Source organism: Chlorocebus sabaeus, chromosome 11, assembly GCF_047675955.1.
Source record: "Chlorocebus sabaeus isolate Y175 chromosome 11, mChlSab1.0.hap1, whole genome shotgun sequence".
In the NCBI taxonomy this organism is placed as follows: domain Eukaryota; kingdom Metazoa; phylum Chordata; class Mammalia; order Primates; family Cercopithecidae; genus Chlorocebus; species Chlorocebus sabaeus.
The window spans coordinates 46970459-47039374 of record NC_132914.1 but is presented as its reverse complement, the minus strand read 5'-3'; the positions used below and the strand labels follow the sequence as shown (position 1 = coordinate 47039374).

Sequence of the window (68916 nt, the reverse complement as noted above, 5' to 3'; positions counted from 1 at the left end):
GTGGTGGGGTGGACCCTCCCGTTCCTGGAGGCGGCCTAAATGGGCGAACTCTTGGTGCTCAAGGGTATAAGTGGCCGGAAAGAGGAGGAGACCCGGCCGGAGGAGCAGAGCGACTTCCGGAGGGATCACCCGCACCCAAGTGCGCGCTGGACCCCAGAGGGGCAGAGGTCGTGGCTCTCTCTTTTGTACAGAGATGGGGAGCAGTTTTACTAGCGGGATTCAGAGGCCCAGAAAGCCAGAGGGAAGCCCCGCAGCTTGCGAGGGCAATAACAGAAACAGGAGGAGCCCATTTAGGCAAGAGAAGACATTAAGACAGGGTAGTGCAGGTTCTCCGTCACGGCAACTTTCGCCACCCTCTCCTCCCCTCATCTCCACTTTCAGGCTCAGGCTCCAGCCTTGGCAGCCTTCCTGTGAACTGGAGGAACCAGTGAATTCTTTCCTGGCATTTAAAACGCATTCTGTACAGTCTCCATTCCCCCCTATCCGGACTAGGCCCCAGGGCTACAGCTGCTGCTGCCTCATCCAATAAAGTGAGGTTGGGGGATTGTGTGTGGCTGCTTAACTTGGTGCATAGACTGGGGGGAGTGGTTGACCCTTTCCCTCATTCCTCTAAAGGACTCCTACTGTGCTGTCAGTCCCTGCCAGAGGCAAAGTTTTAGTTAATTCCAGGCAAGGCCTGAGAAAAGGGGTGTGTGTGTGTGTGCTTCTACTCTGCTATGGGGAGGAAGAGGGATGTTCTCAGTTTCAGGAAAGCTTTGGGGCCTCACGTTGTAGGTGGAGGGAGACAGCAACCTAACAAGGGAAGATTCCAAAGGTCTGGGTCTGGTGCTTCTGCTCTTCTGCCCAGTGCATGCAGAGAGTTCTAGAAAAGGAGTTCTAGGGGGTGAAGGAGTAGTCTAGGGTTCCTGCAGGTTAAGTGGGACTGATCTCAAAAAGCAAGGGGAATAGCGGTTCCAATTGCTCGCCAACATATTTACAGAGCTTGGGAGTGGGCTTGGCAGGAGTGGGATGCTCAGAGCTTGCAAGGGGGTGGGCTAGGCAGGAGTGGGTTGCTTCCTTCCCTTTCAGGATTCAGGACTCGCTTCTGGATGAGAGCCTGGGGGATCCCAAGAGCCCAGGGCTGTCCTCTGAACTGGAGGACACTGCCACCCTGTGGGCAATGGGAGAGTGACAGCAGTAGCTGGCCTGTTTGGACACTTAGAACTCATTAGCTAGACATGTGGATACTTTGGAAACTTTATTGAGGACAAAGGTGGTCGGCTCCCAGTCCCATGGGCAGACCGACAATAAATAAGGGCTAAAAGGAAGAAGCACGGTAGGGCAAGAGTGGTTGTCTCATGATGGAGAGCCCCGGGAAGCAGAGCCAACTGGAATGAAACACTGGAGAGAGAGAAGACCTTGTCACAGCCCAGCCAGCCTTGCACTGTAGCCAAGCCTTCCTGCTGACCTCTCTGTGAAGGAGCCCAGGTGGCCCCCTGTCCCCGTTCCCCACCTCCCATCAGGCTCACTGTGCAGCCACAGCTGGGCTGTGGGTTGGAGTCTCACCAGGGCGTCCTGCCATTCAAGTAATGTAGCCACAGGGTTGGTGCAGACCCGGGTGGGGCCTGAGGGAGGGGCTCGGCTGGTGTAAAAGGCACACTCATCGTCCAGACGAGCCTCATGGAAGCAGTGGATGGCGGTTAAACATGATTTGAGGCGCTCCCTCAGGGCTAGGGTTCGAGGGGCCAGACTGCTGAGGCCTGAGGGGCATGGAGAATTTAGAGGGCGGTCTGGGGTCCCATACTTCCACCATGTACTACTGTCCTTTCCTCCTCCCCCACCAACGGCCAAGCCAATTAGGAGCACAGGGCTGGAAGTGCAGCCCCTCCCCTCTTCCTGTGGGAAAGCCAGGCTGGGCCAGGGTGGAAGGTGTGGAAGCTTGGGATTGCCTGGAGCAGAGGTGGGGCAGGGCAGGGGTGCAGCTCACAGTGAGTTGAGGAACTCTTGATCACACTCCTTCCCAGCCAACTCCTTACCTGCCTGGCCTGCCGGGGTTCTCAGAGACTGGAGTGAGCAGATAGGGGGGCTGGCACAAAGCGGGTGTTGGGAAGAGAAGATCAGGCTGGTGGTTGCTGGAGCCCACTGACTGCAGCAGGGTGGTAGGCTGGACTCTGGACTTCTATGTTCCAGGGTGCAGGGCTCTGATGCCCCCAGCTCTACCCTAGGGTAGGGCCCTGGGGGTCCAGACTGCCCCTGGGTGCTGGGCTGAAGGGGACTGGGTTCTGCTGGAGGGCAGGGCTCTGGTACCTCAAGCTGTTCCTGCTGAGAGGGCTCTGGTATCTCAGGCTCACTCCTACAGCAGGACTCTGGGAGCCTGGGTTCTGCTGGAGGGCAGGGCTCTGGTACTTCAAGCTGTTCCTGGTGGGAGGGCTCCGGTATCTCAGGCTCACTCCTACAGCAGGACTCTAGGGGCCTGGGTTCTGCTGGAGGGCAGGGCTCTGGTACCTCAAGCTGTTCCTGGGGGGAGGGCTCTGGTGTCTCAGGCTCACTCCTACAGATGGCCTCTGGGGGCCCAGGCTCCGCTGGAGGGCAGGGCTGTGGTTCCCCGCACTCCTCTGGAAGGCAGGGCTTTGGCAGCCCTGAGCATTTTAACAATCCAGGAAGGTGGGAAGTCCCAGAGTTATGCTCTGTGGCATTCAGATTTCTAGAAATCTCAGTCAGCAGGGGCTGAAGTTCAACCATATCCAGAGAAGAGCCTCCATTAAGGGGGGCACACTGGCCCCCTACCAGCCCCTCTATCTCCTGTCTCAACAGCTGCTGCAGGATACCGATGCGCTGTGGTGGGAGAGAGCACCCCAGTGTGACATCAAGATGTGCATTCAGTAGTCTACTTACACTGTCCTATTCCTGACCCCCTATCTCTTTTCCTTCTTCCTCAGCCCCAGTCACTGTTCAATAGACATCAAAGCTGTTGCCCACACAGACTCACTTGAATCTTCACCTCCTGGAGGTTGGGGGTTCTGTTAGAGTGGGGTCCAGAAGGAGTGGCCACAGGTGGTTTCCCAGACCCCTCCAGTGACCTTATACAACTCTCCTGGTCAAACAACCGGACGGCAACCTGCTCCTGTCACCAAGGAACAAGGCACACAAGAAAGCCAGGATGGGGCAGGAGAAAGACCAACCTGAGTCCCACCCTCATGAGGAATGGATTAAAGCCGCTGACTGAGAGGCCCTAGATGTACATTAGGAGGGGCAGCAGAGAAGCAGGGAGAGTTAGGCAGCTTTTCCAGAGAGCATTTTCTAATTTTTAAAATTTTTAGTAGAGACAGGGTCTCACTATGTTGCCCAGGCTGGTCTCAAAGATCTGGGCTCAAGCAATCCTCCCACCTCAGCCTCCCTAAGTGCTGGGATTACAGGTGTGAGCCATCGTGCCTGGCCCAGAAAGCACATGTGTCTCAAACTCCTGGGCCTTCAGGCTGGCAGCACAGGGCAAGGAATCTCAGTAGGGGGAGCCTTCTGATACTTACCCAGGGCAGGGCAGGATCTTCAGAGCAGGACTGAGGGGAAACACCACTCAGCCACCGGGCCTGGCACAGAAGTGAGATGTCAGCAAGGCCTGACACCCGCAGGTGGCACTCAACCTCCCCTTGCTTCTGTCTTCTCTCTCCTGTACCCATCCATCTCCTTTCTCCCCTAGCTATGGCTTCTGCCAGCCACCTCCCCATGCCCTCTCTTACCTGCTGAACTCTGGGGGTTGATGGCATGGGCGTGAATCGGGTTTTAGGTTGAATGGTGAGACGCCGCAACACTGAATATGAGGTCTGGGGAGAGATGTGGGTGGCTTAGCAGACCTAGCAAGGATCTCTGGCCAGACTGTTCTGCCCCTGCCCAGCCCCCAGTTGTTGACACAAACCACAGCTGGAGGGCCTGGGGAGGGTACACGCTGAGCCCGTCCAAAGGGTGATGGACATGGCACCACATGGCCAGGCAAGGGCTGGGCCACAGGGGCAGGGGAGGGCATCAGGTGGGAGTCACGGCTGTCCTGTGAAGAAGAGAAAGGTGGAAGAGTGATCCCTGCTCCCTTTGTCTTCCTATATCTTGTTCTCACTACAGCAGCCAGCGTGATTCTTTTAAGACCTAAGTCAAGCCAGGCATGGTAGCTCAGGCCTGTAATCCCAGCACTTTGGGAGGCCAAGGAGAACACAGCACCTGAGGTTGGGAGTTCGAGACCAGCCTGACCAACATGGAGAAAGCCTGTCTCTACTAAAACTACAAAATTAGTCAGGCATAGTGGTGCATGCCTGTAATCCTAGCTACTTAGGAGGCTGAGGCAGGAGAATCACTTGAACCTGGGAGGCGGTGGTTGTGATGAGCGGCGATCATGCCACTGCACTCCAGCCTGGGCAACAAGAGTGAAACTCCGTCTCAAAAAAAAAAAAGACCTAAGTCAAATCATGTCACTTTCTTGATCAACCCTTCTCCCCATGGCTTCCCACTACTTCCAAGAAAAGCCAAGGACTTACACTGGTGTACAATTCCTTACCCAATCTGATCGTGTTATCACTAAAACCATATCTCCTACCGCTCTCCTTACTCTAATTCAATCTCATTGGCCTCTCCTTTTTGCCGATCCTCAAACATGCCAGGCACATTCCCTCCCCAGGGCCTTTGCCTCTTCAGTTCTCTTGGCCTGGAATATTCCTTCCCCCAGATATCAACATATCTCACTCCTCCTCCAACCCCTGGTCTTCACTTAAACATCATCTTCTCAATAAGAGTTCCCTGACCAATCTATTTTAAATTGCAACACCAACTCCCCTGCTCCCAATTCCCCTTTAGTGCCTTATTTTTATTATTTTTTTATAGAGAACTTATAGTCATCTGAGACACTATTTTATATATGTGTTTATTTCTTGTCTCCCCCTTCTAGAATATGAACTTGTTTATTGCTGTATGTCCAGAGCCTAGAACATGGCCTGGCACTCAGTAGGCTGGTGCTACTCAGTAAATATTTGTGAAGCGAAGGGATGAATGCTTTTGGCTGACAAGTGGCAGATCTGTCTCACCCTTAGCACTGATCTGATAGTGATACAAATATGATCTCTCACCCCAGGCCCTAGACATTTGATAAAGAGAGGTCAGTTTCACATTGGAGAGGGACTGGGTGCATCTGGGGTAAACCTACCCAATAACATCCTGAGGCCCAAGACTGCCTGGCTCTACCTACAATTCTCAGTGTTGGCTGCTGCTGCGAAATTCTCCCAAGCATCTCCTGCACCTCCCACCCACCATCCCAGGAGAGTCGCATCTCACCCTGGTATGTGTCATTTCTCGGTTTTCTCTTAATGGTACTCGCTGGGCCAGACCAAGAGAGGCCACACTTCCTTCATCTGAGCGAGTGACAACCTCATGTTCTCCTTTAGGGAGAGAGAAAGCTAGGAAGAAACGGTACATTTGTTGTAGACTCTAGAACACCCACCAAAGTTTGGCACAGGGTTCTACAACTTCTGAAGAGGGTATATTAGTTTAATAGCCCCCATTGCACTATTAGGGACAGGAACCCATCCAGCAGCCCCTCAACACCCAGCACTCTCAGTAAACACTTACTAATCTGAACGTCTGAGTAGGCTGGGGATGTGGTGATGACACTTAGGGGCTGGGGATAAACAGTGAGTGGAAGATAAATCTTGCAGGAAGTGGCAGAGAGAGGGCCGAAATGGAGACCATCTCCTTTGACACAAGTGCAACTGTGCCAACCTCTGGCCTATCTAGAAAGTCTCTTCTTCTTCTCCTTCTGACCTAGCCTCCCAGCCTCCCACTTTCTCATGCTCCCTCCCAGCTTGCTGAGTTTTATCTGATCTTGTTCCCTGCTTCAGGCAGCCCAACTGCCCCTGTGCTCTCCCCACAGCCAGACACACTCACCAGGCTGGACTGGGGTCTCCAGGAGCAATCCTGAGGCCTGGCTCACTGAAGTCCTGATGACAATAAGGACAGTAGCCAGCAGTCACTGAGTACCAAGTATGAGCTGGACATGTGCTAAGTGCTTTACAAACATCATCTCATTTCATTCTCATGACAATTTCTAATGATGATACAAATGTTATTCTCACTTGACAAAGAAACCAAAGCTCAGAGAGGTGAAGGCAAGCTTGCACAACTAGTAAGTGGTAAGAGTTAGGATATAAACCCAAATCCCATTTATTGCCACAGTCTATACTGTAGCCACTAAACAAAAGATAGCACATTTCTGTCCTCCCTGTCCCCCCATGACTTGAAGAAACTGATGTCACACTGAGGCCTGCCTGTGAAGGCCTGAACCCTAACCCAAGGGCTCATCCTGGGTAATCACAGGTTTCTTGCTTCCCCTTCAGAGTTGGTGGGGAGTCCTAAAGCTACTGGAAGGCCTCAACTCTGGGGGACTCCTGTATCAGACACTGGTTCATTCTTTTCCAGATGACCTTCTCCCACACCCTCTCCTTTCTCACCGGCTGCTGCCAGCTGTCTCCCTTCTTAGCTCCTGGAAACTGGGGCGAGTGGAAGGGTGAAAGGAAGGTCCTGAAGGTGAAATCTGATCCACAGGAGCAAGAGATGAAAACGGAATCAGAGGTGGACCCTAAACCCTCAGGCCTCACCACCAACCCCATCTCCCCCAATAGGATCCCTTGCCTCATCATGAGGTACTTCCTCTCCCAAAGGCCAGCTTTGTCCCTGGAAGGAGCTCCCAGAAGCACCAAGTATCAGGCCTCTCAAGGGCACTCACCAGAGCCTGTAGCCTCTGGGGGCACAAAGTCTTGTCTCGAGGTCCTGGTCCCTCCAGCCTTGAGAAGCAGGAAGCCCTGGCAGGGTCCAGTCGGTGAGTGGGAGTTCTGGGGGCCAAATATGCAGAGGCCCGAACACCCTGGGACACCAACAGAGGCTGTCAGCACAGCTCAGGATGCCCACCTCAGTGCCCCCAGCCTGGTCTCCTCACATCCTGTTTCATTACCTGGCCCCTCTGGGTGGTGCCTGCCTGACTTCCTCGAACCAGTACTCTCTTAGCAAGACTAGGCTGGCGCCCCAGGTGACAGCTCTTCACACCCTCACCTGACAGGATGGTGGCCAGGGCTGCAGGGTCAGCCACAAACTCTATGGTCCCTGGAGCCTCTGCAAGGAAAGAGAAGGAAAGGTAAGAAGGTACAGGAAGGGGGAAAGCTGAGGGGGATAGGGACCCTAGCATAGTCACTTTGAGGTAGAGTCACACTTGAGGTACAAGGTGAGCAAAAGAGACTCATTCAATTGAATTTGGCTTTTTTTTTTTTTTTAAGCAATAGATGGCTGGGCGTGGTGGCTCACACCTGTAATCCCAGCACTTTGGGAGGCCGAGGCAGGTGGATCACTTGTGGTCAGGAGTTTGAGACCAACCTGGCCAACATGGCAAAACCCTGTCTCTACTAAAAAAATACAAAAATTGGCTGGGCATGGTAGCTCACTCCTGTAATCCCAGCACTTTGGGAGGCTGAGACAGGCAGATCACCTGAAGTCAGGAGTTTGAGACCAGCCTGGTCAACATAGTGAAACCCCATCTCTACTAAAAAAAAAAAAAAAAAAAAAAAAATTAGCTGGGCATGGTGGCACACACCTGTAGTCCCAGCTACTCAGGAGGCTAAGGCTGGGGAATCATTTGAACCTGGGAGGTGGAGGCTGCAGTGAGCCAAGATCATGCCACTGCACTCCAGCCTGGTGACAGAGCAAGACTCCGTCTCATATAAAAAAAAATAAATAAATAAATAAATAAATAAATAAAGCAAACAAAAATTAGCCAGGTGTGGTGGCAGGTGTCCATAATCCCAGGTACTTGGGGGAGGCTGAGTCTTGAGAATTGCTTGAACCTCGGAGGTGGATGTTGCAGTGACTTGAGATCATGCCACTGTCGTCCAACCTGAGGGATACAGTAAGACTCTATCTCCAAAAAAAAAAAAGAAAGAAAGAAAGAAAAGAAAAAAAAAAGAAAAACTAAAAAGAAATGGGGTCTCACTATGTTGTCCAGGCTGGTCTCAAACTCCTGAGCTCAAGTGATCCTCCCGCCTCAGCCTCTCAAAGTGTTGGAATTACAGGCGTGAGCCACCACACCTGCCCACCAAATGTTCATAGAATGTTACATAAGATACTATTCTAAGCATTGGGGTCCCATAAGAATAAGACAAAGCCCCTATCCTCAAGAAGCTATCATCAAACTATAGACAGGTAATAGACTCAAGCCAAGGTATATACATGTTATAAAAGAAGTACTGCAAAGTATTAGGAGAACATGTGACATGGGGAACTGGAAAAGGCTTCAGAAGAAGTGACATTTATTATTTATTTATTTTTTAAAGAGATAGGATCTCCCTCTGTCATCCAGGCTAGTCTCCAACTCCTGGCCTCCAGTGATCCTCCCGCTTTAGCCTCCTGAGTAGCTGTGATTACTGGTACAAGCCATGGCGCCTGGTGAGATGATATTTTGCTGGAGGAAAGGGAGATCTTCTAAGAGCAAAGAGCTTTCCAGGAGGTGGAACCAGGACTATCACAGTAAGCAGGAGACAGCAGGAGTGAGTGCAAAACCCCAAAACCCCACTTTTTTTTTTTTTTTTTTTTTTTTTTTTGAGACGGAGTCTCGCTCTGTCGCCCAGGCTGGGGTGCAGTGGCCGGATCTCAGCTCACTGCAAGCTCCGCCTCCCAGGTTTACACCATTCTCCTGCCTCAGCCTCCCAAGTAGGTAGCTGGGACTACAGGCGCCCGCCACCTCGCCCGGCTAGTTTTTTGCACTTTTTAGTAGAGACAGGGTTTCACCGTGTTAGCCAGGATGGTCTCGATCTCCTGACCTCGTGATCCGCCCGTCTCGGCCTCCCAAAGTGCTGGGATTACAGGCTTGAGCCACCGCGCCCGGCCAAAACCCCACTTTTACCCTTCCTAGTTCCCTACTCAGCCATGGAGGCCGTGTTACCAGGGCTCCAACAGGTACCTGTCTGGGCAGGGGGCCCAGGCCCCACATTTTGACCCCTAGGGCTAGGCCTGAGCTCCTCCAAGGGGTTCCGAGGCTGAGGGATCCCCACCAATCTTTGTGATGTCTCTGCCTGGTGCTTGGCTTTGGGCCTGGGGCCTGCTGAATCAACGAGGGGGCGTTGAATATTGAGCGGTGGTTTCTGCAACCATCTCTAGGGGAGGGAGGGGGGACAAAAAGGTGAGGTTTAGTGTTGGGGTGCATTACTGGTGTGACTACTGTCTTCCCCCATTAGGCCGCTCTTACCCTTGGATCTTGGTTCTCCTGGTCCAGGGCGCACGATGTAACAGTGGGGAAAGGCGTGCGTTTCTGAGAGCGTACCGGAATCTTGCTAGGGGTAGGAGATACACCCCGGAGGAGGGGATCCCTCGTGGCTTGCCGGGTGGTCATGATGGCTACAGTTGAGACGGGGAAGAAGGCAGGTAGAATCGGAGATCAAAGATCAACTAGTTCTCGGGGCACCTGTCCTGCCATCCCTGATACCTCTGCCCTAATCCACGCGCCCACAAGCCCCCGGCGCCTGCAAGACCGCTCTTATGGGTGCTACCTCCAGACACCCTGAGCCTACTCTTTCGCCCTCGGACCTCGAACTGCCCTCGTCCATATAAGCCCAGCAGCCCTCGTTCCCTCCAAGACCCCCGTGCCTTACCTTACTGAGAGCCCCTCAGGGCCGACCCAGCTTCCTCCGCTTTTCGCCTGACTCTCTCGGATACGGCTGGAGCTACTTCCTCAGTTTGTAAAATACGCCAAGCTCCTGATTGGCCCAGCCGCGCTCCCGCGGAGGCCTGTGTAGCCAGACTCAGCCGTCCAATCCGCGGGCTTCGCAGGAGGGGCCAAAAGAAGAACCAATTGTCGAACCGCTTTCTGGCCAGAAAAAAAAAAAAAAAAACTGACTCGGCTCAATCAGCCAATCCGAGAGTGGAGCGCCGCTGGAAGGCGGGGAAAGAGGAAGGATGGGGCAGTTCCGAGGCCGTTCCGAGGCCGGGGAAGGCGTAGCAATGGGAGCTCTCGCGAGGCCTCGGGACCGGTGAGGGGCTGGCCATTGGCAGAAAGGGGCCGTCGCGGCCCTGAGGGGACGGTTGCTTGTTGTGATTGGTGCCAACGGTGTTGAAGGCTGGCCCGTGCCCCCCACCCGGCTTGACCATAGCACGGCGCCAAGCTTTGGGGACGCCATTCCAGATACCCATAGAAAATATCTGCGTCCGGGCGCGGTGGCAGGCGCCTGTAATCCCGGCACTTTGGGACGCCGAGGCGGGAGGATCTCTTGAGCTATGAGTTTGAGACCAGCCTGGGCAACATAGCGAGACCACTCCCAACCCTGTCTCTACAAAATAATAAAATAATAATAATAATCCCTGTGCAGTGGTGCGCGCTTGTAGTCCCAGCTGCTCTGGAGGCTGAGGCAGGAGGATCGTTTTGAGCCCAGGAGGTTGAGGCTGTTTGAGTTGTGGTCACGCCACTGCACTCCAGCCTGGGCAACAGAGAGAGACCCTGTCTTAAGGATAAATACATAAATAAATAAAGAGGGAAAGAGAGAGAACATCTGCACGTTGTCTCCAAGATAAGGAACTGCCTTCAAACAGGCAGAGGGCTGAAGGGAATCGAACTGAGCCTAACAATATGTGTGCTCCTTGGAGCCTCACAACCCAGTGAGGTGTCTGGTGAGGTGTCTTTCATTTCACGATAGGTAACAAGACTCATTGTTTTTGAACTCAGTTACCACAGCACCAGAATTGAATGACTACTCACAGCTGGGCTTTCCTTGCCTCCAGGTTGCCTTTTGCAGATCTAGAGGTCTGGGGAGAGGGGGCTCACCTGCTGGTTATTGGTGGGCAGAGCTGTGAGACTGAGAGATCCTAGAATATCCTGCTTAAGATGGAAGGGGTAACCCCTAATGGGGGACAGGAAATGAACAACACTTTCAAGTTGACAGAACTCTGGTGAATTTTCCCCACCAATCACAGAAGTTATTCTTACACAAGTCAGAAACGAGGAGTTACTCCTTAAGTCCTCCCACTCCCTTTACATATCCCATCTCTCATTCACTCTCACTAATTTTACTATTTATGCATTTTTGAGACAGGGTCTCACTCTGTCGCCCAGGCTGGAGTGCAGTGGTGCGATCTCAGCTCACTGCAGCCTGGACCTCCTGAGTTCAAGGATCCTACCACCTCAGCCTCTCAAGTAGCTGGGACTACAGGTGCCCCCCACCAGCTAATATTTGTGTTTTTTTGTAGAGACAGGATCTGGCTACATTGTCTAGCCTGGGGCTGCAGGTGTCCTTCCCAGCACTTTGGATGGCCCAGGCAGATCTCTTGAGGCCTGGAATTCCAGACCAGCCTAGACAATGTAGCAAGATCCTGTTTCTGTAAAAAAAAAAAAAATTTACAGATATGTAAGGTATCTTTACTAATTGTGTGTATCTTTAAAATTCCTCTACTTTCAGGCTGGGCACAGTGGCTCATGCCTGTAATCCCAGCACTTTGGGAGGCCAAGGCAGGTGGATCACCTGAGGTCGGGAGTTCAAGACCAGGCTGACCAACATGGAGAAACCCTTCTCTACTGACAACACAAAAATTAGCCGGGCTTGGTGGTGCATGCCTGTAATCCCAGCTACTCAGGAGGCTGAGGCAGGAGAATCGCTTGAACCTGGGAGGCGGAGGTTGAGGTGAGCTGAGATCGCACCACTGCACTCCAACCTGGGCAACAAGAGAGAAACTCCATCTCAAAAAAACCAAACAAACAACAACAAAAAAATTCATCTACTTTCGGCTGGGTTTATGCCTATAATCCCAGCACTTTGGGAGGCCGAGATGGGCGGATCACCTGAGTTCAAGAATCTGAGACCATCTTGACCAACACTGTGAAACCCTGTCTCTACTAAAAATACAAAAATTAGCTAGGCATGGTGGCTGGTGCCTGTAATCCCAGCTACTCAAGAGGTTGAGGCAGGAGAATCGCTTGAACCCAGGAGGCAGAGGCTGCAGTGAGCAGAGATTGTACCACTGCATTCTCCAGCCTGGGTGACAGTGAGACTCTGTCTCAAAAAAGAAAAATTTTCTTTCTTTTCTTTCTTTCTTTCTTTCTTTCTTTTTCTTTCTTTCTTTCTTTCTTTCTTTCTTTCTTTCTTTCTTTCTTTCTTTCTTTCTTTCCTTTCTTTTTCACTTTTTTCTCTCTTTCTCTTCCTCTCACTCTCTTTCTTTCTCTTTCTTTTCTTTCTTTTTCTTTCACTTTTTTCTCTCTCTTTCTCTTCCTCTCTCTCACTCTCTTTCTTTCTCTCTCTCTCTCTCTTTCCCTCCCCTCCCCTCCCCTCCCCTTCCCTTCCCTTCCCTTCTTCTTTCTCTTGAGATGGAGTCTTGCTCTGTCACCCAGGCTGGAGTGCAGTGGCCTGATCTTGGCTTGAACCTCCCAGGTTCAAGCAATTCTCCTGCCTCAGCCTCCTGAGCAGCTGGGATTACAGGCGCCAGCCACCATGCCCAGCTAATTTTTGTATTTTAGTTGGGACAGGGTTTCACAAACGTTGGTCAGGATGGTCTCGAACTCCTGACCGCAAGTGATCCACTTGCCTTGGCCTCCCAAAGTGAGCCACCGGCCCATCTACTTTCTTGTTCTTGTTAGCACCACCCTAATCCACCTCAGTTTCACCTAGGCAATTGCAAGAGTTTCTTAGTTGGTCTCCCATCCCTTAGTCTCTCTTTCTTTTCACACTCTTCCATTCTCCATATAGCAGCTAGAGTAATCTTTCCAAAATGCACATCCAGTCAGGCTACCACTATCCCTTGACCTCTCCCCACTGAAACTTTCCATCTTCTACCACTCTTCCCCTTCTATTAATACCTCCAACTTTATGGCTTCTTTCAGTTCCTCAAGTTTGTCCTGATTGCTCTATATGGTCCCTGTTTCTGGAATGTCCTTTTCACTTCCACTTTGCCTATTTATGCCTCCAAATTGATTTCCATTGTTATTTCCTCAGGCCTTCCTTGAACCCCTTTACCTACCACCCACCCCAATCTAGTAAAGACCTCTTGGCTATGTGCTCGCAAAAACTAATGTTTGTTTCCTCAGAGCATGTATATTAATTGGTAATTATATATTTATCAATGTGAACATAATATGTTTACTAAACTCAGTTTCCCCCAATAGACCTCCAAGGAGATGATGAAGGTAACCCTCTATTTTTGGCTTACCATCATATCTTTAGTACCTTGCATTATCCTTCGTAAAAGTGCTCAATCCTTGTTGAATGAGTCAGTAGACAGATGAATACATGATTGAATGCATCAACAGGAAAGACCTCCAAGAAGAAATAATGTTTGAACTTCCTCTTTAAAAAAATTTTTAAAGTCAGCCTTGGTGGCTTACACCTGCAATCCCAGCACTTCGGGACACGAAGGCAGGTGGATCACTTCAGGTCAGGAATCTGAGACCAGCCTGGCCAACTTGGCAAAACCCCATCTCTACTAAAAATACAAAAATTAGCTGGGTGTGGTGGTGCATGCCTGTAATCCCAGCTACTCGGGAGGCTGAGGCACGAGAATCACTTGAACCCAGAAGGGGGAGGTTGCAGTGGGCGGAGATCATGCCACTGCACTCTAGGCTGGGAGAGAGAGTGAGTGAGACTTTGTCTCAAAAAAAAAAAATTTTTTTTTAAATATACACTTTTTTCTTTTTTGTATAGAGATGGAGTCTTGCTATGTTGCCCAGGCTGGTCTCAAACTCCTGGGCTCAAGCTATCCTCCTGCCTCACCTTCCCATAGTCCTGGGGGATTACAGATGTGAGTCACCATGCCAGCCTGCTTTTACTTTTCTTTGATTAACTCTGTTTTCAGGATTCATCCTTATCACTACATATAATCTAATTCATTGCTTATAACCGCTACATAGATTCCATGGTAGGCATCCATTATACTTTACTTACCCATTCCTGACTTCCATACACAATGCCAGACAGTTATCTCTTACATAGTCCCCTGTGAGCCAGTTCAAGAATTTCTCTGGAACATATTCCTCGGAGTGGAATTTCTGTGGTAAGGTATGTGCATGCTCAATTTTACTAAGTAGCATCAGATTATTTTTCAGAAAATCTGTAGCTATAAACTGGGCATGGCATGCACTTGTAGTCCCAGCTTCTCAGAAGGCTGAGGGAGGAGGATTGCCTGAGCCCAGGAGTTTGAAGCCAGCCTTGATAACATGGTGAGACATTCTTTTAAAAAACCTGAAAAACAAAACAAAACAAGAAAACCCAGGTCTGTAGATGTTTACAGTATCAACATTATTACTGACAGTTCTTATTACCTCAGACCCTTCCCAACACTTAATATTATACAACTCTCTAATATTTGCAATTCTAACGTGTATATTAAGTGTACTCTTAGTTATTTAAAATTACATTTCTCTGATTACTAGTGAGTTTGAGTGTTACTTCATATTCTTTTTTTTTTTTTTTTCTTGAGATGGAGTCTCACTGTGTTGCCAAGGCTGGGGTGCAGTGGCATGATCTTAGCTCACTGCAACCTCAGCCTCCTAAGTTCAAGTGATCCTCCTTCCTCAGCCCCACTAGTAGCTGGGATTACAGGCATGTGCCACCATCCCCAGCTAATTTTTGTATTTTTCATAGAGACAAGGTTTCGCCATTTTGGCCAGGCTAGTTTCCAACTCCTGACCTCAGGTAATCCACCCACCTTGGCCTCCCAAAGTGCTGGGATTACAGGCGTGAGTCACTGCACCTGGCTATTTCATATTCTTATTAGCCAACAAAACTTCCTCCTCTCTGAAATGCCTATTCATATCCTTTGTGCTATTTTTATTTTGGATTCCTGTCTTTACTTTTGTTCCTTCATAAGATTACACTATATTATGAATATTAATCCCACATTCACTTTTTTAAAAATTATTTTATTTTATTTTATTTTATTTATTATTGTTACTTTTTGAGATAGAGTCTTGCTCTGTCGCCCATACAGTGGCCCGACGTTGGCTCACTGAAACCTCCACCTCCCGGGTTCAAGTGATTCTCCTGCCTCAGCCTCCCAGGTAGCTGGGATTATAGGCACACGCCACCACGCCGGGCTAATTTTTGTATTAAGGTTCTTCAGAGAGACATAACCAACTGGATATATGAGAGGGGATTTATTAGGGAATTAGCCACATGATCACAGAGGCAAAATCCCTTGATAGGCTCTTTGCAAGCTGGGGAACCAGAGAAGCTGGTAGCATGGCTCAGTCCAACTTCGGAGCCAGGGAAGCCAACAGTACAACCCCCTAGTCGGAGGCCAAAGGCCTGAAGACCCCTGAGAGGCCACTGGTGCAAGTCCCAAAGTCCAAAAGCTGAAGAACCTGTAGTCTGTTGTACAAGAGCAGGAGGAGAAAAAGCAGATTGCTCTGGAAGGGAGAGTTTGATAATTACCCCACTTCTTCCTGTTTGTTCAAATCCACCCCAAGCGGTTAGATGATACCCACCCACACTGAAGGCAGGTCTTCCTCTCTCAGTCCAAGGACTCACAGCCAATCTCCCCTGCAACACCCTTACAGATACACGCACAAACAATGCTTCACCAGCCATCTAGGCATCTCTCAATCCAGTCAAGTTGACGCCTTAAATTAACCATCACAGGGCCTGAGGGTTAGGTGGTCAGAATGTATCAAGGTTGGGCTGGGCGCAGTGGCTCATGCCTGTAATCCCAACACTTTGGGGGACTGAGGCAGGTGGATCACCTGAGGTCAGGAGTTCGAGATCAGCCTGGCCAACATGGTGAAACTCCTGTCTCTACTAAAAATACAAAAATTAGCCAGGCGTGGTGGCGGGAGCCTGCAATCTCAGCTACTCGAGAGACTGAGACAGGAGAATCACTTGAATCCAGAAGGCAGAGTTTGGGGTGAGCCAAAATCACACCACTGCACTCCAGCCCGGGTGACAGAGACTCCCTCTCAATAAATAAATAAATAAATAAATAAAATAAAAGCATACTGAAATATTTGAGGCAATATATTGTCAATTTGCTCTCAAATGGTTGAGAAAAAATGTTATGTGTATCCTTGCAAATGTTCTGTAAGTTTAAAATGGTTTCACAAAAACAGGGAAAAAAGTTACTCTTTGGAGAGGCTTCAGATGGTTTCCCACAAGTCAAGGTTGTTCCAGCACTGTTGCTGTTAATATTGGAAATTTTCTATGATAGTGTAAGAAAAAGAAATCAACAGAATCAGGGTTGGGCAAGGTGGCTCATGCCTGTAGTCCCAGCACTTTGGGAGGCTGAGGTGGGTGGATCACCTGAGGTCAGGAGTTAGAGATCACCCTGACTAACATAGTGAAACCCCATCTCTACTAAAAATACAAAAGTAGCCGGGCGTAGTGGTGCATGCTTGTAATTCCAGCTACTTGAGAGGCTAAGGCAGGAGAATCACTTGAACCCAGAAGGTGGAGGAAATCACATCATTGCACTCCAGCCTGGGCAATAAGAGCAAAACACCATTTAAAAAAAAAAAAAAAATCAAACAAAACAAGAAAAACAAAAAATCTAACAAGGTATAAAGATTGAAAGGGAATATGTAAAACCGTTTTGTTTACAGAGGACATAATTATCTCAGTAGAAAACCTAGAAGAATCAATAGAAAAATAAGAAAAGAGTTCATTGGATAGAAAATCAATTATATTCACCCACTAAGAAAATATTTGCAATGTTTAAAGTGGATATGCGGAGCCAGATGCGGTGGCTCATGCCTGTAATCCCAGCATTTTGGGAGGCTAAGGTGGGCAGATCACCTGAGGTCAGGAGTTCAAGACCAGCTTGGCCATCGTGGTGAAACGCCATCTCTACTAAAAATACAAAAATTATCTGGGCCTGGTGGCGCACACCTATAGACCCAGCAACTCAGGAAGCTAAGGCAGGAGAATCGCTTGAACTCGCAGTGAGCCGAGATCGAGCCACTGCACTTCAGCCTGGGCGACAGAGCAAGACTCCATCATAAAAAATAATAATAATAGCCGGGCGCGGTGGCTCAAGCCTGTAATCCCAGCACTTTGGGAGGCCGAGACGGGCGGATCACGAGGTCAGGAGATCGAGACCATCCTGGCTAACACGGTGAAACCCCGTCTCTACTAAAAAGTACAAAAAACTAGCCGGGCGAGGTGGCGGGCGCCTGTAGTCCCAGCTACTCCGGAGGCTGAGGCAGGAGAATGGCGTAAACCCGGGAGGCGGAGCTTGCGGTGAGCAGAGATCCGGCCACTGCACTCCAGCCTGGGTGACAGAGCCAGACTCCGTCTCAAAAAAAAAAAAAAAAAAAAATAATAATAATAATAATAATAATAGATTGGGCACGGTGGCTCACACCTGTAATCCCAGCACTTTGGGAGGCCAAGGCGGGCGGATCATCTGAGGTTGGGGGTTCAAGACCAGCCTGATCAACATGGTAGTGATCAACAGCCCCATCTCTACTAAAATACAAAAAATTAGCTGGGCATGGTGGCGTGCACCTGTAGTCCCAGCTACTCAGAAGGCTGAGGCAGGAGAATTGCTTGAACCTGGGAGATGGAGGTTGCAGTGAGCCGACATCGCACCACTGCACTCCAGCCTGGAGACAGAGCAAGACTCTGTCTCAAAAAAGTAATTAATTAATTAATATAATAATAATAAATAAATAAAATAAAGTGGATATGGGGCTGGGTGCAGTGGCTCACTCCTGTAATGCCAGCACTTTGGAAGGCCAAGGCAGGCGGATCATCTGAGGTCAGGAGTTCTAAACCAGCCTGGTCAACATGGCAAAACCCCCTGTCTACTAAAAAATACAAAAATTAGCCAGGTGTGGCCGGGCACCATGGCTCACGCCTGTAATCCCAGCACTTTGGGAGGCTGAGGTGGGCAATCACCTGAAGTCAGGAGTTTGAGACCAACCTGGCCAACATGGTGAAACCCCATTTCTACTAAAAATACACAAATTAGCCAGGCATGGTGGCAAGCACCTGTAATCCCAGCCACTTGGGATGCTGAGGCAGAAGAATCGTTGAACCCAGGAGGCAGAGGCTTCAGTGAGCTGAGATTGGGCCTCCGCACTCCAGCCTGGGAGACAGAGCAAGACTCTTTCTCAAAAAAAAAAAAAAGAGGTCGGGTGTGGTGGCTTACACCTCTAATCCCAGCACTTTGGGAGGCCGAGCCAGGCAGATCACCAGGAGGTCAGGAGATCAAGACCATCCTGGCCAACATGGTGAAACCCCATCTCTACTACAAACACAAAAATTAGCTGGGCATGGTGGCAGGCGCCTGGCCAGTTGTCATATCTCTTTAGTCTCCTTCAATCTCAAACAGTTCTTCATTTTTGACTTTCATAACCTCACATTTATGAGGATTATGGGCCAATTATTTTGTAGAATTTCTCTGTTTGAGTTTGTCTGATGTTTTCTTATGATTAAACTCATGCTATAATCTTTGGCAGGACTGTCACAGAAGTTATGCTGTTTTCTTCCTACTACATCCTATCAGGTGACTCCCATTTCAGTGTGTCCTGTTACTTTAATTATTAGATTCAAGTGGTAGCCAGGTGTGGTGGCTCATGACTGTAATCCCAACACTTTGGGAGGCTGAGGCAGGAGGATCGTTTGAGTCCAAGAGTTGGAGACCAGCCTGGGCAATATGGTGAAACCCTGTCGCTACAAATTTTTTTTAAAAAATTAACTGGGCGGCCGGGTGCAGTGGCTTACGCCTGTAATCCCAGTACTTTGGGAGGCCGAGGTGGGTGGATCACCTGAGGTCAGGAGTTCGAGACCAGCCTGGCCAACTTGGTGAAACTCTGTCTCTACTAAAAATACAAAAATTAGCTGGGCGTGGTGGTGGGCACCTGTAATCCCAGCTACTCAGGAAGCTGAGGCAGGAGAATCACTTAAACTCGTGGGGTGGAGGTTGCAGTGAGCTGAGATCACGCCATTGTATTCCACCCTGGGTGACAGAGCGAGACTCCATCTCTAAAATAAATAAATAAATACATAAATAAAAATTAGCTGGGCATACTGGCGTGCACCTGTAGTCCCAGCTACTTGGGAGACTGAGGCAAGAGGATCACGTGAGCTGAGAGTTTGAGGTTATCGTGAGCCAGGATCTGATCACTGCATTCCAGCCTGGGAGACAGAGAGAGACCCTGTCTCAAAAACAGCAACAACAACAACGAAAAAAAAAAAAAAGTGATATCTGCCAAGTTTCTCCACTGTAAATTACTCTTCACTTTTGTAATTAAGAAGTATTTTCTTTGGGAGGCTGAGGCGGGCGGATCACGAGGTCAGGAGATCGAGACCATCCTGGTTAACATGGTGAAACCCTGTCTCTACTAAAAATACAAAAAAAATTAGCCGGGCGTGGTGGGGGGCGCCTGTAGTCCCAGCTACTCCGGAGGCTGAGGCAGGAGAATGGCGTGAACCCAGGAGGCGGAGCTTGCAGTGAGCCGAGATTGCGCCACTGCACTCCAGAATGGGCGACAGAGCGAGACTCCGTCTCAAAAAAAAAAAAGGGAGTATTTTGTGTGTGGGGCGCTCTTGTTGCCCAAGCTGGAGTGCAATGGCGTGATCTCAGCTCACTGCAACGTCTGCCTCCCAGGTTGAAGCGATTCTCCTGCCTCAGCCTCCTGAGTAGCTGGGATTACAGGCATGTGCCACCATACCTGGCTAATTTTGTATTTTTAATAGAGATGGGGTTTCTCCACGTTGGTCAAGCTGGCCTCAAACTCCTGACCTTAGGTGATTCACCCGCCTCGGCCTCCCAGAGTGCTGGCATTACAGGCATGAGCCACCGCACCTGACTTCTTTTGCTTTTTAAAATTGTATCAGTATGAACTCATAAATTCCTATTCAATGGACCACTATCCAGTTACTAATATTGTTTTTTTCTTGACACTTTTTCTCTGATTTGGCCAGTGGGAGTCCTTTCAAGTTGCCTACTGTATCCTTTTAACATAACCTCATCACTTCTTTTTTTGAGACAGAGTCTTGCTTGTTACCCAGGCTGGAGTGCAGTGGCATGATCTCGGCTCACTGAAACCTCTGCCTCCTAGGTTCAAGCCATTTTCCTGCCTCAGCCTCCCCAGTAGCTGGGATTACAGGCGTGCACCACCACACCCAGCTAATTTTTGTATTTGTAGTAGAAACGGGGTTTCACCATATTGGCCAGGCTGGTCTTGAACTCCTGACCTTGTTATCTACCTGCCTCAGCCTCCCAAAGTGCTGGGATTACAAGCCCGACCACCTCATCACTTTTAAGCATTCTTATGCTCCAGCATAGCGACATGTTGGATGGAATATTCTGTATATGTCTGTTAGGTTCATTTTGGCTATAGTGTTGTTCAAGTCTGCCATTTCCTTATTGATTTTCTGTCTGGATGATCTATCTATTGTTGAAAGTGGGATATTGAAGTCCCCTACTATTATTATGTTGCTGTCTATTTCCACCTTCAGTTCTGTTAATATTTGCTTTATATATTTGCTATATATAGTTATTCTGATGTTGGGTGCATATATATTTACAATTGTTATATCCTGTTGATGAACTGACCCCTTTATCATAATAATAGAGGTCTGAAAACAATAAAAAGTTAATGAAAAAGATGTAAGAAAATACAAAGAGATTAGAATTAATGTTGTTAAAATGTTCATACTACTCTAAATGATCTACAAATTCAAGCAAGCCCTATCAAAATTCCAATGGCATTTTTCACAGAATAGAAAAAAACAATAAAAAAATTCATATGGAACTACAAAGGACCCCAACTAACCAAAGCAATTTTGAGCAAAAAGAAGAAAGTTTCATGACATTAGTCTGGGTAATGATTTTTTTTTTCTTTTTGGAAATGAACCTAAAAGCACAGGCAACAAAAGCAAAAATAAACAAATGGGATTGCATCAAACTAAAAGACTTCTGCACAGAAAAGGAAACAATCAACAAAGTGAAGAAACAACCTATGAAAAGGGAGAAAATACTTTCAAACCATATATCTGAGAAGGGGTTAATATCCAGAATATATAAGGTATTCAAATAACTCAATAGTACAAACAAAAACAAGACCTGATTTATTTAAATGGGCAAAGGACCTCAGTAGAGATTTCCCAAAGGAAGACATAAAAATGAGCAACAGATATATTTATTTTATTTTATTTTATTTTGAGGCAGGGTCTCACTACATGACCCAGGCTAGAGTGCAGTGGCTCAGTCTTGACTCACTGCAGCCTCAACCTCCTGGGCTCAGCTGATCCTCCTACGTCTGCCTTGCAAGTAGCTGGGGCTGCAGGTGTGCACCTCCACACTTGGCTTTTTTTTTTCTCTCTTTCTGTATGTTTTGTAGAGATGGGGTTTCATCATGTTGGCCAGGCTGGACTCAAACTCCTGATCTTGTGATCTGCGCACCTAGGCCTCCTAAAGTGCTAAGATTACAGGCATAAGCCACTACATCCAGCTAACATATATATTTTAAAAATCAACATTACTAATCATCAAAGAAATGCAAATCAAAACCACAATGAGATATCACCTCACACCTGCTAGAATGGCTATTATCAGAAAGATACAAGATGTGTGGCAGGATGTGGAGAAAAGGAGACTCTTGTTGGTAGGAGTGTAAATTGGTACAACTATTATGGAAAACACTATGGGGGTTCCTCAAAAAATTAAAACTAGAACTACCATATGATTCAGCAATCCCACTACTATACATATACCCAAAGGAAAGAAAATCAGGACCTCTGGTCAGACGCGGTGGCTCACGCCTGTAATCTGAGAACTTTGGGAGGCCGAGGTGGGCGGATCACCTGAAGTCAAGAGTTTGAGACCAGTCTGGCCAACATGGTGAAATCCCATTTCTACTGAAAACACAAAATTAGCCGGGTATGATGGCATGCACCTGTAACCTTAGCTACTCGGGAGGCTGAGGCAGGGAGAATTGCTTGAACTTGGGAGGTGGAGGTTGCAGTGAGCCGAGATCATGCCACTGCACTCCAGCCTGGGCGACAGAGTGAGACTCCATCTCAAAAAAAAAAAAAAAAGTCCAGCTTTCCTTACATATACTGTTAGTAAAAATATGACTGCTAACAACTCTGCCAGGGAGGGCTCAGAAGGAAGTGAGGAGCATAGGAGAGAATCCTTATATTATCTTAGAGAATCTCTAAGTCATCATGTCGGTAGAAATGTGAATGTTAGTGCTGACATTGAGGGCTTAGAAGGAAATGAGGAACAGGTTTTTTAGAAAATGGAGGAAAGGGGATTTTTCATATAGTAGTAGGAAGCTCAGCAGAATTGTGTCATAATTATGTGGAATGCAGAATTTGTAAGGATGAACTTGGATATTTAGCTGTGTTGTAAAGTGTTGAAGGTGGACTGCTTTCTTTTTGCTGTTTATAGTAAAATGTGAGAGGAGAGATAAACTGAAGGAGGAACTGTTGAGCAGAAAGGAAGCAGGACTTGGGATCTGGGAAATTCTCAGCCTACCTGTATTGGTAAATATGCTCAAATTAGGCCATTCACTGTCAGGAAATGTGCTCTGAAAAGAAATCCAAGAGCGTACCTGGACAATCTTCTGCTAGTGCCTGGGAAGGATCAAAGGTCAGATCATTCAGCCATACAACGGGTCCTTTGGAGGGTTTTGGCATGTGACTAGTGAGTCTCCTCAGTCATCTAAGCAGAATAGAAATAGGATTATTCGAAAAGATTTGTGACAGAGCCTCTTGTCTAATGAGGTGAATCCCTGAGACATACATAGGAAACCCACGAGATTCTTGAGAATGTCATGTGACAGAAACACTGCCAGCTTGTACTGAAAGGAACAGAGAGAGGAAAAAATTAGAGAAGGCTGGACCAGGCACGGTGGCTCACGTCTGTAATCCCAGCACTTTGGAAGGCCAAGGTGGGTGGAATACAAGGTCAGGAGATTGAGACCATCCTGGCTAACATGGTGAAACCCCGTCTCTACCAAAAAATACAAAAAATTAGCCGGGCATGGTGGGGGGCACCTGTAGTCCCAGCTACTCGGGAGGCTGAGGCAGGAGAATGGCATGAACCCAGGAGGCGGAGCTTACAGTGAGCCGAGATCGCACCACCGCACTCCAGCCTGGGCGATAGAGCGAGACTCCATCTCGAAAAAAAAAAAAAAAAGAGAGAGAGAGAGAAGGCTGAACCAGGTGCAATGGCTCACACCTATAATCCCAGAACTTTGGGAGGTTGAGGTGGGAGGATCACTTGAGGCCAGGAGTTCAAGATCAGCCTAGGCAACAGGGTGAGATCCTATCTCTACAAAAATAAAAATAATAAAAAAAGAAAGAAGACTGTCAGAATCTCAGAATTCTGCAGCCAATAAATAACATAGGACAACACATGGAACAAGGAGGATGATGCCAAGGGCAGAACTGCATGGCCAGGAAGGGGAGCTAAGACCACAGAGGATTATTTCTAGGCCTTGACATCTGATGTTTTCCCAGTTGGGTTTTGAAATTGCTTCAGATTAGTAAGTCCTTTTCTCCTTTCCATTTTCTCCCTTTTTGAATAGGAATGTCTATAACTATTATCCTATTGTCCGTCCCACCATTGTATTTTAGGAACAGATAACTTTGGCCTGAGCATCTTGGCAAAAACCCATCTCTATAAAACACATAAAAAATGGGCCGGGCGCGGTGGCTCACGTCTGTAATCCCAGCACTTTGGAAGGCCGAGGCGGGCGGATCACGAGGTCAGGAGTTCAAGACCAGCCTGACAAACATGATGAAACCCCGTCTCTACAAAAAATACAAAAATTAGCCAGGCATGGTGGTGCACGCCTGTAATGCCAGCTACTTGGGAGGCTGAGGCAGGAGAATCGCTTGAACCTGGGAGACAGAGGTTGCAGTGAGCTGAGATCAGGCCTCTGCACCTCTGCACTCCAGCCTGGGCAACAGAACAAGACCCTGTCTCAAAAAATAAAAAATAAAAATAAAAATAAAATGATGGTGCACACTTGTAGTCCCAGCTGCTCGGGGACTGAGATGGGATGATCGCTTGAGCCCAGGAAACTCAAGGCTGCAGTGAGCCATGATCATGCCACTACATTCCAGCCTGGGTCACAGAGCGAGACCCTGTCTCAAAAAAGGGGGGTGGGGTGTAGGGGGGACAGATAACTTGCTTTCTACTTCCACAGGTCCACAGATTGGGAAGAATTTTCCCCCAGGAGTGATTATATCCAGAGACTCACTCATACCTAATTTAGACGATTTAAATGATGAGATATTGGACTTTTGAGCTGATGAGATTTAAATGAGATTTGAGACTTGAGTTGATACTGCAATGGCTTGAGACTTTTGGAGATCTTGAGATGGGGTGAATATATTTTACATGTGAGAAGAACACGAATCTTCAGAGGCCAGAGGGCTGAATATGGTAGGCATAATAATGTCCTCCCCAAAAGGTGTCCACATCCTAACCCTCAGAACCTGTGAATACGTTTTCTTACATTGCAAAAGGGACTTTAATGATTTAAGTCTTTTCTTTTCTTTCTCTCTTTCTCCTTCCTTCTCTCTTTCTTTCTCTCTCTCTTTCTCCTTCCTTCTCTCTTTCTTTCTTTCTCTCTCTCTTTCTCCTTCCTTCCTTTCTTCCTTCCTTCCTTCCTTCCTTCCTTCCTTCCTTCCTTCCTTCCTTCCTTCCTTCCTTCCTTCCTTCCTTCCTTCCTTCTTTTTTCAAGGCCTTTCTCTGTCACCCATGCTGTGTAGAGTGGTGCGATCATAGCTCATTGTAACCTCAAACTCATGGGCTCAAGCGATCCTTCTGCCTTAGCCTCTCAAAATGTTACAATTACAGGCATGAGCCACTGCACCTAGCCAAATTAGGGATTTTGAAATAGGGAGATTATTTTGGATTATCTGAGTGCACCCAATGTAATAACAAGGATCCTTATCAGAGGGAAGCAGGAGGCAGGAGAGTCAGAGTCAGAAATGTGACAACTGAAGTAGAGGTTGGACTGAGGCAATTGCTGGCTTTAAAGATGGAAGAGGACCACAGGTTGAGGAACACGGGCAGTCTTTAGAAGTTGAAAAAGGCAATTAATCTTTTTTTTTTTTTTTTTTAATAGACAGATTCTCGCTCTGTCACCCAGGCTAGAATGCAGTGGCGCAATTTGGGCTCACTGGAACCTCCATCTCCCAGTTTCAAGTGATTCTCCTGCCTCAGCCTCCCAAGTAGCTGGGACTACAGGCGCCCACCACCACACCTGGCTAATTTTTTGTATTTTTAGTAGAAACAGGGTTTCACCGTGTTAGACAGGATGGTCTCGATCTTCTGACCTCACAATCTGCCAGCCTTGGCCTCCCGAAGTGCTGGGATTACAGGCATGAGCCACCATGTCCAGCCACAGCCAAGTAATCTTGAAAAGGTTCCTCTGAAGCCTCCAGCAGGAACATAGCTCTGTTGACCCATTTTAGACTTCTGACTTCCAGAACCTCAAGATAATAAATGTATTGTTTTAGGGGTTTTGTGGGTATTGTTTGTTTGTTTGTTTTTGTTTGTTTTGAGACAAGTTCTCACTCTGTCACCCAGGCTGGGGTGCAGTGGTACAATGATAGTTCATTGCAGCCTTGAGCTCCTGGACTCAATTGATCCTCCCACCTTAGCCTCCCCAGTAGCTGGGACTACAGGCACATGCCACCCAGCTCATTTTTTCATTTTTTATGGATACAGGTCTTTCTATAGTTCCCAGGCTGGTCTCAAACTCCTGGTCTCAAGATATCCTCCTTCCTGGGCTAGGTGCAGTGGCTCATGCCTGTAATCCCAGCACTGTGGGAAGCTGAGACAGGCAGATCACCTGAGGTCGTCAGGAGTTTGACACCAGCCTGGCCTACATGGTGAAACCCCATCTCTACTAAAAATACAAAACTTAACCAAATGTGGTGGTGAGCGCCTGTAATCCTAGCTATTCAGGAGGCTGAGGCATGAGAATTGCTTGAACCTGGGAGGCAGAGGTTGCGGTGAGCCGAGATCATACCACTGCACTCCAGCGTGGGTGACAGAGCGAGACTCTGTCTCAAAAAAAAAAAAAAAAAAAAAAAAAAAGATGGCCGGGTGCTGTGGCTGTAATCTCAGCACTTTGGGAGGCTGAGGTGGGTGGATCACCTGAGGTCAGGAGCTCAAGATCAGCCTGACCAATATGGTGAAATCCTGTTTCTACTAAAAATACAAAAATTAGCTGAGCATGGTGGCATGCACCTGTAGACCCAGCTACTCAGGAGGCTGATCGCTTCTCAGCCTTTTGGCTAAGATCAAATGTACTCAAGAGGCTGACACAGGAGAGGTGCTTGAACATGGGAGGTGGAGGTTGCAGTGAGCAGAGATCACGCCACTGCACTCCAGCCTGGGCAACAAAGCAAGACTCTGTCTCAAAACAAAACAAAACAAAAACAAAGACAAACCCACAAACAAAGCAGAAAACAGGCTTTAGAAAGTAAAATCAGCTAGGCACGGTGGCTCACGCCTGTAATCCCAGCACTCTGGGAGGCCAAGGCAGGCAGATCACGAGGTCAGGAGTTCAAGACCAGCCTGGCCAGCATGGTGAAACCTCGTCTCTACTAAAATACAAAAAAATTAGCCGGGCATGGTGGTGTGCATCTGTAATCCCAGCTACTCAGGAGGCTGAGGAAGGAGAATTGCTTGACCCCAGGAGGTGGAGGTTGCAGTGAGCCAAGATCCTGACACTGCACTCCGGCCTGGGTGACAGAACAAGACTCTGTCTCAAAAAAAAAAAAAAAAAAAGAAAGAAAGAGAGAAAGAAAAGAAAGTAAAATCAGAGCTAGGTGTGGTGGCTTACGCCTGTAATCCCAGCAGTTTGGGAGGCTGAGGTAGGCAGGAGATCGAGACCATCCTGGCCAACATGGTGAAACTCCATCTCTACTAAAATACAAAAAATTGGCCAGGCGTGCCGGGAGGCTGAGGTGGGGTAATTGCTTGAACCTGGGAGGCAGAGGTTGCAGTGAGCCAAGATGGCGCCATTGCACTCCAGCCTGGGCAACATTCAGTCTCAAAAATAAAATTAAATAAATAAATAAATAAATAAATAAATAAATAAATAAATAAGATATCCTCCTTCCTCAGTCTCCCAAAGTGATGGGATTATAGGGATGAGCCACCATGCCTGGCCCTTAAATTTGTTGTTTTAAGCCACTAAGTTTGTGATAATTTGTTGCAACAGCAGTAGGAAATGTATATAGCATGAAAAGGGCTGAAACATATTTTCAAGCTTTCTGCTTGAAATAGAAAAAATCTTTGAGGTTTATACTGCTGAAGAACAATTAGAACTGTGATCCTTGGTCTATAATTTATGATCAGTCCCATGCCACCCTGCTGAGGGCAGCAGTCCAGGTCATATTCTGAACAGTGTCACCCTATTCTCCTGAGTACAGGATAGCCGTGTCCACTCAGCTCTGCATGAATCATCTCATTTCATCTTCACATAGATAATTACTTCACAGTAATCCTATAAAGCAGCTACTATTGTTGTGTCCATTTTACAGATTAGGAAACTGAGGCAAAAAGATGTGAAGCATCTTTCCAAAGGTCATGCATCTAGTAAGTAGAAGATTCAAGATTCAAATGCAGAGATTCTTTTTTTTTTTTTTTGAGACGGAGTCTTGCTCAGTCGCCCAGGCTGGAGTGCAGTGGCACCATCTCAGCTCACTGCAAGCTCCACCTCCCAGGTTCACGCCATTCTCCTGCCTTAGCCTCCCAAGTAGCTGGGACTACAGGCGCCTGCCACCACGCCTGGCTAATCTTTTTTGTATTTTTAGTAGAGATGGGGTTTCACCATGTTAGCTAGGATGGTCTTGATCTCCTGACCTCGTGATCCACCCGTCTCGGCCTCCCAAAGTGCTGGGATTACAGGCTTGAGCCACCGTGCCTGGCCCAAATGCGGAGATTCTTAACTACTATGTCATCTGTTAAATGAAAGTTGTATGATTCACTCTTTCATTAGTTTAAGAAATGTTTACTTGAACGACAGGATTTTATAACAAATATAAGTGTCAAAAACAGATTTAGGAACAAATATGACCAACATGTGTTATGCATTTAACATTTGTTAACTCAGCCTGTGGGAGCCAGGGTGCACAAGGAACTAGTGCAGCTGTCTCACGAGCTCAGCATGTTTTGGATATCAGGTGGGAATAATGTCTTACAGAGAGGGTGGAGAATATCGAGCCATTTGATAAGATTGATAATGTGGGCATCTTCTGTGATAGGAAGCGAAAGAAAGCCCCAGAAATCAGTATGCAGTTGCTACTAGGCAATGGAAGCTGTGGGCAGTCAAAGCCATGAGTAAGAAGAAACTGGGTAAGCAAACACCAGAGCGAGGTCATTTGTTCATTGTGACAGGAGCAATCACCATCCCGGCCAACATGGTGAAACCCCGTCTCTAGTAAAAGTACAAAAATTAGCTGGGCATGGTGGCGCACACCTGTAGTCCCAGCTACATGGGAGGCTGAGGCAGGAGAATCGCTTGAACCCAGGAGGCGGAGGTTGCAGTGAGCCGAGATTGCGCCACTGCACTCCAGCCTGGCGACAGAGTGAGACGCTGTCTCAAAAAAAGAAAAAAAAGACAGGAGCAATCAAAGAAGTAGAACCCTAGGTGAGGGAGCAGTGTGCCCCCTACTGCTAAGGGTCTCCTGCCTGGGAGGCCCAACTGGACTCATTCTTCCCAAGAAGAATGTTGTACAGATATTTCCTGTAATCCCAGCACATCGGGAGGCCAAGGTGGGCAGATCACCTGAGGTGGGGAGTTCAAAGCCAGCCTGACCAACATGGAGAAACCCCTGTCTCTATTAAAAATACAAAATTATCCAGGCATGGTGGCGCATGCCTGTAATCCCAGCTACTCGAAAGGCTGAGGCAGGAGGATTGCTTGAACCCAGGAGGCAGAGGTTGCGGTGAACCAAGATCGCGCCGTTGCACTCCAGCCTGGGCAACAAGAGCGAAATTCCATATCAAAAAAAAAAAAAAATCAGATCACGGCTGGGCACAGTGGCTCACACTTGTAATCCCAGTACTTTGGGAGGCCGAGGTGGGCAGATCACTTGAGGTCAGGAGTTTGAGACCAGCCTGGCCAACATGGCGAAGCTATCTCTACTAAAAATACAAAAATACAAAAATACAAAAATCAGCTGGGCATGGTGGCACGCACCGGTGGTCCCAGCTACTTGAGAAGCTGAGGCACAAGAATCACCTGAACCTGGGAGTAGAGGTTGCAGTAGCCGAGATCGTGCCACTGCACTGCAGCCTGGGCAACACAGCAAGACTCTGTTTCATAAATAAATCAGATCACCTTGATTAGAATTGGATTTTGAGTTTTCCTAAAACTTTTCAATCACATCCAAGTCTGAGGTTGTATCATTTTAACAGAAGGCTGGGCTCACCCAGGACAATTTGATTGTTTAACATTCTCTCCAGCATTAAACATGTTCATTCCTGGTCTCTTTTAATTTTTTTTAGCCACAGTATAAAGATAAAAAGTGAATTTTAGGCCAGGCATGGTGGCTTATGCCTGTAATCTCAGCACTTTGGGAGGCCAAGGTGGGAGGATCAATTGAGCCCAGGAGTTTGAGACCAGCCTGGACAGCATGGCAAAACCCCATCTCTACAAAAAAAAAAAAAAAAAAAATTAGCCAGGTGTAGTGTCATGCACCTGTAGTCCAAGCTACTCAGGAGGCTGAGGTGGGAGGATTACTTGATCCCAGGTCAAGCCTGCAGTGAGCTGTCATCTCAGCATTGCACTCCAGCTTAGGCAACAGGGCAAGACCATGTCTCAAAAAGAGAAAAATAAAAAATAGGGAGGGTTTGGTGGCATGAGCTCATGCCTGTAATCCCAGCACGTTGAAAGGCCGAGGCAGAGGATCACTTGAGGTCAGGAGTTCAAGACCAGCCTGGGCAACCAAGTGAGGCCGAATCTCCATTTAAAAGAAAAAAAATTGACCAGGCGTGGTGGCTCACACCTGTAATCCTAGCACTTTGGAAGGCTGAGGTGGGCAGATCACGAGGTCAGGAGATCGAGACCATCCTGGCTAACACGGTGAAACCCTGTCTCTACTAAAAAAAATACAAAAAATTAGCCGGGCATGGTGGTGGGCGCCTGTAGTCCCAGCTACTTGGGAAGCTGAGGCAGGAGAATGGCGTGAATCCCGGAGGCAGAGCTTGCAGTGAGCTGAGATCGGGCCACTGCGCTCCAGCTTGGGTGACAGAGCAAGACTCCGTCTCAAAAAAATAAAAATAAAAATAAATAATAAAAATTAAAAAATTAAATAAAAAGGAAATAAATGTAAAAAACATTAACCAAAGTGTGGTGGCATGCACCTGTGGTCCCAGCTACTTGAGAGGTTGAGATGGGAAGATCACTTGATCCCAGGGGGTTGAGGCTACAATGAACCATGTTCATGCCGCTGCACTCCGGCCTGAGCAGCATGAGATTCTGTCTAAAAAAGAAAAAGAGGCTGGGTGCTGTGGCTCATACCTGTAATCCCAGCACTTTGGGAAGCCGAGGCAGGTGGATCACGAGGTCAGGAGTTTGAGACCAGCCTGGCCAACATGGTGAAACCCCGTCTCTACTAAAAATACAAAAATTAGCCGGCTATGGTGGCGCGCACCTGTAGTCCCAGATACTCAGGAAGCTGAGGCAGGATAATTGCTTGAACCCAGAAGGCGGAGGTTGCAGTGAGCTGAGATTGTGCCACTGCACTCCAGCTTGGGTGACAGAGCAAGACTTCATCTTAAAAAAAAAAAAATGCTGGGTGTGGTGGCTGACACCTGTAATCCCAGCACTTTGGGAGGCTGAGGCAGGTGGATCACAAGGTCAGGAGATCAAGACCATCCTGGCTAACATGGTGAAACCCCATCTCTACTAAAAGTACAAAAAAATTAGCCAGGCGTGGTGGCAAGCACCTGTAGTCTCAGCTACTTGGGAGGCTGAGGCAGGAGAATGGCGTGAACCTGGGAGGCAGAGCTTGCAGTGAGCCGAGATTGCGCCACTGCACTTCAGCGAGACTCTGAAAAAAAAGAAAAGAAAAGAAAAAGAAAGAAAGAAAAAACTTATTTTATTTATTTATTTTGAGACAGAGTCTTGCTCTGTCACCCAGGCTGGGCTTACTGCAGCCTCTGCCTCCCAGCTTCAAGCGATTTTCGTGCCTCTGCCTCCCGAGTAGCTGTGTTTATAGGCACCCGCCACTACGCCCAGCTAACTATTGTATTTTTAGTAGAGACGGGGCTTCACCATGTTGGCCAGGCTGGTCTCGAACTCCTGACCTAAGTGATCTCCCCTCGGCTTCCCAAAGTGCTGGGGTCACAGGCGTGAGCCAACGTGCCAGGCCAAACCACATCTTAAGAGCGTACTCTGGGCCGGGCATGGTGGCTCAAGCCTGCAATCACAGCTACTCAGGAGGCTGAGGCACGAGAAGCACTTGAATCCAGGAGGTGGAGGTTGCAGTGAGCCAAGACGGCGCCATTGCACTCCAACCTGAGTGACAGAGTAGACTCTGTCTCAGAAAAAAAGAGGGTACTCTGGTCTTCACTTCCTCATCTCTCATTCACTCCTCTTTTTTCTTCTGACCCAATTCTGCCTTGAATCCTCTCTCACTGAGCTCTCTAGCATCTTCCTTGTTGATAAATCCTAAATTTTCCTATTGTTTTCTAACTTGGGCTCCCAGTATCATTTGGCCCACTGCTCCCTCTTTAAAGCTTTCTCTGGCCTTGAGAAGTCAAGGCCACACTTTCTTGGTGTTCCTCTTCCATCTCAGCCTGTTAATTCTCCACATTCTCTTTAAGATTCTCCCCATGGTCCTTTTCTTTTCTCACTATATGCACTGTTCTTGGATGATTTCTTTTTTCTTTTTTTTTTCTTTTTTTCTTTCTTTTTTTTTTTTTTTGAGACGGAGTTCTGCTCTTGTTGCCCACGCTGGAGTACAGTGGCGTGATCTCCAGCTCACTGCAACCTCAGCCTCCCGGGTTCAAGTGATTCTCCTGCCTCAGCGTCCTGGGTTGCTGGGATTGCAGGTGCACACCACCATGCCCAGCTAATTTTTTGAATTTTTGTTAGAGATGGGGTTTCATCATGTTGGCCAGGCTGGTCTCGAACTCCTGACCTCAGGTGATCCACTTACCTTGGCCTCCCAAAGTGCTGGGATTACAAGCATGAACCACCACGCCCGGCCAGGTGATTTCATTTCTTCCCATGTGTGACACCTGAGACGTCCCATGCCCTTCTTTGGCTCAGTCTCTCTTCCTCGTACCCAGTACAAATCATAGGCCATGAACTGATGTAAAAGTTTTCAAACTGGAACATTTGCCTACTTAAACACCTAAATATTTGAAACCCCAAAGCTTTTGTCTGCTTTTCCACAGTGATATTTCTCCTTTGAGGTAATAGGTGCTACTGAATGGAAGAGAGCAAAGGCACGGGGTGTAAAGAATGCGTGTATACGTGTGTCCTATGCAGAGGGTAGTGGTGAAAGCCTGAGCAACGTCTGGTGTGACCTCATGGATTCTTGACTTCCATTCCTTTCCGGATAATGAGCCCAAGGCAGTCAGCAGCTGTCCCCTGGCAATTGTTATTAGTTCAAGAGTAAACACACCAAAGACATTAGCTAAACAGTCTAATGGGAAAGATTTCTATCTCATACCTGCCATCACCCAGTAGCTGCTGACAGCCACTGTGGAATCATGAGGACCATCCCAAGGGCAAAGTACCCCTCCAAGGAGGAGGCTGAGCAGAGCCATGGACAGGGCCTGGGTCCTTGGTGACATCATTGAGCTTCTGAATCAACCAACCTCAGAGCCTGCCCCCTACCTCTGGCTCTTTGTTATGTGAGATATTTCCTATTTATTTATTTATTTATTTATGAAACAGGATCTCATTCTGTTGCCCAGATTGGAGTGCAGTAGTAAGATCATAGCTCCCTGCAGCCTCCATCACCCAGGCTCAAGCGATCTTCCCGCTTCAGTATCTGGAGTAGCTGGGACTATAGGTGCATGCCACTAATTTTTGTATTTTTTGTATAGATAGGATTGTCCTGTGTTGTCCATACTGATCTGGAACTCCTGGGCTCAAGAGATCCTCTCACCTTGGCCTCCCAAAGTGCTGAGATTACAGGTATGAACCACCACACTCGGCCTTATTTTTCTTAGAGAGATTATCTGTTACTTGTAACAAAAAGCATTCTAATAGATTCAGTATCTCAAAATATCCAACCACGCCTGAACTCCAGACCTGTGACACCAGCTGCCTGGCATCCCTTCATCCCTTCCCCTTGGATGTTCCAAAGCATCTCATGCTCAGTGAGTCTAAAACTGACTTTGTTGTCTTGGGTTCCCACTTTCCCCATTTCACTTCAGTCTTCCCTTTTTTTTTAGAGCTAGAGTCTCCTGATGTTGTCCAGGCTGGTATTGAACTCGGCTTCAAGCAGTCCTCTCACCTCAGCCTCTCGAGTAGCTGGGATTACAGTCGAGAGCCACTGCATCCAGCTTTGCTCTTTCTTTGAAAGGTACCATCATCTAGCTGCCTGGTTGTTCAACCAAAAACGTGGGTCATTGTTACTATTCCTTTTCCGCACACTGCCAATCAATCCTAGAAACTGCAGATTCCACCCTCCAGTATTTCTCAAACCCACCTCCGGTGACCATACCCATCATCATCTCTTGTATTTTTCACTGAAAAAGCCTCTGACCTGATCTCCCATCTCCTTCCAATTCTTTCTGCATATTTCAGCAAGAGTGATCTTCCTAAAATGCAGATCTGAATCACCCTCCTTATTAAAACTTTTAAGTTTCTTTCCCTTTTTCTTAGGATAAATTCCGGGCCGGATGTGATGGCTCACACCTGTTATCCCAACCCTTTGGGAGGCCGAGGTGGGAGGATTGCTTGAGGCCAGGAGTTTGAGACTAGCCTGGGCAACATAGCAAGACCCTGTATCTACAAAACAATTTTAAAAATTAACTGGGTGTGGTGGCATGCGCCTATAGTCCTAGTTACTGGGGAGGCTAAGGCAGGAAGATCACTTCAGCCCATGAGTTGGAAGCTGAAGTGAGTTATGATAGTGCCACTGCACTTCAGCCTAGTGTCAGAGAGAGACCCTGTCTTTAAATTAAAAAAAAAAAAAAAGAAAGAAAGAAAGAAAAGAAAAGAAAATCCAGGTACAGTGGCTTATGCCTGTAATCCCAGCGCTTTGGGAAGCCAAGGTGGGTGGATCACCTGAGGTTGGGAAAAATTAGCCGGGTGTGGTGGCACGTGCCTGTAGTCCCAGCTACTTGGGAGGCTGAGGGAGGAGAATCACTTGAACCTGGGAGGTGAGATCTCACCACTGCACTCCAGCCTGGGCAACACAGTGAGACTCTGCCTCAAACAAATACATAAATAAATATATTAATTAATTAATTAAAAAACAAAAACCTGACTGCTTTAACATGGCTTATCAAGCCCTCCATGACTGGGCCCTTATTCATCTTTCCAGCATCAATGCTGTTCCTTCCATTCTAGCCTTCGCTCCATCATTATAAAACTGCTTTTAGTTTCCCAATTCGCTGTCTTACCTCCTGGCTAATTTCTCTACCTAGAAAGTCCTTCTCTCCTTGCTTCACCTGACTAACTCCTGCTCATTCTTCAGTGCTTAGTGTGATGTTACCTCCTGTGGGAAGCCACCCCTCCTGCCTAAGCCTGGCTTAGGTGCTTATCTTCATATTAACATCACTATGTGCTTACTATCCCAGACAGCACTCCTTATGAGGTTGAAATTGTCTGCTTATGCTGCCTGTCTCCCCCATCCCAAACTGTAAATTCCTTGAGATCAGGGACTCTGGCTTATTCCTTGCACCTAGCACCATAGCTGAGTGAAGATGATCATCTTAAATTCAGATGTGAATTTTGACTTGAAGGCAAGGGTAGGATGGAATGGAGGAATGGAGCTGGAAGTTGGAAGACAGCATGGGTGTTTCTTTTTTTTCTTTTTTCTTTTTGTGGAGACAGGTTCTTACTTTATTACCCTGGCTGAAGTGCAGTGGCACTTTTCTTGGCTCACTGCAACCATGACCTGGGCTTAAGTGATCCTCCTACCTCGGCTTCCCAAATAGCTGGGACCACAGGCTCATGCCACCATGCCCAGCTAATATTTTAATTTTTGTGGAAATGGGGTCTCTCTGTGTTGCTGAGGCTGGTATCGAACTCCTGGCATCAAACCATGCTCCCACCTTGGCCACCCAAAGTGCTGGGATTACAGGCATGAGTCACCACACCTGGTGATACACCAGGAAATAGACATTTTCTAGCAGGGGCAGGGATGGTGATAGCATAATCTGATTTACTAAGGGTATTGAATAGATTTGGGCAGGTGGCAGAGCAGGCCAGGAGAAGGAAACCATTGATAATGTAGATAATGTGACCCAGGCAAGATATGGTGGTGGCCTGGACTAAGGTGTTCGTAATGGGGACGGGGAGAACCAGACAGACTTGCAAGAGAGTTAAGAAGTAGACTCCATACCAGGCACAGTGGCTCACGCCTGTAATCCCAGCATTTTGGGAGGCTGAGGTGGGAGGATCACTTGAGCCCAGGAGTTTGAGACCAGCCTGAGCAACATAGAGAGGCCCTATCTCTACAAAAAATGGAAAAATTTGCCATGAGTGGTGGCATGTTTCTGTGGTCCCAGCTACTCAAGAGGCTGAGGTGGGAGGATCACTTGAGCCCGGAAGGTCAAGGCTGCAGTGAGCTATGATTGTGCCACTGCACTCCAGCCTGGGTGGCAGAGTGAGACCGTCTCAAAAAAAAAAAAAGCCTAACATGATATCTCGTGCCTGTAATCCTAGCATTACTTTGGCCAGCTGAGGCAGGAGGATCATTTGAACCCAGGAGTTTAATACAAGCCTAGGCAACATAGCGAGATCCCAACTCATGAAGCAAATTTAAAAATCATTTTTGGCCGGGTGCAGTGGCTCATGCCTGTAATCCCAGCACTTTGGGAGGCCGAGGTGGGTGAATCACTTGAGGTCAGGGGTTCGAGACCAGCCTGACCAACATGGTGAAACCTCGTCTCTACTAAAAAGAAATACAAAATTAGCTGGGCATGGTGGTGCGCACCTGTAATCTCAGCTACTTGGGAGACTGAGGCAGGAGAATTGCTTGAACCTGGGAGGTGGAGGTTGCAGTGAGTGGAGACTGCGCCACTGCACTCCAGCCTGGGCAACAAGAGAAAAACTCCATCTCAATAAATAAATAAATAAATAATTTTTATATATTAATTTTTTTTTGAGACAGAGTCTCACTCTGTTGCCCAGGCTGGAGTGCAGTGGTGCAGTCTCAGCTCATTGCAACCTCTGCCTCCTGGGTTCAATTGATTCTTCTGCCTCAGCCTCCTGAGTAGCTGGGACTACAGGCATGTGCCACTACGCCCGGCTTTTTTTTTTTTTTTTTTTTTTTTTTTGAGCTCTGTCACCCAGGCTGGAGTGCAGTGGTGCGATCTCAGCTCACTGCAAGCTCAGCCTCCTGGGTTCACTCCATTCTCCTGCCTCAGCCTCCCGAGTAGCTGGGACTACAGGTGCCCACCACCACGGTTGGCTATTTTTTTTTTTTTTTTTTTTTTAGTAGAAACGGGGTTTCACCGTGTTACCCAGGATGGTGTCGATCTCCTGACCTCGTGATCCACCTGCCTTGGCCTCGCAAAGTGCTGGGATTACAGGTGTGAGCCACCTTGCCTGGCCTATTAAAATTTTTTAAATAGCAAAAGAAGTAGACTTCACAGAATTGGGAGTCAGGTGAAGAAAAGGAGGGTGCATAAGTTGAGCTGAATTCTAACTTGGGCACTAGGTGTCTTAGTGGTGCCTTCTTCTGGGGTAGGGAATCCAGAGGAAGAGCATGATTGCAGAGGGAGGTGAGGAGCTCTGTTTGGGACAGATTGAGTTTGAGTGGCCTGTGAGGCACCCAGCAGGTGGCTGGGCATTCTAGGCTGCAGGTGAGGAACAAAAGCTGAGAAGGAATGGACAGAGATAGAAAACCTAGAAGGGTATATTGATGCCAAGAGAGTGACAGCCAGAAAAGAAATGACTCGAGGAAAAGGGAGAACACCGCTGAGGCTCCTCCCCTCAGGCACCCCACACACACTTCCACAGACACAAATGCACTGGAGAGTTTTCTCTTGACAGCATTTTATTTGGTTCAAACGTGAAACTCAGACCCTGGCTCACCCACTTCTCATCGTGGCTGGAGTAGATTTGTCCTGGGGGGGGGGGATCATTGGCTTCTTATCGGGACATGAAAAGGGGAGCACATAGGTCACATCAAGTGTCAGGGCAGGGAGAGGCTCAGCGACTGCTGGCCGGGTAGGGTTTGGCCATAAGCCAGGAAAGGGATGCCTGGTACCACCTTTTAGACACATGCAGTGGAAGAGGAGACAATTCAGGAGTTGTGTTAGGGTTTGGGCTTAGAGCAGGCCTAGGGCAGAGTCAAGGCTCTGGACCAAGGGGTTCAGTAACTGTGGGCAGAAGACTTGTCCAGCTCACTGCGCTGCTCCTTCTGGGACTCTGTCACCACCTGTTGGGGACAGGGCACATGATGGGCACAAGCCATTCAGCGCCACCCTCCATCCTACTCCTTTGGATCATAGAGCCCCACTCCTTGGGGTAACCAGCAGAGACTCCTGTTTATCTATCCATGTTCTCTGTCTCCTCCTCTGTCTCTCCCCAACAATTACCCACCCTAAGTAAGATTAGCGACAGCCAGGCTGGGACTCAGAAACAATATGGGAAATGGTGGGGTCCTGGGATTAGGGGCCATGCCTCACCTCCCCATTCCGGGTCTCAATGGTCTTGATCAGAACCGTCTTCCGGCTGTGGCTGTCCTGGGGAGGCTCCACCTCAGGCACTGGAGAAAGTAGGATGAAGGATTCAAGGGGTAAGGCTTGGGAATATCTCCTCTTAGGCTCCCACTGCTATATCTGAGGGCAGGGGAGGGGCGGGGTGTGAGGAGTAGGGGTGGGTATAGGCCAAGATCCAGAAATTCCGTGAGGAGAACAGATCCCTGAGATGAGTCAGAGCAGGAGCCCAAGGAGCGCAGAAGTGGACAAGGAGAGGTACAGGCTGCAAGACAGACTCACCAGTCGTCTTTATACTTAAGGAGGCAAAAGAATGGACGGGCACGGAGATCCTGGAGGCGAAGCAAGCTGTCAGAGCCCCTGCCCAGGCCCCGGCCCTCCCCGCCCTGTCCCGACCCCTCCCTGCCCCGCCCCAGCAGCCCCACCCTCACCGGCTCTCCTCGCCCTCCAGCAGCTTGCGGTAGGTGGCGATCTCGATGTCCAGGGCCATCTTGACGTTGAGGAGCTCCTGGTACTCCCGCAGGTGCCGCGCCATCTCCTCCTTTAGCTGTCGCAGCTCCTCCTCGAGCCGCGCGGCGCCCGCCTGGTAGCCCCCCGCCTCCAGGGCGAACTGCTCCTCCAGCTCTCTCAACTGCCTGAGCAGCGCCTCGTTCTGGGGTAGGGGAGTGGAAGGGGCCAGTTGCGGAACATTTCATCGTCCGCTCCCCGGGCCCGGGCGCGCAGCTTCGTACTCACCGTGCCGCGCAGCCCGTCCACCTCGCATGTCAGACTCTGGATCTGGCGTCGGGACTCGTTCATCTCCTGCTTGGCCTGGCGCAGGGCCTCGTGGTTCCGGTTGGCAGCGTCGGACAGGTCCGCGTACTGCGAAGTGGGGGTAACCCAGGCTTGAGTCGGCTGGGAAGCGCGACACCACCCCAGCGCCCCGTCTCGCAGGCCCTCCCGGCTCTCGCACCTTGGACTTGTACCACTCCTCCGCCTCCTGCAGGTTCTTCGCGGCAATGCTCTCGTACTGCGCGCGGATGTCCCTCAGCGCTGCCGTCAGCTCCGGCTTCACCGTGGCTTCCACCTCCACCTGCTGCACCTGCTGGCTCTCCACACTCACCTGCAGGTCTCGCAGCTCCTACGGCCGGGAGCAGGCAGAGGATGGACAGTGGCGCAAATCCCACGCGGGCCACGCAGTTCGTGCACAGAAAAGAGAAGAAACGCTTGAACTAACAGAAGGGGGCGCCAGGGAGGGCGGGGCGTACAGCCCTGCGACTCCGCGGGCACGAGACCAGAGGCCAGGTTTCAGAGGTACAGCCCCGCTGCCCGCCGCCAGGTGGCGCAAGGGTGGGAGTCGAACCACCTGTAGACTGGGGTGGAGGGGCTGCGTCTACCCAGCATCGTCCTGATCCCCAGGGCGATGCCTCCGCTCCGCCCGCCAGCTCCAGCAAGACCACCCCACAACCTCAGGAGCCGCCCCTGATACTGGGCCCACTTACCTCCTCGTGCAGCTTCTTGAGGAATTCAATCTCATCCATCAGAGACTCAATCTTGCGCTCTAGTTCCAGGCGGGACAGAGTGGCGTCGTCCACATCCTTCGAGGGGTGGCAGTGGAGGTTCAAGATAAGTTAGGGGCTGCGCAGGCCGAGGAAGGACCAGACCTCCCTGTCTGCCTCGGGAGGCGTCTGGTTGCCCCCTTCTCCCCGCGCCCACCGATGCCACCTCTGGATACTGAGGTCGGGGGTTGGGGTGGGGAGGCTGAACTCGGAGAGGGGCTCGGACTCACCTTGCGGAAGAGCACGAGGTTGTGCTCCGCGTCCTCCCGCTTGCGCGTTTCCTCCTCCAACCTGATGGGAAGAGCGCGCAGAGGCTGAACTGCTGGGTCGCCGCCCAGCTGGCACCCCAGACCGCGCGCCCCCCGGGATCTGGTTAGAGGCTGTTGCTGCTGCCCAGGACTCTAAATGGAGGACTGAGGCTGCCTGATAAAATTGCCCCGCTTTCTCTCTAACGGACTGGGAGCTGAAAAGGGGGTTCCGTCATTACTCAGGAGAGGCGCAGATACCCACTTCTCCCACCTCCCCAGACAGAGCAAAGTGGGAGGCAAGGGGGACTTGGAGTCCGTGGGCAAGGATGCTGCCTGCACACACCTGGGTTGGTAAGGGGAGCCACACCCTTGGGCTGCTGATGGAGAGGGGAAGCGAGGGGAGGGAAGAGCAGCCGCCTCGACGGCCGCTTCGACCTCGCCTCGACGGCCGCGGTCCAGCCCTGCCCTCTGACCTCTGCTTGAGCGCCGCCAGGTCCTCCGCCAGCCCGTCGCGCTCCACCTGCACCCGGTCACGCTCGCGGCCCAACAGCTCCAGCTCTCGCCGCAGCTCGCGCAACTCCTGCTGGCACAGCTGGTCCGCGCGCGCCGGCTCCTGGCCCCGGGCTTGGCTCAGCTCCCCGCGCAGGGCCGCGTTCTGCTGCTCCAGAAAGCGCACCTTTTCGATGAAGTTGGCGAAGCGGTCGTTGAGCTCCTGCAGCTCCTGCTTTTCGTTGCTGCGCGTGGCCAGGAACTCCTGGTTGAGGGCCTCGGCCATGGAGAAGTCGAGGCGCTCCGAGGGCAGGCGCAGGAGGGCGCCCGCTCCCGCCCGGGGGCTACGGAAGCTGCCCAGGCGCACCGAGGAGCTCGGGGACGCAGAGCCCAGCAGGCGGCTGCTGGAGAAGCGGGAGCTGGACGAGTAGGAGAAGGCCCCGGGGGATAGTGAGGGCGGTGGCCCGAAGGTGCGGCGGTATGAGGTGGAGCTGAAGCCGGCCCGAAGGCCCGACGGGTGGTGGCTCATTGCAGCCGAGGATGGGCAGTCACCGTTGGCAGAGCTAGGCCGGGGGCTGGGAAGGAGCCGCAGACCGCTGCGAGGCGGCTTTATAGCCCTGCGGTCTCAGGGGGGGCACGGGCAGCTCCTCCTACTGGCCTGATGGCCCGCTGGAGGGGGGTTGTGTGGGGAGGGGGATGCCCCACCCTTGCGGAACAGCAGGAGCGCCTTCCCCTCCCTTCCCTGGTTGCAGGCCTCTGCCCACTTGATTGCCCCCTGTTGCAGCTGGAGTGGGGGTCACTACCTCCCAACAAGCACCCAAAGCTAGAACCTAGGGTAGGAAGGCCTGATTTAAACTAGGGTCCCTGAAAATTGCAAGGTAGAAGGACCTGAAGTTAAAGGGCAGGCTTCTGGCACAGGAGTAGGGAGGAGGCCAGCTGGAAGGAGAGTTGACCTGGCTTAGGCGCCATAGCTGGTGCCTTGACTTGCCCCCTGAAGGCCAGGCTCTACTTTCACCTGCTGTCAGCTACCCCTCCTTCACCACACCCAGAGTGGAATAGGAGACAGGGGCGCAGAGGCAGATCGGGCTGGGGAAGAGCTACACTCCCTAATCCCCAGGGCCCTGTGAAGGGCTGGTGCCTGGCGCCAGTTCTGCTGCTAATGGGCTGACCAGCCCTGCTTCCCCTCCCCCTCCCCTGAACACTGCCCAGCAGAGGTTGTCTGCTGATGTTTCAGCCTTAAAGACACAGCCCCTAAACCTAGACATACTCCCCAAGAAGCCCCAATGAGGTGGGTACATCATAGGGGGCTGAGGGTGGCTGGACCCAGCTCTGGATCCCACGCAGGAGGGTCTGCCCCATGCCCCGGGTTGGGCTGAGTGGGCCTTTTGTATTCTATCTGGGTTTACTGGATTCTCCCTGCCCCCAACCCCACACCAATTGCTGCTCAGTCATGGGCTTTACGGGAACCAGAGTGATTCCTGAGGTAGGAAGGGGAGGGCGGCTGAGGGGCAACAGCTGCTGCCAAGGCTGAGAGATGGACGGACTGGCAGGAGCTGGTTTCCAGTATTGATGAGTTGCAGGTACCAGGGATGGGTGGGGCTGGATGGGGAAGAGATGGGGAAAGAGAAGGTGCCCATCCCCAGCAGTCTGAAAGAGAGAAGGCCCCAAAACAGGTCCACAAACCTGCACACACAAACGGATGCATACACACAGCCTTGTATATGTGCACACACATTACATACACACAAATACACACACAATCACACACCCAACCACACCTCCCCTACCCCAGAGTTAGCGGGAAGGCTGATATCTGGCCTTTGTGTGTCAAACAGCTTCCAGAATGCAAGCACAACCTGCCCAGGAGTGGACAGAGGCAGCTCGGATCATCTGCAGGAGCCGGGTTGCTGAGGTCTGCTGGGTTTGCCAGGAACCATAGGGCTGGGGATGCTGCTGCTGCCGGGGACTCCAGCACTCTCCTGTGAGACAGGTCTGCCTCAGATGGGACCTGAGGACAAGAGAGTGCATCTGGGGAAGCAGAGTTGAGGCTCCTGCCTGGATATCTGGCTGGGGGTGAGGAGGGTGGCTCCCTGGCTGGCCAGCTCCTCAGTATTGCAGGGCAGCGTCCCCCTCCCCCCTCTGTGTGTCCTCTGAGATGGGCCAGGGCCAACGCCCTGCTCACGTCCCTACCGCCTTCGTCTCCTCTCCAGGCCCCTCCTTCCTTCCGGGCCATTAGTCTCTCCCTGCACAGCTGCCAGTTCCTTCTCCTTGATGGGTCTGGTTTGGTTGCCAGGGGAGTGGGAAGCGGGAGGAAGGGAGAGATGGGACAGGACGGATAAATGACAGCTTGGCCTCCCCCAATTCCTGGGAATGGGGAGGGGTAGGGTCCCACCTGGGATAGGGCCAGAAGGCTTGGTGGGTGTGAGGAGGGGGCTAGGGAAGCCTTGGTGCTTCCTGCCGCAGTCCTGGGCACTGAGCCCCAGCTGCCGTTGGCCTGGAGCCCCATCTATCCCAGATTTGGCCCCACCCTCCAGGAGCAGGGAGCCAGCGCTGCACCCGGAGAGGTGGGCAAGGCCTGGGGAGGACCAGCTCAGGCCCTGTCTACAGGGCGCTTGTGGGGAACCCAAGCCTACTGAGAGTAGAGGCTGCTGGGGCTGCAGCTGGGTCTGGGGCGTTCCAGATGGAGGTTCCGTCCTCACCCTGCTTAAGCGCTCTGCTGGCCACCTACATGCCTCGGAGGAGAAGGGACAGAGGGCTGCCACAGCAGGGCTCTGGAGCTGTGGATCAGGCCTGGGTGGGGAACTGCAAGGCAGAAGAGGCTCCTCCCCTCAAGCAGAAGGAGCAGGCCAGAGACACCAGGCGGAGCAAAGGTAGGCAACGAGTCTGGCTTAAGAGCTGGGCTCTGGCATCCAGCCGCCACACTTCCCATCTGATCCACAACTCTGTGTTGTAGAATTTAGGCTCATCGCTATGTCCCTTCATGTCCCTCAAGAAAAGGGAGATAACTGTAGCTTCTACCTCATAGTGTTGTTGGGAGGACTAAAGGAATAAATAAATACATGTGAAGTGCTTAGAACACACATCTTAAAGCCTAAAAATGGAAACTGGTTTTATTATTACTATTATTATTATTAACCTCCAGAGTGATAACGTCAGCCCCAAGAGCAGTGAGGGTCTGGCCTTCTTCTGGACTGTGCCCCTGGTAGCTGAGAGCAGTGCAGGACACAAGGCAGAAGAAGCCAAGTCCTCCCTGGCCTCACCCTCCCCTGGTGGACGGGGACTCTGGGCAAACGGCGCAGGGTCAATCATGGCTGCACACCTTAATTAGCTATGTGCTTTGGGTTTTCTGAGTGACTTAACCTTTGTTCACCCCATTTCTCTTTTTCTGAGATGGAGTCTCGCTCTGTCGCCCAGGCTGGAGTGCAGTGGTGCAATCTTGGCTCACTTCAAGCTCCGCCTCCCAGCTTCATGCCATTCTCCTGCCTCAGCCTCCCGAGTAGCTGGGACTACAGGCACCCACCACCACACCCAGCTAATTTTTTTGTATTTTTAGTAGAGGCGGGGTTTCACCGTGTTAGCCAGGATGGTCTCGATCTCCTGACCTTGTGATCTGCCCATCTTGGCCTCCCAAAGTGCTGGGATTACAGGCGTGAGCCACCGCGCTGGGCCACCCCATTTTCTTTATCCACAAATGGGAATGATAATAACAATACTTACCTCATGGTGTTGGGAGGATTAAGCAAGTTACCCTCTGTAAAGCACTTAGTGCTTGGCACCTAGTACATGCTGTAGAAGTATTTGCCAGTATTCTCATCGCCCCTCCTCCTCCTGCCTCCCTTGGCTGCTCTGATGAAGACTAGAAGAGAAACAACGATTGCATGTGTTCAGGGGTTTGCAGGGAAGGTGAGTAATGAAGTTTAGGTTACTGGCAAGAGTTCTATTTTTTTATTTTATTATTATTATTATTTTGAGAGAGAGTCTTGCTCTGTCACCCAGGCTGGAGTGCAGTGGCTTGATCTCAGCCCACTGCAACCTCCGCCTCCTGGGTTCAAGCGATTCTCCTGCCTCAGTCTCCCTAGTAGTTGGGATTACAGGTGCCCGCCACCATGCCTGGCTAATTTTTGTACTTTAGTAGAGATGGGGTTGCACTATGTAGGTCAAGCTGGTCTCGAACTCCTGACCTCAAATGGTCCGCCTGCCTCGGCCTCCCAAAGTGCTGGGATTACAGGTGTGAGCCACCATGCCCAGCCAAGAGTGCTATTAAATGTCAGGCCACGGACTCAGAGCTGGATTAGGAGGGCATGTAGGCAAGAGAGGGTGGGAGATTGGGAGAGTAAAGAGATCCATGGCTGGCCAAAGAACAGTCATAGAACAAAGACATGCCGGCGGAGTGCAGTGGCTCACGCCTGTAATCCCAGTACTTTGGGAGGCGAAGGCAGGCAGATCACCTGAGGTCAGGAGTTCGAGATCAGCCTGGTCAACATGGTGAAACCCCGCCTCTACTAAAAATACAAAAAATTAGCCGGGCATGGTAGCACACACCCATAATCCCAGCTACTTGGGAGGCTGAGGTAAGAGAATCTATTGAACCTGGGAGGCAGAGGTTGCAGTGAGCCAAGATCATGCCACTTCACTCCAGCCTGGGCGACAGAGTCACTCTGTCTCAAAAAATAAAAAATAAAAAGACATGCTAAGTTCCTCCCAGCCTTACCCTCTGCTTCAGCACATCCCTAATACTTGCATCTGTCACCTGGGGTTTCCTTGCCTCTCCACGTCTAGGATTGACACAAACCTCCACGCCAGGCCAGGCGAGGTGGCTCACACCTGTAATCCCAGCACTTTGGGGGCCAAGGTGGGCAGATCGCTTGATCCTAGAAGTTCAAGACCAGTCCTGGGCAACATGGAGAAACCCCATCTCTACATAACACACAAAAATTAGCCAGGCATGGTGCCATGCACCTGTAGTCCCAGCTACTTGAAAGGCTGAGGTGGGAGGATTACCTGAGTCCAGGAGGTCAAGTATGCTGTAAACCGTGACCGAACCACTGTACTCCAGCCCCAGTGACTGAGACCCTGTCTCAAAATAAATAAATAAATAACCAAAATAAAATTTAAAAACCTAAACCTCCACTCCACATCCTGGGTGAAGTCCAGGGTCCTCTCCAGGATTCCTTTGTCTTCCCAGCTTTATTTTGTTTTTATTTATTTATTTAATTATTATTATTACTATTATTTTTTGAGACGGAGTCTCACTTTGTCACCAGGCTGGAGTACAGTGCACGATCTTGCCTCACTGCAACCTCCACCTCCTGGGTTCAAGTGAATCTCCTGCCTTAGCCTCCCAAGTAGCTGGGACTACATCCTGGGCGCGCCACCATGCCCAGCTAATTTTTGTATTTTTAGTAGAGACAGGGTTTCACCATGTTGGCCAGGATGGTCTTGATCTCCTTGGCCTCGTGATCTGCCCACCTTGGCCTCCCAAAGTGCTGGGATTACAGGTGTGAACCACAGCGCCCAGCTTATTTTATTTTTATTTTTTGAGAAGGGTCTCACTCTGTCACCCAGGTTGGAATGCAGTAGCACAATCTCAGCTCACTACAACTTCCACCGCCCAGGCTCAAATGATCTTCCTGCCTCAGTCCGTGAGTAGCTGGGATTACAGGAGTGCACCACCACGATGGCGAATTTTTGTTGTATTTTTGGTAGAGATGGGGTTTCACCATGTTGCCCAGGCTGATCTCAAACTACTGAGCTCAGGTAATCCATCTACCTCAGCCTCCCAAAGTGCTGGGATTACAAGCGTGACCCACCATACCTGGCCCCCGAGCTTTATTTTTTATTTTATTTTATTTTTTTTTTGAGACGGAGTCTTGCTCTGTAGCCCGGACTGGAGTGCAGTGGCCGGATCTCAGCTCACTGCAAGCTCCGCCTCCCGGGTTTACGCCATTCTCCTGCCTCAGCCTCCGGAGTAGCTGGGACTACAGGCGCCCGCCACCTCGCCCGGCTAGTTTTTTTTTGTATTTTTAGTAGAGACGGGGTTTCACCGTGTTAGCCAGGATGGTCTCGATCTCCTGACCTCGTGATCCGCCCGTCTCGGCCTCCCAAAGTGCTGGGATTACAGGCTTGAGCCACCGCGCCCGGCCCCGAGCTTTATTTTTAAGTCCCTAGCTCCAAGTCCTTGTTGCCCCTGAATTGCCTGAATATATAGTTGCTCTTGCGATGTCCCAGATGTGGAACTCAGCACTGTTCCTTGGTTCCTGCGGTCCTATTTCCCCATCACTTAAGTAAGAACTGGGGCTCAGAGGGACCAAGTTGCATGTCTGAGCTTGTACCGTGAGCTAGTGGTGGTTTCCTCTCTGGAAGGGCGCATCCTGGTTGATCAGGCCCTGAGTGACCCTGCTGGTGTTCTGCGCTCTGTGCCCGCAGGACCCAAGGTGAGCCTCAGCCAGAAGGGATCCAGCACCACACTTTTGAAGGTAGACTCTCCCAGCCCAGTTTGGCTGCAGGGTCCCCACTGACAGAGTGGCTTTACCAGAGTGGAACTCTTTCCCATTGTCTCCACTTGGGGCTCCACTGCTCCCAGTTAGGGAGCACCGTGGGCATCTCTGCCAAGCTCATCCCTTCTCTCACTGTATCACATAGTAATGGCCACCCTTTGCTAGGTCTAACACATTTATTTAATCACTCCTAATCCTCACAGTAACCCTATGACATAGGTACTGTTACTATTCCCACTTCATAGTTGAAGAAACTGAGGCACAGCGAGATTAAGCAACTTTCCTAAGGTCACACAGCTAGTAACTAATAATCTGTTTATATGTCTGACTCTGACTTTCTGCTCCCTGACAATATGATCTTTGAGGGCAGCGATCAGATCTTACTCATCTTTTTGTCCGTGGTGTCTGGGGTGGGACCTAGGTCAATCAAATGTGTGAGAGTCACCAGAAAAATCTGTTGGTTGGAGGCCCCTAAAATGAAGCAAGGTATGTTGCTGCCACCTTCTGGTCAGAAGTCAGAATGACGTGCTGACGTGTTCAGTCTGCATCTATGTTGAATTCAAGACTCAAGACTCCTGGAACACTGGAATTTGGGGAATACTTCAAAATTTATTGTGACTTCTTTTTTTGTTTGTTTGTTTACAGATGATATTAATCCAAGGGGGTGTAAAATGGAGTCAGAGAAGCACTGGTATTAGGAGTTTGGAGCCCTCATTCCATTCTTTCCCTGAGTTCTAGGAGCCTCTTCTATTCCAGAACCCAAAAGACAGGGCAGGAAGACAAAATCTTTCCTCAACTCTTCACCATTCTCTACGATGTCCACAATCTCCAGTTCCACCCTCACTGTAAAATCACATCTCCATCCACCTGCCTGATCTTTCAGTCAGCCACTCCTCAGCTGGAGAACGGGAAATAATGGGCTGTGCCAGCGAGCCACACTCCAAGGGCAGAGTGCTCAGTGAACCTGCTCAAAGTGTGGCCTGTGCAGCTGCCTGAGGGTTGCCCGGGCCATGAAAAGGTAGACTCCTGGGTCCCACCCAGATCTTCTGAATCTTTAGAAGGGCATTGACAAATGCCCTAGTGATTTTTAAGTATTCCTGGATTAAAGTATTTTTCTTTAAATTGTCTACCTTTTACTCTGTTTTATTTTGAAAAAATCAAACCCAGGATAAAGTTGAAAGAATGCTGCTATGAACACCAATATATCCTTCCCTTGGATTTACCAGTTGTCAATGTTTTGCCACAATTCCTCCGGAAGTATTAGACGTCATTATATTTAATCTCTGAACACTTTAGCATGTGACTCCTAAGAACAAGGACATTTTCCTACATAACCACAGTAGGATTAGCTCACTAAAGACATTTAACATTGATTTGCCTTTATTTGTGTAAAAAAAATTGTAACTAACAAAAAAGACATTTAACACTGATATAACTATTATCTAATACACAGCCTATATTCAAATTCCCTCAATTGCCCCAATAACATTCTTTATATCTATTTCCAAGCAATCTAGGATTTGAAAATCATGAATTGTATTCAGTCATCACCTGAGCAGAAGGGTAAGGCTGGGATAAGGTTGGCATGTTTGAGGAATTGCAGAAAGGTCAGTGAGGCTGGCGCAAGGCAGATGAGGGAGGAGAGTGGGAAAGGTGAGGTTAGAGGCATGGCAAGGAGTCAAATATTATGAAGCTTTTAAAATCGGAGTAATGAGTTTATTTTAAATGCAATGAAAAGCCATTGGAGGGTTTGAAACAGGGAATAACTTAATCTGATTTATGATTTTTGTTTTGTTTTGTTTTTGAGACGGAGTCTCTCTGTGTCGCCAGGTTGGAGTGCAGTGGTGCGATCTTGGCTCACTGCAACCTCTACCTCCCAGGTTCAAGTGATTCTCCTGCTTCAGCCTCCTGAGTAGCTGGAACTACAGGCACCCGCCACCACGCCTGGCTGATTTTTTGTATTTTTAGTAGAGATGGGGTTTCATCGTGTTGGCCAGAATGGTCTCGATCTCCTGACATCGTGATCTGTCCGCCTCTGCCTCCCAAAGGGCTGGAATGACAGGCATGAGCCACCTTGCCCCACCCTGATTTAGGATTTTAAAAGGTCAATCTGAAGACAATTTCAGAGTTGGGACATTCTATAAGACTTTTTAAGAGTCCTAGACTCTTTAAAAACTTAATGTCAAAGCCAGGCACGGTGTCTCACACCTATAATCCCAGCACTTTAGGAGGCCTAGGTGGGCGGATCACCTGAGGTCGGGAGTTGGAGACCAGCCTGGTCAACATGGGGAAACCCTGTCTCTACTAAAAATACAAGAAAAAAAGAAGTTAATGTCAAAATAATAATAATAAAAAGTTTATATCATTTTTTGTTGGTGTTTTTTGGAGCTTTCATAACAAATTGCCACAAACTTGGTGGCTTAGAACAACAAAAATGTATTCTCTCACAGTTCTGAAGTCCAGAAGTCCAAAATCAAGGTGTTATTTTTTCTATTTATTTATTTATTTAAAATAGATACTGGGTCTCACTATGTTGCCCAGGCTGGTCTCAAACTCCTGGGCTCAAACAGTCCTCCTGCCTCAGCCTCCCAAAGAGCTAGGATTACAAGTATTAACCACTAGGCCCAGCTGAAATATGGCAAATATCAGCTGGGCACAGTGGCTCACGCCTGTAATCTCAGCACTTTGGGAGGCCAAGGTGGGCGGATCACCTGAGGTCAATAATTCGAGACCAGCCTGGCCAACATGGGGAAACCCTGTCTCTACTAAAAATGCAAAAATTAGCTGGGTGTGGTGGTGGGCATCTGTAGTCCCAGCTACTTGAGAGGCTACGACAGGAGACTCACTTGAACCCAGGAGGCGGAAGTTGCAGTGAGCTGAGATTATGTCACTGCAGTCCAGCCTGGGCAACAATGAGTGAAACTCCATTAAAAAATAAAATAAAATAGGCATTTATTAAAGACAGGGGTGGGTCTCAGACCACTGCCCCCAGTAGTTCTTTTTGTTTTTTGTTGTTATTGTTGTTTTACTTTTTAAACAGCCCCCTATGGATATAGGCTACCCCATAGGCAGTGTGCCCAGAGTAGCCTTTGTTTGCGTTTTGAATTTATGTTTTTATTTTTTAACTGCTCTTTGTGGAGTGGGGAAGGAGTCCTAAGCTCTTCCTTCTCAGGGGGATGCCCCAAGATCCTCTGGGTGGGAATGAGCAGTCATCCCTTTACCCAGGAAGGAAAGGGCAGGGGGAAGTGGGGACAACCCACCTCAGGACCGTGCTGGAGGTGGAGCGTGCCTGCAATCTCCTCCCCAGGTAAAGGGAGGATTTTTAGAGTAGACCACAGTCGGGGTGTCCAAGGAGGGCAGCAATCCTCTTCACCCCTGCCAACTCTGAGTACTGGGACTGTCCAAGAGGAGGTGCAGCCCTGATGTGGGCCCATCTGTTATCCCCCTCTCTCCTCCACACAACCTCTGAGCTCCTCAGCCTGGAACCCTGGAAGATTAGAGAAGGAGGAAAACTGGGATCACCAGGCACAGCCCCTCATCCCCAACCCCCTATTTCCTGCTGAAGATGCTGAGGGGGAGCAGTACTTGCAATTCTGTGAGCCGGGGAGAGATCTCGCCCTGGTACATGGTTATGGCTTTTCCCAGGCAGTGACTGGAGCACATGCGTGTGCCTGACATGAGACAGGGCAGGGGCCTGTGCCTATCAGGCCAGTTGTCAGAGGCTCTTCTTCAGTCACGACACTCTGCCATCCGTCTAACCCTGCCTCTTGCAGGGAGAGGTTGGGTGACAGCTGAACAGACAAATTCACAGGGTCTGAAGCCCTACAAACTGCCCCGCCTGCCCTCTGCTTGCAGGCTATGTAGGTGTTGGTTTGACAGCTGCCACCAGGACTGAGCTTCTGGAGTCAGTGGCTCTCATACCCAGAGTGATTTGATGGCAATGTCTGTCAGAAATTCTCTTGGCCAGGCACAGCGACTCATGCCTGTGAACCCAACATTTTGGGAGGTCAAGGCAGGAGAATTGCTTGAGCCCAGGAGCTCAGGACAAGCTTGGGCAACATAGGGAGACCCTGTCTCTACAAAAAATTTAAAAATTAGCTGGGCATGGTGGTGCACACCTGTAGTCCCAGCTACTTGGGAGGCTGAGGTGGGAGAATTGGTTGAGCCCAGGAGGTTGAGGCTGCAGTGAGCTATGATTGTGCCACTGCACGCCGGCCTGGGTGGCCAGGGGAGCCCCTATCTCAGAAAACAAAAACAACAAAAGAAGAACATTCTCTCACTCTCTAGTTGGATTCTTTCTGTAGTACTCAGCTATCTGTGCTGGCCCCTGGCTGGAGGGGAGGGCAGTGGCAGAGGGGATGGAGACAGGAAAAGGGAGAGTTGAGTGGGAGAGAGAGGGAAGTGGGAAATGAAGGGGGAAGAGAGGAGGGGAGAGGAGAAGGTAAATGGAGGTGACAGGTAATGGAAAGAGGGGAGGAGGAAGAATAGAGGAAACCAATGGGCCAGAAATGGAAACTTGGGCTTTTTCTTCTCACAGGCCCCAGAGCCTCCACACGGGGAGCAACCAGTCAGCTAACCCCATTCACATCCCAGAGCCCTCAGAGTCGGGTCTGGGTCTCATCCACGTCACCCTGCACCGCTCCGTGTCTACAAGATCCTTGGTCTGAAATAGCATGGGAGGCTCTGGAAGCTGTTGCATTGCCCTGGGGTCAGGCTCATTCTGATGGGTACCTAGGAGGGGGGCATTCCTTCAGGGTGGAGCCTCCTTGCTCTTCTCTACCCCCTCACATCAGGCCACAGGCCTCACTCATAGCTGTATGTAAAAAGGAAGAAGATGAGGCCAGGCATGGTGGCTCACGCCTGTAATCCCAGCACTTTGGGAGGCTGAGGCGGGTGGATCGCCTGAGGTTGGGAGTTTGAGACCAGCCTCACCAACATGGAGAAACCCCGTCTCTACTAAAAATATAAAATTAACCAGGCAGGGTGGTAGGTACCTGTAATCCCAGCTACTTGGGAGGCTGAGGCAGGAGAATCGCTTGAACCTGGGATGCAGAGGTTGCAGTGAGCTGAGATCGCGCCATTGCACTCTAGCCTGGGCAACAAGAGCGAAACTCGGTCTCAAAAAAAAAAAAAAAAAAAAAAAGGAGATGGCACACTGTTTGAACTTGCAGATGTTCTATCCTTTTTTTTTTTCCTTGGGACAGGGTCTTGCTGTCTCACCCAGGCTGGAGCACAGTGGCACGAACACAGCTCACTGCAGCCTTGATCTCCCAGGCTCAGTCAATCCTCCTACCTCATCATCCCGAGTAGCTGGGACTATAGGTGCGTGCCACAGCACCTGGGTAATTTTTAAATTTTGTGTAGAGACAGGGTCTCACTATGTTGCCAGGCTGGTCTCAAATTCCTAGCCTCAAGCAATCCTTCCTCCTCAGCCTCACAAAGTGTTGGTTTTACAGCAGAAGCCACCATGCCTGGTGTCTGTGTTCTTTTCATTTATGGTTTGAGTTTGGCAAAGGCACCTGGGAAGACTGGAAGGAAAAAGCAGATCCATTTGGTGGACCAGGAACTACAGGTGGAAGAAGGCAACATATGAGGAAAGAAAGAGGGGACCGGATCTTCACTCGCCCAAGGCAAGGTTTGCACTGGCAAAGGGGCTCTGCAAATTCAGAAGGGCCTTAATACTTTTTGGCCTGAATGAAAGCAGGGCCTTCGTATTTTTATTATTAATTATTTTACTACAAATTTCTGGCCAGTCACAGTGGCTCATACCTGTAATCCCAGCACTTTGGGAGTCTGAGGAAGGTGAATTTCTTGAGTTCAGGAGTTTGAGACCAGCCTGGGCAACATGGTAAAACCCCGTTTATCTTTTTTTCTTTTTTTTTTGAGACAGTCTTGCTTTGTCACCCAGACTGGAGTGCAATGGTGCGACTCGACTCACTGCAACCTCCATCTCCTGGGTTCAAGTGATTCTCCTGCCTCAGCCTCCTGAGTAGCTGGGATTACAGGCTCATGTCGCCACACCTGGTAGAGATGGGGTTTCACCATATTGGCCAGACTGGTCTCAAACTCCTGATCTCAAGTGATCTGCCCACCTCGGCCTCCCAAATTGCTGGGATTACAAGCGTGAGCCACCGTGCCCTGCCAAAACCCTGTTTCTACTGCAAAAGAAGGAGGAAGAGGAGGAGAAAGAGGAGGAGGAGGAGGAGGGGAGGAGGAAGAAGAAAATACAGAAAAAAATGTTTTTGTTTTTTTTTTTGGAGACAGGGTCTTGCTCCGTCGCCCAGACTGGAGTGCAGTGGCACGGTCACAGCTCACTGCCTCCTGGACTCAGTTCAAGCCATTTCACCTCAGCCTCTGGAGTAGCTGGGACCACAGGCGCACACTACTATGCCTGGCTTCTTCTATTTTATTTTATTTTATTTTATTTTATTTTATTTTATTTATTTATTTATTTATTTTTGTAGAGACAGGGTTTTGCTATGTTGCCCAGGCTGGCCTCGAACTCCTGACCTCAAGTGGTCTACCCATCTCAGCCTCCAAAAGTGCTGGGATCACAGACATTAGCCACGGCGCCCAGCATAAAATAAGGAAAAAAAAATTATATTAACAATTACATAAGGCTTTAATGTTAGTTAGAATGCTTTTGGCAGGAAACAATAGAAGACCCAAATCAAAATGTCTTAAACAATAAAGGGACTTAAAATCTTGTAAAAACTTCGCAGCAGAGCAAGGTTTGGTGTCAAGGTTGGTTAATTCAGGGGCTTAGCACTCTATCGGGACCCATGCTCTTTTCAGCTTTCTGTGTTGCCTTGCTCTGAGCGGTAGCTTTTGTCCTCGTGTTTGTCCCCTTCTGGTCACAAGACAGCTGCAGTAAACTCAAGCACCAGGCACAAGCACAGGCACAATGTACTCACACAGTAATGCCCAGGGCTGCAAAAGGAAAATCCTTTCCCTGAGTTCTTTTATAAGAGCAAGGAAATTTTTGCAAGAATATCTTCCTTCCAACCCCCAACCGGCAGACATTACCTCACCTCTCATTTCCATAATTACATCACATGCTGGTTCCTTAACCAGACCCTGGCAAAACAACTGGAATTACCTTGATTGGCTTAGGGGAAGGTTCACCCTGGTTGTGAAGCCCAGCCCCTCCGATGCACATGGGTGTCCCACACCGGGACAGAGCTGGGTTGTGTTGGCAAGGGGAACAAGCTGGGAATGGCTTTGAAGTAGCTATGCAACAATGGCTACTGCCTATGACAGCCTCTTCTGTGACGTGTGGCATATACTGTCTCGAATTAGGATTATGCATGTGTGGTCTGTCTCTACAATCTGAGAAGCAAAAAGCTAAATATATTTCCTATAGTACCCAGCACAGTGACTTGCACCAAATAAGTGTTCCAAAAATAATGGACGAATAAAACTTGAAAGTTGAAAATGAAGCCCAGTGCGGTGTGCTATTGTCACAGCTACACAGGAGGCTGAAGTGGGAGGAGTGCTTGAGCCCAGGAGGTCAAGGCCAGCCTGGGCAATGTAGCAAGACTCAGTTTCTAAAAAAATAAACTTAGCAAGTATCAGGCTCAATTTTAAAAAAAGAAAAACAGCCGGGCATGGTGGCTTATGCCTGTAATCCCAGCACTTTGGGAGGCCGAGGTGGGCGGATCACAAGGTCAAGAGTTCGAGATCAGCCTGGCCAACATGGTGATACCCTGTCTCTACTAAGAATACGAAAATTAGCCAGGAGTGGTGGTGGGTACCTGTAATCCCAGCTACTTGGGAGGCTGAGGAAGGAGAATCGCTTGAACCCAAGAGGCAGAGGTTGCAGTGAGCTGAGATGGCGCCACTGCACTCCAGCCTGGGTGACAGAGCAAGACTCTGTATTGAAAAAAAAAAAAAAAAAAGAAAAGAAAAACAAACAAAAAACTGGAGATGATTGCCAGAATAGTATAATTGAATTACCTTTGCCAAGGGCATTTCAGTATTAGTTTACTCTTGGACTAGACATCTCTTGGAAGCCAAAGGAGATATTTGATAAAAATAGAGCAGTGTGCAGAGAGGTTGAAGGGAGACAGAGTGAGGTTTCATTCATACCTGTCCTCCTCCATGAGTTAAACTAATTTCTGTAGACAAGGTCTTTGTGTAATTAGGAAACCTTTATATTCTGTAAAACCTTTATAGTCTGTTCCAATTTTTAAAAGAGGAAGAGGCCAGGCGTGGTGGCTCACACCTGTAATCCCAACACTTCGGGAGGCCAAGGCAGGCGGATCACGAGGTCAGGAGAAGGAGACCATCCTGGCCAACATAATGAAACCGTGTCTCTACCAAAACTACAAAAATCAGCTGGGCATGGTGGCACATGCCTGTAGTCCCAGCTACTTGGCAGCCTGAGGCAGGAGAATTACTTGAACCCGGGAGGCGGAGGTTGCAGTGAGCCGAGATCGCAGGTTGCAGTGAGCCGAGATCGCGCCACTGCACTCCTGCCTGGCGACAGAGTGAGACTGTCTCAAAGAATAAATAAATAAATAAATAAAATAAAAATAGAGAGAGAAAAACAATCCAGTGGTGAAATTAGTGTTTAAAAGCATTTTTTGTATTATGACTAAAGCAGACATGTCTCTAGCTCTGGAAGGTTCATTGATTCTGACTATTGCTCTCCTGCTGCAGACTCGGAGGGAGTGTAGAGAAGGAAAGAACTGTTTTCCCAAAACCTGCTCGGGGCTGACATTGACAAATTCAGGGGCACTAGATTCTTGGCTTGAAAGGGGCAGTGACAGGCTAATGAGATGTCAGCAAAGGGGACCTATGTCACGGGGCCAGGGCCCGCTCCTGCTCCACAGCCCCCACACCCAAGGGTCTATTTTCTCTTCAGCTTCTGCTGCCTTGTGTCTCCTAGACAGTCACCCTGGCATTGGGCCCTAGGAGCCATCTGCCTGGGTCATCTCTGCCAGCTTCACTTTGCGGCCTCAGCTGATGGGCACTGACCACTCTGGCCCCAGGGCGTACAGCAGCGAGGCTCCAGGTGTGCGCTGTCCTGCCTATGCCTCAGCTGGTGTCCCTGTTGGCAGGAGACCAGGCAGGTGGCAGCAGCCATCCTCCAAGGACACTGTATCTCCCCGTGACCTGAGAATAGAGTTCAGAGGGAGGCCTGGACAAAAATGCCCCCTCACTAGAGAAGCTACAGCCTGGACAGTGGGGACCAGCTGGCTTTGCCATTTAAGGTCAGTGAGCTACCACCTGGGCCCAGGAACGGGGCTCCTGGGAGGTTTTCTGACAATCATTGGCATGATGAGATCTCCCTGCGACTACAGCTCCATCCAGTGCTCATGTGAGGGCTGGCCCCTGTTGGTCTCGTGCGCAAAGGGGCCTGGGAGGTGGCACTATCCCCCCAGGACTGGAAAGGCTGCCAGGGGCAGAGCTGATTTCCCCTGGGGCTCCTTAGTGGCTGGACAACAGAGTATAGTGAGCCTAGGCTTTGGAGCCAGAGCTCTGTAGTCAAATTGTAGTTCTGCCACTCATTCTGTAGGCTTAGGTTAGATATTCAATCTCTCTGAGCTATGGAAGTGGGTATAATAACATCACCTCCCAGGGTGTTGTGGAAACTGTGAAGGCACGTTTTCCTCCCACCCTGACACCACCCCTGACCTCCTTCAGCCTCACCCAGGACTGTCACACCACCTCCCAGCAGTCAGAGGCCTGAAGACAGATTTGTAATTGTGTAACCCACTTGGCCATCCTGTGGCCCGACAGATTCCTGCTGGAGAAGAGTCACTTGCCAGTTGTTTCCCAAACACAGTGACTGGTGGACAGGCAGGCCCTCAGCCCCTCAAAGTCGTTATCCCCCTCCTCATCCCAGCCCAAAGCACCTCTGCCCAGACACACTCACCTCTTAGTGGTCAGCGGCCTCTGTGTGGGGGAAGCAGGTTGCTCCTCTGGCCAGGTCAGGTGAGGGCAGTCTAAGCCCTCTGTCCAGACAGCCGGAACCGGGGGCCGCCGCCAGCCTCAGGAGCCCACATCCTCTTAGGCTGTGTCCATTTATTCCCATCAAGCCTCAGCGGCCTCAGCATCAGCATCAACTGCAGCTCTGGGTCCAGACTTTCCATTTGTGCTCAAGGGCAGATCAGATGATTGTCAGCCACAAAGCAGTGACCTAGACCTTGGGGTATATTTGTTCTTGCTGCAGGCTAACTTCTATTCACTTTCCCTCCAACACAGGAGGGGGAAATCATCTTTACAAGGACAAATGCCACCTCCCCCCCCCCCAGCCACTGGCACTTTGCTCTTCCAATTCCCCAGGCTCTATTCTACTGGAATATTTCTTCTCAGCTAAACTCTTCTCTCACCTTCTTTCACCCCAGACCTCTGCGGCTGCTTAAAGCTTTCCAACCTTTTTCACATCTTGGCACGTGTAGAAAATAATTCATCTGTAAGGCGTACAGAGGTAAATGGAGGGGGCTGCTCCTGGCCAGGGGTGACTGGCCCCAGGGAGGATGGGTGAGTCAGGCTTTCCAGGTTCCACCATGTCATTCTAAAAGCCAAAGGGATCCTATAAATGCACCCTGAATCCCATTCTCATGGCACCCTGCTTGGGAAATGCTAGTATCATGGGGTGTCACACTCGCCTAAGCTTTGTGATTTATCTGCTCCTTTTCATATGTGGGTGTCCCATTTCCTCCAGTGCTTGCACTATGGCAGTCAGCAGTTCTCCTGGGCTGGGAAGGTCTCGAAATCCCCTCTGGCAGACTGGCCGGAATCTTCAAGGTTCACCTTCTTTCCAGGTATCCCACCCCGTTCCCCTGCCCAGGCTGCAGGAAGAACCTGGTGTATCTGAGAAGTAGCAGTGGCTGAATTTGTGCTGGGGTCTTACCTTGCCCCGAAGGACATAAAACCATAGTTGCTCTTGACAAATGCTCTATAAAATCATCCTGAGCACATAGTTGAGGCATCTCAGGCTGCAAAAGCATGCTGTGCTATGTATGCAAATACAACATAGACATTTACAATTTTTTTTGAGACTTTAAAATTTTTTTAAGGGAAAAAAATAAATTGTTGTCCCTTAGGCTGGAGTGCAGTGGCACGATCTCAACTCACTGCTACCTCCACCTCCCGGGCTCAAGCAATCCTCCCACCTCAGCCTCTCAAGCAGCTGGAACCACAGATGTGCACCACCACACCCAGCTAATTTTTTGTATTTTTAGTAGAGACAGGGTTTCGCCATATTGCCCAGGCTGGTCTTGAACTCCTGAGCTCAAGTGATCCACCCGCTTCAGTCTCCCAAAGTGCTGGGATTACAGGCGTGAGCCACTGTACCCAGCCAAAAAAATGCTCAAAATAGAGACAAGGTCTCCACTGTTGCCCACGTGCTGGTCCTCCTGGGTTTAAGCAATCCTCTCACCCTGGCCTCCCAAAGTGCTGGGATTGCAGCTGTGAATCCCAGCGCTGGCCTTAAACATACACATCTTTCAGATGCAATTCTCACAGTAAAGGGGCTAAAGTGAGCAATGGGTAAGGGATACAAAACACCTTTGGGAAAGGGATGGTAACTGGGTACCATCAGAATAAAGTCACGGAGGAGAGGTGAGTTATGTCTGCAACTGTGCCCCCAGGGCCCATCTGCTGCCACTCATTAGGCATTCCCACTCACGCAAGCACCCAGGCACCAAAACCGATTCCTCCCTTCTGCATGAAGCCTGACCTTTTAGTCATTGTCCTTTCCCATTGCTCAGAGTTCAACTGAGTACCAGGCACCAAGCTCTCCAGCTACGTGTAACACTCATGCCCCTTCACCCGTCTGCTCTCAAGAACCACGGTCCTCCAACAGGTGCTTGGAAAGAAGTCCAAATCAGAAAACTCACCCCTCTCCAATCTTTCGTACACATGCATATTACTCCTACTTTAAATAATCTCCATGACATACAATTTGGGTCAAGCATGAAAAACCAGTGACTGGTGTTTTGTCTGACAGCTTCACTTTCTCTAAGCAATAACCCCTTCAGTGCAAACCATCTTTACCATTGTAGGTTTCAGCTAAGTATGAAATAAATCAGGATTCCAAGCCCTTCTCATGCGACCAATACTTTATTAAAGATTGACAGCAATAGTTCTGGCAGTGTGGTTGGGCACCTGAATTTTGGCTCCAACGTTTACTGTTATCTAACCCTTTGCTACTGTACATGTGGTCACATCAGACCAACAGCATCATTTGGGAGGTTATTAAAAAAAAGTATCTAGGGGCCAGGTGTGGTGGCCCACTTCTGTAATCCCAGCACTTTGGGAGGCAGGACTGCTTGAGCCCAGGAATTCAAGGCCAGCTTAAGCAACATGGCAAACCCCATCTCCACCAAAAAAAAAAAAATTACAAGAATCAGCCAGGCAGGTGCCACACACCTTTAGTCCCAGCTACTTGGGAGGCTGAGGTGGGAGGATGGCTTAGCCCAGGTCAAGGAGGGGCGGTGAGCTATGATGGTGCCATTGCACTGCAGTCTGGGCAACAGAGACTATCTCAAAGAAAAAACAATTAAGACATGTCTGAAGCCTCACCTCAGGCCTATAGACTTAGAACCTGCATTTTGTTTTTAAATGCGAGTCAGGGGTCTCCCTGTTACCCAGGCTGGAATGCAGTCGTACAATCACTGCTCACTGCAGCCTCAACCTCCTTGGGCTCAGGTGGTCCTCCCACCTCAGCCTCCCAAGTAGCTAGGACTATAGGCATGTGCTACCATACCACACAAATTTTTTTTTTTTGGTAGAGATGGGGTTTCATCATGTTGCCCAGGCTGGTCTCGAACTCCGGGGGCTCAAGTGATCACCCAACTTGGCCTCCCGAAGTGCATGAGCCACCAGGTTGACCCCAAACCTGCATTTAATATCTACTGTTGGTTCACATCCATTTTTGTTAGAGAAGCACTGGCTCAATCTGAACTTGTTTCCTTGCTTACAAAATGATTCTATAACCACTCACTTCAGGCCCAAATTAAAAACAGATAAACCAACAAGCTGGGCAGTGGCTCATGCCTATAATCAAAACTTTGAGAGGTTGAGGCAGGAGGATCACTTGAAGCCAGTTCAAGACTACCCTGGGCAGCATAGCAAAAACCCATCTCTACAAGAAATAAAAATAGCTGGGCATGGTGGTATGCACCTGTAGTCCCCAGCTACTCAGAAGGCTGAGGCAGGAGAATCACATGAGCCCAGGAGCTCAAGGCTGCAATGAGCTATGATCATGCCACTGCACTCCAGCCTGGGCAACAGAGCAAGACCCTCAAGTCAGGTGGTTCATCTATCCAACTTTAACTGGATCAAGTATTTAAGTCAGCTAGACATTTAAAATGGAAATATCACTTTTATTAACAATTTAGGGCAATAGACATTTACAGAACAAAAATAAGACAGTTCCAAGACAATGGAGTGTAAAAGTACAGCACACAGGTTAATACTCTTCACCCTCATCCTCTCCATCAGCACTATCTGCTCCAACCTCCTCATAATCCTTCTCAAGGGCAGCCATGTCCTCACGGGCCTCAGAAAACTCGCCTTCCTCCATCCCCTCACCCACATACCAGTGAACAAAGGCACGCTTGGCATACATCAGGTCAAACTTGTGGTCCAGGCGAGCCCAGGCCTCGGCAACAGCTGTGGTGTTGCTCAGCATGCACACAGCTCTCTGTACCTTGGCCAGGTCTCCACCAGGCACCACAGTGGGAGGCTGGTAGTTGATGCCAACCTTGAAGCCAGTGGGGCACCAATCCACAAACTGGATGGTACGCTTGGTCTTGATGGTGGCAATGGCAGCATTGACATCTTTGGGAACCACATCACCACGGTACAACAGGCAGCAAGCCATGTATTTACCATGGCGAGGGTCACATTTCACCATCTGGTTGGCTGGCTCAAAGCAAGCATTGGTGATCTCTGCTACAGTAAGCTGTTCATGGTAGGCTTTCTCAGCAGAGATGACAGGGGCGTACGTGGCCAGAGGGAAGTGGATGCGGGGGTAGGGCACCAGGTTGGTCTGGAATTCTGTCAGGTCAACATTCAGGGCTCCATCAAATCTCAGGGAAGCAGTGATGGAGGACACAATCTGGCTAATAAGGCGGTTAAGGTTAGTGTAGGTTGGGCGCTCGATATCGAGGTTTCTACGACAGATGTCATAGATGGCCTCATTATCTACCATGAAGGCACAATCAGAGTGCTCCAGGGTGGTGTGGGTGGTGAGGATGGAGTTGTAGGGCTCAACTACAGCTGTGGAAACCTGGGGCGCTGGGTAAATGGAGAACTCCAGCTTGGACTTCTTGCCATAGTCAACTGAGAGACGTTCCATGAGCAGGGAGGTGAACCCAGAACCAGTTCCCCCACCAAAGCTGTGGAAAACCAAGAAGCCCTGAAGACCGGTGCACTGGTCAGCCTGCAAAATAAAAACGTTTCATTTTAGTGTTGTGAGACATCTGGTGAAACCTGCAGAGGACTTCTATAAATCTATGGCTACACCAATTCCAATTTTAAAACTTTTCTGGGCCAGGTGCAGTGGCTCACGCCTGTAATCAACACTTTGGGAGCCCATGCATTCAAGACTGATGATCATGCCACTACACTCCAGCCTGGATGACAGAGTAGACTCTGTCTCACAACAAAACAAAACAAAACAAAAGCTTCTAAGTGCTAAGTGATTCAGAGCAACTTTTCACAATCAAGTCCTTGAGCAGAAAACCTCTGCTAAGACTATTTTAAGATGAACTATTTCCTCAGGCAAAGGAATCACAAGGTCTAGGCTTGCATGCACGACTCAAGTTTTGGTAACTGGGAGGGCAGCCTCTGGTTCCCTTGCTGTGGCCACAGAACAGGGCAGTTTCTTAGTTGGAGCGCTCCTAAGGGGCAGGCCCAGGACCACCAGCCCAGTACAGTGGATGTCTTATAAAGATTTGGCAGCTGCTTTCTGAGGTGGAACAACAGAATAGCCAAAGTTCTAATACCCTGGTACTGGAGTCAGGCTGTGTCAGGATCTGGCTGTACCAGTTCCTTACTGTATGACCACATTCATTTCTCAGTGTTTCCACTGATTAAATGAGAATAGTAATCTACCTTAGGTTGAGAATTAAATAAGTACTTAGCATAGTGCTTGGCACAGTAAGCACCCAATATATGATACCAGGTACCAAGAAGTCCATTCATTTCGGGTAAAGTGACACAACCACAATTCCATGAGACCTCAGATTGTTGGGGATTTCTTCCACCTAACTGGGCTATTTTGGTTAGCAAATTGCTACTTTAAGAAGGAATGATTTTGACCTTCCAAATAAAGCATTCTGTTGTAAATTCTTGCTTCTCCAAGTGATGGGGCTCAGATTTGTGAACATCTCTACTCAGCTCCCTCATAGCCTGTGGGTCCATAAACTACATGAGATCAATGCACAGGACAGACTCTCACCTACCAATTACACCCATTAAGCCTCCTGTGAACCCAGTAACGCTAAGGACAAATGCAATTATTTTGGCAGGCAATAAACCTCACTCCAGAACCCTAACTAGCTACTAGGTTTATTTGTCCCTAAAGGCAGGTCCTGATTTCCAAGTCAGTGCTTGTAACTAAAGCTTAGTTTTTAAGCATAGGAAACATCAGTCCAGTTTTTCTGGGAAGACTACGTAAACATTTGAGGAAAGTATGAAGCCATGAATGATGAGGCCATTCTTTTTTTTAGAATGGAGCAGTCATGGCTGGGCTTAATACAATGTGATTTTCTTGACAAGTTACTCTGCCCAGGCCATCATGCTTGATCTCTGGTTAATTACTTACAAGCTGCCCACATGCCTAAGGAGCAAAGAGTCTTCTGATTGCCAGGCTCTTAAAGTGATCCAAACAGCACACTTCATAAGGAAGCTCCCGACTCCACTTTCAGCTGTACTGGAAGTTTCCACTGTTGGCTGTTTCTTGTCAGTGTGACACTGGTTTCTTGTTCTCTGAACTTTATTGACATGAAGGAACCAGTCCAGATTTTTTAAAAGTGACTTTAATCAATTAGTTGTATATAGAAGTCAGCCACCTACTCAGTGTGACTAAGATGACCTCAAAAGGGGTGTCTCAGCTTGAATCAAAATAGGCTAATGAGCACTTCCTCCTACCCCATAGTTATCCCATAAACCCAAGACCATCTGGTTCAGAGATCCAATTAATTTAGTGAGCAGTTGCATTTTAGTTGCAATGCCAATAGTCTCATTTCAGTTGGAAAGAATGATTTTTGTAGTTTGGTCTCAGAACCACAAAGGAAACTCTTGCCCCACTTTATTTAAAGTACTATATTTACCAGCTTGCGAATTCGGTCCAACACGAGGTCAATGATCTCCTTGCCAATGGTGTAGTGCCCTCGGGCATAGTTATTGGCAGCATCTTCCTTGCCTGTGATGAGTTGCTCAGGGTGGAAGAGCTGACGGTAGGTGCCAGTGCGAACTTCATCTGGAGAAGATGACGGTGAAGAGCAGGGGAGAGGGAAAGAGTGGGTGAGTGAGTGACTAGCGGAGCCCCCAGGACAGACCTCCTGTCCGAGCAACCTGGGATCTCACTTGGATTACTGAGGTCAACTCACCAATGACAGTAGGTTCTAGGTCTACAAACACGGCCCGGGGCACATGCTTGCCAGCGCCCGTCTCACTGAAGAAGGTGTTGAAGGAATCATCTCCTCCCCCAATGGTCTTGTCACTTGGCATCTGGCCATCAGGCTGGATGCCATGTTCCAGGCAGTAGAGCTCCCAGCAGGCATTGCCAATCTGGACACCAGCCTGGCCAACATGGATGGAGATGCACTCACGCTGTGGGAGGAAGAAAGGAAAATGTCAGGATATGATACATCAGATGGGACATTTAGGAATGATTCACACCTAATGACTGATTAACCTTCAAGACAGATAACTGGCTGGGTGCAGTCACTCACGCCTGTAATCCCAGTACTTTGGGAGGCTGAGGCAGGTGATCACCTGAGGTCAGGAGTTCGAGACCTGCCTGGCCAACATGGCAAAACTGTGTCTCTACTAAAAATACAAAAAAAAAAATTAGCTGGACATGGTGGCACACACCTGTAAGTCCCAGCTACTTGGGAGACTGAGGCAGGAGAATCACTTGAACCCAGGAGGTGGAGGCTGCAGTGAGCTGAGATCACACCACTGCCCTCCAGCCTGAGTGACAGAGATTCCATCTCAAACAAAAAAAGATAACCATTTTTCAGCAGGCCACTCCTGCTCAGGGACTATACTTTCAAAAGTAAAAATTTTTGAAGATCTAATTCAGCAAAAATGCCTTGGAAAACCAAAGATATGTTCATGAACTACTCGGCAAGACCAGACCGTTGCTTTGTAGCCACAGTAGATATGATTCCTTAAACTAAGGCAAAATTCCCCTTTCCAGCTCTGATTCATTCTCTGAATGATTGTGTAACTACTGAGCTCATTCTGGTCCTGCTTTAATCCTATTCTTTGGGAGACAAAGGCTTCTCCCTCCCTCCTTTAAAACCAGCTTAAACCAGCAAACTACAGCCATATGACTCATGAAGAAAATGCTGGATAAGCAGCAGTTAGCTGTATTTTAAAAACTGTGGTCAGAGGCAGCTTTTTAACCATGTGGAAGAATCTGTTAGGAAGAACATTTTTCCTTCACCATCAAAACATCTCCCGGAGAGGGAAGACCATAATAATAAAGGCTAGAAATGTTACCAAGACTTTACTGATAGGTTAAGAAATTAGTTGTTTCTGGCCAGGTGCTGGCTTACACCAGTAATCCCAGCACTTTGGGAGGCCAAGGTGGGCAGATCACCTGAGGTCAGGAGTTCAAGACCAGCCTGGCCACATGCTGAAACCCCATCTCTACTAAAAATACGAGAATTAGCCGGGCGCGGTGGCTCAAGCCTGTAATCCCAGCACTTTGGGAGGCCGAGACGGGCGGATCACGAGGTCAGGAGATCGAGACCATCCTGGCTAACCCGGTGAAACCCCATCTCTACTAAAAAAAAAAAAACACGAAAAACTAGCCGGGCGAGGTGGTGGGCGCCTGTAGTCCCAGCCACTCGGGAGGCTGAGGCAGGAGAATGGCGTGAACCCGGTAGGCAGAGCTTGCAGTGAGCTGAGATCCGGCCACTGCACTCCAGCCTGGGTGACAGAGCAAGACTCCGTCTCCAAAAAAAAAAAAAAAAAAAAAAAAAAAATATATATATATATATATATAAATATATGAGAATTATCCAGGCACGGTGGTGTGCGCCTGTAGGTCCCAGCTACTTGGGGTGAGCTGAGGCATGAGAATCACCTGAACCCAAACCAAGGAGGCGGCGACTGCAGAGATCTCACCACTGCACTTCAGCTTGGGAAACAGCGCCAAGACTCAGTCAGTCTGTGTGTGTCTCTCTCTCTCTCTCTCTATATATATATATTTTTTTTGAGGTAGACCAATTTAGAAGGGCCAGAGGGGCCAAAGCAAAATATGGTTAGAAGTTACCAAACCCACACCTGCTTAGTAAAATAAGGCAACAAACATAGAATCTGTACAGACTTAACAGGAACACAAAACAGGTGTTTAGTATTTCATCATAAGTCAGATTAGCCACTTTGGAGACTGGCAGAGCACTCGATAAGTTCTCAAAGGGCCTGGTCTCATAACCCAAGAGATAATAAAACCCTAATTACTCACAACCTTTAACCTCCTTCCCGCCTACACTCCCCATGAAATAATCAAGGTCTCCTGACCACATCAGCAAGCTCAGTATCACCTGTGTCTACTTGCCCAGCTCCAGGTCTGTGGGAGAACAGGAGCAGTTTGTTCTAATGAGCCCATGATTATTTACCATTGCATCATGTTTACCTTTTTCTTTCGAGAAAAAGTCTCGCTCTGTTGCCCAGACTGGAGTACAGTGGCATGATCTTGGCTCACTGCAAACTCCGCCTTCCAGGTTCAAGTGATTCTCCTGCCTCAGCCTCCCAAGCAGCTGGGATTACAGGTGCCCACCACCATCCCCGGCTAATTTTTTATTTTTAGTAGAGATGGGGTTTCACCATGTTGGCCAGGTTGGTGTTGAACTCCTGACCTCAGGTGATCTGCCCACCTCGGCCTCCCAAAGTGCTGGGATTATAGGCGTGAGCCACCACGCCCGGCATCATGTTTATCTTTAACTGGACTTTGGAAACGCCAAAGCCCCAAAAAGCTGGAGATTGATACCTGACCATGATGGCCCCCAGGCCCAAGGAGATAAAATATCTAAGATCCACTCATTTTAACAAAATGCTTCTTCTGTTTAAATGCTTCTTCTATTTTGGCACCCACAATCTTTCTTTCATTGCTCAGCCTAAACTGTCTTCTTGACGCTTAGCAGGCAATGTCCTCGGCCACTGCCTTACCCTCCACTCTCCCCTGGCCACGTGGGAGAAAGTGAGGCACAGGTGGAGTCAATTGGTCTAGTGTTCACTGGATAAGCAGCTTTCCTCTCGTTAAAAAACAAGAAAATTTAACCAGTGTTCGCCCAAATCAGTCTGCTGCCGCTCTTTTTTTTAAATTTTTTTATTTTAAAAACAGAGTTTCACTCTTGTCACCCAGGCTGGAGTGCAGTGGCACCATCTCAGCTCACTGCAACCTCTGCCTCCCAGGTTCAAGTGATTCTCCTGCCTCAGCCACCTGAAGCAGCTGGGATTACAGGCGTGAGCCACCGCGCCCGGCGGCTCTCCTGCTTTTTAAAAGGTCTCAACTACTTTGTGAATCACACTTTTACCAGTATCTTTTTGGTATTGCTTGAAAAGAAACAATAAGTTGTACAGAGCGACATATACATGTATTTACATATGATTTTTATATTTAAATTCATATATGTATTTTTGAGATAAGGTCTCGTTGGAGTGCAGTGGTGGGATCTAGGCTCACTGCAGCTTCCACCTCCCAGGCTCAAAAGATCCTCCCACCCCTGCCTCCCGAGAAGCTACGGGCGCACATCAAGATGCTCAGCTAATTTTTGTATAGACGGAGTTTCACCGTGTTTCCCAGGCTGGTCTCGACCTCCTGAGCTCAAGCGGTCCTCCCGCCTCAGACTCCCAAAGTGCTGGGATTACAAACATACGCCATCGCGCCCGGCCTAAGATAGTTGTTTTCAATACTTCTGGAAGCTTTATGGAGAACACTCAAGTTATGTATAATTTCACGTTTCTTGAAAACCGAACTAAGAACACGTGGTACTAGTTTACTCTGGGATTTCCGTTTTTTTTGAGACGGAGTTTCGCTCTGTCGCCCAGGCTAGAGTGCAGTGGCGCGATCTCGGCTCAGGGCAACCTACGCCTCCTGGGTTCAAGCGATTTTCCTGCCTCAGCCTCCCGAGTAGCTTACAGGCGCGCGCCACCACGCCCAGCTTTTTTTTTTTTTAAGTAGAGACGGGGTTTCACCACGTTGGCCAGGCTGGTCTCGAACAAGTGCTGGGATTACAGGCGTGAGCCACCGCACCGGGCCAACTCTGATTTTATAAGAAAATATCCTTTTGTGGACGTGTTTTTAAACCCGGCTTAAGTAGAAAGCTCCAGCTGTAAACCTACCACTAGATTAACACCAGAAATGCAGGTTTAGGCAACGTGAAAGTTAATTATTCCCTTCCAGGGAGGGGACCGCCTCCATCCTCAGGTGGACTGGCGCAGTTGGAAGCTCTCCCCAGGGCCGGGCCACAGGTGACTCAGCAGCGAGTCACTGGGTGCTGGAGAGCGGGCGCCAGGAAGTGCTGCACCGTCGGTGCGGGAGCGCACGAGGGCCTCCGGAGCCCGGTGCGTAAGGCAGTGGGAAGGAAAAGTCGCTTGAGAAAACGTGGGGAGGGATTTTTAGTTTAAGTTCTTGGAGACCAATGACTAGGCTCCTTGACCTTCCTCCCTATACAGTCGCGGGCCCTGCGGGGAAAGCCCTCACTACGATCAAGTGGGCTTTCCATTTCCACTGAGGGCGGCACCCGGGACAGGTCTTCGGGACCGAACTGGTGTCTGCCCAGTGAACTCGACCTTCCAGTCCGGCCACAAGCCAGGTTAACCGGAGGGGACTGGGGCCATCTGGAACTGTCCTGGGCGAGGCCCGAGGTGCAGGCGGTAGTTCCCGGGCCCGCCGTCCCCTGGGACGCGCACTCTTCCCCAGCCCCGAGGGACCCCACTCACCATGACTAGAACTTGAAGGGGTCTGCGGCGCTGAAGGAGGCGAAGGGCGACAAGTATCTCCCACTAACAGACTACCAAGGAGTCCGGGGGAGAAGTAGTGAAAGGGTGGCCGGCCCCGAGGGGCCTTATATACCCGATTCCCGGCCACGTGTCCCGAGGGCGGGCCCCGGGCCCCGCCCCGGGCCGCCGCGGCCCCACCTTCGAGCCCTGGCCTGCGCCAGGCCGCACCCGCGGAGTTGGGGCGCGCGGCGCTGATTGGCTGATTCAAACGTTCAAACCAAACTCGTCGGAAGGAGCCAGAAACAGGAAGGGGAGGAAAGAGAGGAAGGGTCCTGGGGCTGGGGAATGGCTGGGACAGGGGCGGAAGCGTCCACTGGGAGGAGGGAGCAGGCCAAGCGTCTGGCCCGTCCCCAGTGGGTGCGGGGGCGTCAGGTGGGCAAAACCCCAGCGAGGGGAAACGCCAGGTAAGAGGGCGACCGCGCCCTGGAGGGAAGCCCTTCCTGCACCGCCCCGGCCTCGCCTCCGGTCCCCGCGGCTGCGCTCCCTACGCAGCCGGGGAGGCGCCGACGCCGGGGCCAGGCTGCGGGTTCCGCCTCGGAGTCCTGGCTGCCGGGCACCCCGGCTGGGCCCTTGGGCGCCCGCTCCCCTCGCTGCTGAGGGCTGTCCAGAGAGAGGGCTTGCTCCGCACTCTAGGTCTGAATCACCACGAACGCGCCTTAAACCCTATTCCCACCTTTTTGGCTGCTTTTCCTTACCTCCTCTTTAAATGAACCTTGGCTCCTAACAGTCTCCTCCCTATAGCTGCGAAAGCGTTTTTTTCAGCTCATTAGGATAATGAATAGCTTCCAGTTTTTGATTGCTAACTATGCAGAGTAGTTGGCTTTTTTTTTTTTTTTTTTTTTTTTTTTGGCGGGGGGGGCGGTACGGAGTTTCGTTCTGTCACCCAGGCTGGAGTGCAGTGGCGCGATCTCAGCTCGTTGTAACCTCTGCCTCCCGGGTTCAAACGATTCTCCTGCCTCAGCCTCCTGAGTAGCTGAGACTACAGGCGCGTGGCACCACACCCGGCTAATGTTTTGTATTTTTAGTAGAGACGGGGTTTCACAGTGTTAGCCAGATGGTCTCGATCTCTTGACCTCGTGATCTGCCCGCCTCGGCCTCCCAAAGTGCTGGTATTACAGGCGTGATCCACCGCGCCCG

The 68916-nt window shown here is 49.5% G+C and overlaps 3 protein-coding genes across 7 annotated transcripts; all 3 read right to left on the bottom strand.

The window, feature by feature from the left end:
- Positions 1-1222: 1222 nt before the first annotated feature.
- On the bottom strand, positions 1223-9887 carry TROAP (trophinin associated protein). 4 transcript variants are annotated; one of them, XM_008003136.3, is made up of 15 exons: positions 9648-9887; positions 9245-9393; positions 8960-9152; positions 6965-7122; positions 6740-6877; positions 6465-6547; positions 5902-5954; positions 5293-5414; positions 3893-4021; positions 3717-3800; positions 3507-3566; positions 2969-3103; positions 2016-2814; positions 1546-1739; positions 1223-1380 (listed from the first exon to the last, which is right to left on the bottom strand). In XM_008003136.3, exons 2-15 carry the CDS (start codon positions 9386-9388, stop codon positions 1336-1338), a joined length of 2337 nt encoding a protein of 778 aa, XP_008001327.3. In that variant the 5' UTR covers positions 9389-9393; positions 9648-9887; the 3' UTR covers positions 1223-1335. The 4 variants fall into 4 exon arrangements, with proteins under 4 accessions (XP_008001327.3, XP_072876802.1, XP_072876803.1 ...); XM_073020701.1 differs by lacking the exon at positions 1546-1739; XM_073020702.1 differs by lacking the exons at positions 1223-1380; positions 1546-1739; positions 2016-2814; ... (2 more) ...; positions 3717-3800; positions 3893-4021 and having other exon boundaries at positions 5298-5414; positions 7063-7122; positions 9648-9743.
- A 27112-nt stretch (positions 9888-36999) lies between these two features.
- On the bottom strand, positions 37000-58134 carry PRPH (peripherin). Of its 2 annotated transcripts, XM_008003131.3 has the most exons (11): positions 56459-58134; positions 43799-43937; positions 40066-42089; positions 39575-39635; positions 39288-39383; positions 38759-38926; positions 38542-38667; positions 38238-38458; positions 38089-38138; positions 37777-37856; positions 37000-37526 (listed from the first exon to the last, which is right to left on the bottom strand). In XM_008003131.3, exons 3-11 carry the CDS (start codon positions 40608-40610, stop codon positions 37461-37463), a joined length of 1413 nt encoding a protein of 470 aa, XP_008001322.1. In that variant the 5' UTR covers positions 40611-42089; positions 43799-43937; positions 56459-58134; the 3' UTR covers positions 37000-37460. The 2 variants fall into 2 exon arrangements, with proteins under 2 accessions (XP_008001322.1, XP_072876801.1); XM_073020700.1 differs by lacking the exons at positions 43799-43937; positions 56459-58134 and adding an exon at positions 42272-42383.
- Positions 58135-59894: 1760 nt separating this feature from the next.
- LOC103238262 (tubulin alpha-1C chain) lies at positions 59895-67867 on the bottom strand. Its single transcript, XM_008003130.3, has 4 exons — positions 67720-67867; positions 63150-63372; positions 62871-63019; positions 59895-60976 (listed from the first exon to the last, which is right to left on the bottom strand). The coding sequence occupies exons 1-4, from the start codon at positions 67720-67722 to the stop codon at positions 60002-60004; spliced, it is 1350 nt and encodes a 449-aa protein (XP_008001321.1). The 5' UTR covers positions 67723-67867; the 3' UTR covers positions 59895-60001.
- Positions 67868-68916: the final 1049 nt, after the last annotated feature.

Coding starts and splice junctions, on each gene's coding strand:
- LOC103238262 (XM_008003130.3), bottom strand. Junction 63,020..63,149: donor CCTAGAACCTACTGTCATTG/GTGAGTTGACCT, acceptor CATCTTCTCCAG/ATGAAGTTCGCACTGGCACC. Junction 60,977..62,870: donor TGGACCGAATTCGCAAGCTG/GTAAATATAGTA, acceptor TTTATTTTGCAG/GCTGACCAGTGCACCGGTCT.
- PRPH (XM_008003131.3), bottom strand. CDS start 40,610: ATGAGCCACCACCCGTCGGGCCTTCGGGCCGGCTTCAGCTCCACCTCA. Junction 38,668..38,758: donor AGGAGTGGTACAAGTCCAAG/GTGCGAGAGCCG, acceptor CCCACTTCGCAG/TACGCGGACCTGTCCGACGC. Junction 38,459..38,541: donor TGGACGGGCTGCGCGGCACG/GTGAGTACGAAG, acceptor CCCCTACCCCAG/AACGAGGCGCTGCTCAGGCA.
- TROAP (XM_008003136.3), bottom strand. CDS start 9,388: ATGACCACCCGGCAAGCCACGAGGGATCCCCTCCTCCGGGGTGTATCT. Junction 4,022..5,292: donor GAGAAATGACACATACCAGG/GTGAGATGCGAC, acceptor TCTTCTTCACAG/GACAGCCGTGACTCCCACCT. Junction 3,104..3,506: donor AAGATCCTGCCCTGCCCTGG/GTAAGTATCAGA, acceptor CCTTGGTGACAG/GAGCAGGTTGCCGTCCGGTT.